Raw genomic sequence first — 72,089 nt, 5'->3', positions numbered from 1 at the left:
ATCAGAAACATCAAAAGGAATTCAAATTTCAGTATAAACGACTCTTTTGACTTTTTAATGTTTAAACTTTGACTTGGAAATTTGAATTCATTAGTTAAAATTGAGACATGAGATTTTGCAGATACTTTAATTGAAGGATTTATAAGAGAACTGCATTAAAGGATTTTCAAAATTCGTTCGATTTCAAGAGTTGAATAAAAAGTACACGAATAGGGGACATCGACCTTTTTAATAGGTTTTTCTGTTTTTGGTTCTCAATTGCAGTAGCGTAGCTATATAATGAGATGTTGAACAATTACCACAGTATTAAGATTCTATTTCAATTGTTTTGTTGCTATGATTTGTCGACACAAAGATATTCCATAAGGTACAGAAAGAAATAAAAAAAATAAAAGTTGAATGGGATTGTTAACAGACTTTGTTTTATAGCAGGTATGATTTCGATATAGATTTAACATGGTATAGATTATGAGCAGAAGAAAGGTAGACAAAGAAATCGAGTAAGAAGAAAAAAATTGGAATCAGATGGGGACGTGAAACAATCTGACTTTTATAGATTTTATATATAATTAATATTTGTAATTAATAAATATATATTAATAATAATAATTCTATTAATAATAATAAATAATAATACCGATAATATTAATTAATAATAATAACATAATAATTTTGTTAAATAATAATAGTATTTTAGAATAAGGATACAAATAATTATAATACAAATAATTTTGTTAGTAGTAACATTAATGATAATTGTTAATGATTATGTAATAATAATGTCTACTAATAATATAATTAATAATTAAGTTATAACAAGTTACATATATCCATTTTTATAAAACAATATTAGTAATAATAATAAAAGTAATGATAATGATATTATAACAATTATATTTTTAAATTATAATTACGTATTATATGATAACATATGTTTGAATATTTAATATTTATATATTTTATATTTATTACTACATAATAATCATTATTAACAGGAATCATATATATATATATATATATATATATATATATATATATATATATATATATATATATATATATATATATATATATATATATACACACATACATATTTACATTTTTTATTTACACACAATTGTTCGTGAATCGTTAGAAATAGTCATAGGTTAACTGAATATGTTAAAACAGTTCCAAAATTTTATAGACTCAACATTACATACTTTGCTTATCGTATCAAAATCATATAAAGATCAAGTTTAAATTTGGTCGGAAATTTCTGGGTCGTCACATCACGCCTTCTATTGCGCTGTCACGCCTCCTATTGCGCTGTCACGCCTCCTATTGTGCCGTCACACCTTCTAATGCGACGTCGCACCTCCTATTGCGCCATCACGCCTACATATTCAACCTTCAAAAAAGTGTTCTTACAAGAATTTCCGCGATTGCAAACCCCTAGAATGTTTAGGAAGTACTGATTCGACGGAAACCCTTAATTGTTTGCGGTAAATTGAGCGCGTATTTGAAGATTTTCAGTGTGAGCCCGAGTTACGAAATACTTATGCCAGTCGGTTGTTGAAGGGTAGGGTAATGGTTTGATGAGATTCCTTGATCTCTAGCATACCGAGGGAATAAGTAAGCTTGATCACGTGGGAACAATTTCATAGCAAAGTGTGTGGACAGTACTGCAACCCATTTGATATGAATCGTATCAAGACTGGTTTATTGAAATGAAGATGACACCTCAAATGACAATTGATGAGGTAGTGGAGAAATAGATGGATAAGCTAAGGTTTGTTAATTATACTCGAGTGCAGAACCTTTGTGAGAATAGCTACATCATTATCTGAGGCTATTGTGATGGCCAAAATGGTGAAGAGTGATGTTCAGGCTGCGAGAAATAGAATGTTTGGTAATGTGATGTACCAAAGTGGACAGGTGTCCAGTCACTCGGGATCTAAGTCCAAGAAGTCTAGTGGGTTTAGATCAAAGGGTAAAAGTGGTCAGATTAGTTCTGGGTATGGATCAGGTCGAGGGAATTGGTGCCACACTTGTAAATCTTCGCATTGTGGTCAATGTACAGAGGCAACAAGATGCTTAAGATGTGGTGTTGTTGGTCACGAGTCTCAAGCGTGTTCATATCCGAGTAGTGTGTGCTAGAGTTTTCATCAACCAGGGCATCGTGCCGCAAGTTGTCCGTCAAAAAGTGGTAGTTCCTGGGAAAGGTGAGGTGCGCCTTCAGCATGAGCCGGAGGGTCGACTGGCTCGAGTGGGCAAAAGAGGAAGAACCCTCCATTAGCAGAGGCCAGGGTTTTTCAGATGTTAATTGAGATGACTACTACAACTGACGACGTGATTACCAGTATGTTCCTAATCAACTCAATACCTGCTAGAGTATTGTTAGATTCTGGTGCGAATAAGACATTTATGTCTTTAGGATTCTGTGCTAAACTTAAGTTACCTGCTACCGTGTTATCTGAGCCTGTATGAGTAGAGGTAGCTGATGGAAAGACGATCTCAGTTAAAACGTATGTTTCTGGGGTTACCATAGAAATTTATGGAAGACCTTTTGTTATGTCCTGCCTAGTGTTGCCTATTATTAGCTTGGATGTAGTAATAGGCATGAACTAACTGAGCCTCCATAGGGCCAACATTAAGTGTGAAAGGAAAATTAATACCTTCCGTGTGACCGATGGAACTCGTTTTGTAGCACGAGGAGAACAAGGTGGGTATGGTTTTCCGTTAATATCAATGATGAAAGCGAAGAAATCGTTAGCTAAGGCTTGAGAATTGTTTATTACATATGTGATTGCAGCCAAGGAAGAAAAGAAAGCGGTCTCCGATATTCTAGTGGTTTCTGAATTGTCAGAGGCGTTTCGAGACGAGTACCAGGTCTGCCTCCAGTAAGGGAAGTGGAATATAAGATTAAGTTAGTGCCAGGAACCACTCCGATTGCGAAAGCTCTGTATCGTTTAGCTCCGTCTGAGATCCGTGAGATGATGTCACAGTGGCGTGCTCCAGGTGTGGGTTTATTCGGCCGAGTTCTTCACCGTGAGATCGGTATCGTGGGTTTATTCGGCCGAGCTCTTCACCGTGGGAGTGCTCCAGTGTTATTTGTTAAAAAGAAATATGGTACAATGCATATGTAACATCCTCAAGTGGGCCTAGATGTAAGATTACTAGTTGCCCTTAAGTATATGTTGCGTTATTATATGCTTTTATTTTAATTTAACATTTATGATTATTTGATGATGTGGTTAGGACCAGTTTGGGACAAGGGTCACAGAACAGGTTTGTTTATTTGATTTGGACTTCGTTTGGGTTGCCAAATGATGTATGAGAGATATCAGATAACTGATAAATACTCGTGTGTTGCACAGTATAGAATTTAATCTCAAATAAAAGACATGTGTCTATCTCTCTCTTGCATTTTCCAGAAACTTACACATACACACCCGTACCTTCATCTTCATCTAATCAAAATCCTAAAATCTAATCTTTGATCTAGAGCTCAAATTATTCACATCTTCTTGTTCTGTGTGATTTTGTGATCATTTTAAGGTAAGCTTCTCTTTGATTCATGTCTTGATTCTTGCTTAAATTGAGTTTTTGTGTTCATATGGTTTTTTGGTGTTTTGATGCTTGATTCCTAATCTTAAGTGTTTGTTGTGCTTAATTAATGTTAGAAATATGTTCTATATAGTTTATATGATGTTTTTGAAGTGGTTTTGGTGTTAGATCTTGCAAAAATCGTTATTTGGAGTAAAAAAATGCGACAACAGCGAGCTGGACTGTTCTAACAAGCTCCCACACTTTTGACAGCTCAACCACGCAGTTGAGCACATGTTTTAGGGCTCAACCACACGGTTGAGGGCTCAACCGTACGTTTGAGGTCTCAAACACGCGGTTGAGCACTGGTCAGCTTTTGGTAAAATTGTTAAGGGCATAACTTTCAAACCGTAACTCCTTTTTCGATGAATAAACTATCGTTGGAATTGTCTTGAAGTCTACTTTCCAATGATAAGGTTTTAAGAATCTAGATCAAAATTTATAGTGGTCAGAAGTAGGGGTTTTATAGTGTATGTCTTGTTTTGTACTCATTGAGTGTCGATATTGATTGAGTTTATGATGTAGGCTTATCATATAGTGAATATATGATGGTATGTGTTAATTTATTGTATGTAATGATGTTTGATGTTGTGCATTTTGAGTTAAAATCGGTATAAACAGCTGCTGCTACTGTTCTTCACCACTCGCACGAGTGAGCCTTCACTCGTACGGTTGGGGTGGTCAACTGTGTTATGAACCGTGCGAGTGAGTGGTTATGGAGAATTATTGTTTTGGGTAAGATGATATGTACAGTTGGGATGTGGCTCGTATGAGTCACTCGTCATTCGTGTGGTGAACCGTACGGATCATTTAATTATTTGATGGGTGTTCAGTCATAGACCAAACGTACGAGTAAGTTGTCAACCGCACGGTTGTGTTCTCAAACGTGCGAGTGAGAGTGTTACTTGTACGGTTGGTAGACCAGTCATTAAGTACTTAAGTGTTGGTATTTGGTGTTATTGTTTTGTTGACAGGTTGTTATTGAGACATTATAACTAAGTTGTGTATATGTCTTTCTCAGGAGAAAAGGAGAAAGAGAAGGTTCAGTGATTAGACAGCTGAACATCTTCTCATTTGCTGGTAATCGGTGAGTGGGACTAACTGGAGTATATAGTATAGAGTAGCATGTTATATTATGATTGCCATGCTTGTTAGATATACTTGCTACTATAGTTAGTTGGTATGTTGTGATGACTGCATGTTAGTTGATGATTGTCTGCTGGAGCCCAGTGCGTCCCTATTGTTTGGTAGCCTCGGTAGGAGAGATCAACCTGCGAGTCGGGTTCCTCATGTGGTAGCCTAGACAATCGTGGTGTATATATATGTGAATGACGCGTCCGTCGCGTGTGGATTATATATATACATACGGTGGTGGAGGAACTTCTGGTAAGCCCCAGTCCGATCAACTGGTGGTTAATAGTTTAGCCGAGCCACCAGAGTCTCTGTAGACGGCACTTGGGTGATGTTTGTGTGTTAGCTTTTGTGACATGATTAGTATGACGGTTCCTGTATACTATTACCTGTAGTTAGTCGTACTCACTTAGCTTCGTGCTAATTCCCCTCCATCTCCTCCCTGCAGGTTGTAGCTTTGTAGATTTTGCTTTTGGGAGAAGACGGGAATGATGTGTTTAACTCTGATGGAGTCTTTTATCATATGAACTGTGTTCTTTTGTAAACCAAATGTAATTACGTCTCTTCTGTTTAAAACATGTATTTTGTTATGTTGTCACGTGACACTGTTAAAGTGTATTTGAAAATTAATAAATAAATGCTTCCGCTGCGTATAAAAAAATAAATTAGCAGTGTCACAGCGTATGTGTATCGATTATCGCAAGTTGAATAAGAGAACAGTGAAGAATAAGTACCCGTTACCTAGAATAGACGATTTATTTGATGGGTGCTTCGTATTTCCCCAAGATAGATTTACATTTAGGGTATCATCAGGTTCGTGTTGCGGAATCAGATATACCTAAGACTGCGTTCAAAACGAGGTATGGTCATTACGAGTTTTTGGTCATGTTGTTCGGGTTAACAAATGCGCCAGCAGTCTTCATGGATCTAATAAACAGAGTGCGTCGTCTGTTTTTAGACAAGTTCGCGATTGTTTTTATAGACGACATACTAGTGTATTCCAAGACTGAGGTCGAGCATGAAGAGCATTTAAAACAAGTTTTGAATTTGTTGAAACGTGAACAGTTGTTTGCTAAGTTTTCAAAATGTGAGTTTTGGTTAAGAGAAGTTCAGTTTATGGGTCATGTGATTTGTGCTGAAGGTATAAAAGTCGATCCGACTAAGATAGAAGCTGTATTGATTTGAAATTCTCTGTGGAGTCCGACAGAGAATAAGAGTTTTCTGGGATTGGCTGGTTATTATCACAGGTTCACAAAAGACTTCTCGAAAATAGCGGGTCGTTGACTAAGTTGACTCGAAAAGATGTAGCCTTTCGATGGAGTGATGAACAAGAAAAGGTGTTTCTGACATTGTAACAGTTATTGTGTCAAGCACCAGTGTTAGCTTTACCAGATGGTTCAGATGACTTTGTGGCTTATTGTGATGCGTCATTAGCCGGTTTGGGTTGTATATTGATGCAGAGAGACAAAGTAATTTCCTACGCCTAATGACAGTTGAAATTCATGAGAAAAATTACCAAGTGCATGATCTTGAAATGGTTGTATTAGTGTTTGCTTTGAAATTTTGGAGACACTATTTGTATGAAACTCATTGTGTTATTTGTACAGATCACAAGAGTTTACAGTATATCTTCTCACAGAAAGAATTGAATATGCGTCATAGACGATGGCAAGAATTGATTAATGACTATGATTGTGAAATTAAATACCATCAGGACAAAGCGAACGTCGTCGCTGATGCGTAGGTCGTAAAAAGTCTGGTGAGAATGTAAAATTTCTTTGTTTAGAGGCTACTTCAGATTTGATTGACCAATTGAGAACTGTTCAAGCCTGTGCTTTAGAGGATGATCATGTTAAATCTGAACTTATGACTAAACGAAAAGTTGACCTAGTTGATGACTCTCGTGCACTAAAGACTTTAAATAACTGTGTTTGGGTGCCTAAGCTTGGAGACTTGAGGGATTTGATCTTGACTAAAACTCGCAAATCCAAAATGACTGTACATCCATGCAGTAATAAAATGTATCATGACTTGGAATCTGTGTATTGGTGGCCGCCTATGAAAACAGACATCGCTCGTTTTGTTGAAAAATGTCATATTTGTGCGCAAGTGAAAGCAGAACATCAGAATCCGTATATTTCGTTAAGCCAGTTATAAATTCCTGAATGGAAGTGGGAACATGTCACAATGGATTTTGTGACTAAGTTACCTAGAACTCAGAAAATACATTATATGATATGGGTGATAGTCGAACGGTTAACCACGAGTGCTCACTTTTTTGCTACCCATGAGATAGCGTCGTTAAGTGAATTGGTCGAGTTATATGTGAAAGAGATTGTTAGTCTACATGGTGTGCTGTTATCGATTGTGTCAGACAGAGATTCTAGATTTTTGTCAAATTTCTGGAACAGTCTACAACAGAATCTGGTACACGTGTGAATTTGAGTATAACTTATCATCCTCAGATAGACGGTCAAACTGAAAGAATCATACAGACCTTAGAGGATATGTTAAGAACTTGTGTGCTAGAATACGATGGGTTGTGGGATTCGCATTTACCATTGATTGAATTTGTGTATAACAACTCATATTACTCGAGTATAGGGATGCTGCATTATGAAATGTTGTACGGTCGTCGTTGCAGAACTCCAACTTGTTGGTTAGAAGCTGGAGAGAAACAGTTTGAAGGTCCCGAATATTTAAAATGACAGCCGAAAAGTTTCTATCGCGCGAGAAAAGTTAAAAGCCGCTAGAGACATGCAGAAAATGTATGTTGATCCGCGTAGACGTCCGGTAACCTTTAGTGTGGGTGATCGTGTGTATCTGAAATTTTTGCCATGGAATGGGGTTATCATATTCGTTAAACGTGGTAAGCTTGCACCGAGGTTTATTGAAACGTTTCCAATCAGTGAGATTTCTAATGATCAGACAGTGCTTGTGGATCTTTTGCCAGAATTAGCCGGTATTCATACTATTTTTAATGTGTGTTATCTACGTAAGTGTAAGGTAGAGGATGAGACGCAACTTTTACTGTTGAAAGATTTAAAGGTTGATTTTAGTAAGAAGTTGGTGGAATAACCGATTCGTATAGTTGATCGTAAAATAACCAAGCTGAGAAAGAAACAAATTCGGATGATGTTTGTAGTGACCCGAACTTTTTCATGTTTATATATATTAATTGAGATTGATATTTACATGATTAAATATTTCCAACATGTTAAGAAATCAAACTTGTTAAGACTTGATTAATTGAAATATGTTTCATATAGACAATTGACCACCCAAGTTGACCGGTGATTCACGAACGTTAAAACTTGTAAAAACTATATGATGACATATATATGGATATATATAGTTAAAATGATACTATGATAAGTAAACATATCATTAAGTATATTAACAATGAACTACATATGTAAAAACAAGACTACTAACTTAATGATTTTTAAACGAGACATATATGTAACGATTATCGTTGTAAAGACATTTAATGTATATATATCATATTAAGATATATTCATACATGATAATATCATGATAATATAATAATTTAAAATCTCATTTGATATTATAAACATTGGGTTAACAACATTTAACAAGATCGTTAACCTAAAGGTTTCAAAACAACACTTACATGTAACGACTAACGATGACTTAACGACTCAGTTAAAATGTATATACATGTAGTGTTTTAATATGTATTTATACACTTTTGAAAGACTTCAATACACTTATCAAAATACTTCTACTTAACAAAAATGCTTACAATTACATCCTCGTTCAGTTTCATCAACAATTCTACTCGTATGCACCAGTATTCGTACTCGTACAATACATAGCTTTTAGATGTATGTACTATTGGTATATACACTCCAATGATCAGCTCTTAGCAGCCCATGTGAGTCACCTAACACATGTGGGAACCATCATTTGGAAACTAGCATGAAATATCTCATAAAATTACAAAAATATGAGTAATCATTCATGACTTATTTACATGAAAACAAAATTACATATCCTTTATATCTAATTCATACACCAACGACCCAAAACACCTACAAACACTTTCATTCTTCAATTTTCTTCATCTAATTGATCTCTCTCAAGTTCTATCTTCAAGTTCTAAGTGTTCTTCATATATTCTACAAGTTCTAGTCACATAAAATCAAGAATACTTTCAAGTTTGCTAGCTCACTTCCAATCTTGTAAGGTGATCATCCAACCTCAAGAAATCTTTGTTTCTTACAGTAGGTTATCATTCTAATACAAGGTAATAATCATATTCAAACTTTGGTTCAAGAACTTCGAGCCATCCAAGGATCCGTTGAAGCTAGATCCATTTTTCTCTTTTCCAGTAGGTTTATCCAAGGAACTTAAGGTAGTAATGATGTTCATAACATCATTCGATTCATACATATAAAGCTATCTTATTCGAAGGTTTAAACTTGTAATCACTAGAACATAGTTTAGTTAATTCTAAACTTGTTCGCAAACAAAAGTTAATCCTTCTAACTTGACTTTTAAAATCAACTAAACACATGTTCTATATCTATATGATATGCTAACTTAATGATTTAAAACCTGGAAACACGAAAAACACCGTAAAACCGGATTTCTGCCGTCGTAGTAACACCGCGGGCTGTTTTGGGTTAGTTAATTAAAAACTATGATAAACTTTGATTTAAAAGTTGTTATTCTGAGAAAATGATTTTTATTATGAACATGAAACTATATCCAAAAATTATGGTTAAACTCAAAGTGGAAGTATGTTTTCTAAAATGGTCATCTAGACGTCGTTCTTTCGACTGAAATGACTACCTTTACAAAAATGACTTGTAACTTATTTTTATGACTATAAACCTATACTTTTTATGTTTAGATTCATAAAATAGAGTTCAATATGAAACCATAGCAATTTGATTCACTCAAAACGGATTTAAAATGAAGAAGTTATGGGTAAAACAAGATTGGATAATTTTTCTCATTTTAGCTACGTGAAAATTGGTAATAAATCTATTCCAACCATAACTTAATCAACTTGTATTGTATATTATGTAATCTTGAGATACCATAGACACGTATACAATGTTTCGACCTATCATGTCGACACATCTATATATATTTCGGAACAACCATAGACACTCTATATGTGAATGTTAGAGTTAGCTATACAGGGTTGAGGTTAATTCCAAAATATATATAGTTTGAGTTGTGATCAATACTGAGATACGTATACACTGGGTCGTGGATTGATTCAAGATAATATTTATCGATTTATTTCTTTACATCTAACTGTGGACAACTAGTTGTAGGTTACTAACGAGGACAGCTGACTTAATAAACTTAAAACATCAAAATATATTAAAAGTGTTCTAAATATATTTTGAACATACTTTGATATATATGTATATATTGTTATAGATTCGTGAATCAACAAGTGACCAAGTCTTACTTCCCGATGAAGTAAAAATCTGTGAAAGTGAGTTATAGTCCCACTTTTAAAATCTAATATTTTTGGGATGAGAATACATGCAGGTTTTATAAATGATTTACAAAATAGACACAAGTACGTGAAACTACATTCTATGTTTGAATTATCGAATTCGAATATGCCCCTTTTTATTAAGTCTGGTAATTTAAGAATTAGGGAACAGACACCCTAATTGATGCGAATCCTAAAGATAGATCTATTGGGCCTAACAAACCCCATCCAAAGTACCGGATGCTTTAGTACTTCGAAATTTATATCATATCCGAAGGGTATCCCGGAATGATGGGGATATTCTTATATATGCATCTTGTTAATGTCGGTTACCAGGTGTTCACCATATGAATGATTTTTATCTCTATGTATGGGATGTGTATTGAAATATGAAATCTTGTGGTCTATTATTATGATTTGATATATATAGGTTAAACCTATAACTCACCAACATTTTTGTTGACGTTTTAAGCATGTTTATTCTCAGGTGATTATTAAGAGCTTCCGCTATCGCATACTTAAATAGGGACGAGATTTGAAGTCCATGCTTGTATGATATTGTGTAAAAACTGCATTCAAGAAACTTATTTTGTTTTAACATATTTGTATTGTAAACCATTATGTAATGGTCGTGTGTAAACAGGATATTTTAGATTATCATTTTTTGATAATCTACGTAAAGCTTTTTAAACCTTTATTGATGAAATAAAGGTTATGGTTTGTTTTAAAATGAATGCATTCTTTGAAAAACGTCTCATATAGAGGTCAAAACCTCGTAACGAAATCAATTAATATGGAACGTTTTTAATCAATAAGAACGGGACATTTCAGTTGGTATCCGAGCGTTGGTCTTAGAGAACCAGAAAATTTGCATTAGTGTGTCTTATCGAGTTTGTTAGGATGCATTAGTGAGTCTGGACTTCGACCGTGTTTTCTTTAAAAATGATTGCTTAACATTTTTGTTGGAAACTATATATTATTAACATGTATATATTATGTGATATATTAATCTCTTAACATGTTTGATATTGTGTGATAAATGTCTACATATAGCACAAATTCTATTGACTCACCTAATAATAACGAAGAGTCGAATATATATTGGACTGATTCACAAGTTCCTGAAGAGGAACCGGAAGAAGAGTCGGAACCGGAAGAAGAATCGGAACCGGAAGAAGAATCGGAACCGGATGAAGAAATAGAACCGGTGGGGGAAATAATAAAACGGTTAAGTACAAGAAAATCCTCAACCAACCGACCAAGGTTAATTATGGTCAATGGTGTTTCCGCCAAGGAATCAAAATATTGGGAGGATTACCAATTCTCCGATGAATCGGATTCCGATGAGAATTCCGATGATGTTATAGAAATTACCCCAACTGAATTTAAAAAGGCAAAAGAAAATAATAAGGGAAAGGACATAAAAATAGAGAAATCTAATTCCAACCCCGATGAACTTTATATGTATCGTCAACCTTCGAAGTCCTTAAGTTGTAACAATGACCCGGGAACCTCTAAACCACCAGGTTTTTCTAAACCAATGTGGAAAACGACGGCTCGTATTAGGGGAACATCATATATCCCTAGAAACTTGGCAAAACGAACCAAAACCGAAGAAGAAAAAACAAGCGAGTCGGAATAAGATAGTTGTATTCGTGTGGTGTAATATATGTAATATAGCGTGCTTATGCTTTATGATATATGTAAAAATTGCTTGTATTAATAAGTATTTTTTTATGAATCTAACTCTTGTCTATTTTACAGTATAAAAACACAAAATGGATAGACAACCCAATATTTTAAGAGACCTACCCGGAGACATGATTGATGAAATCTTGTCTAGAGTCGGTCAGAATTCTTCGGCACAACTATTTAAGGCGAGATCAGTTTGTAAGACATTCGAAGAACGTTCCAAGAATGCCTTGGTTTATAAAAGGCTTTCGTTCGAAAGATGGGGGATATCACATTGGGAAATCCATAAGTTACGATGTGTTTACTTTGACGCATATATTGCGGGGAACCCAAATGCTATTTTACGCAATGGGTTAAGAAATTATTTTGACTCAATATATCCGAATATTGGACTTCGTGATTTAGAAAAAGCGGCTAACATGCAACATAAAGAAGCATGTTATGCTTACGGATTAGTAATGTTCGCTTCTCACCAAAGTGAGAACAAGAACATCGGGCTACAACTATTAAACAAAACGTGACGGAGTCGGTAATTGGGGTAAGAAATGAGGTTTTTAGATTGTTACGGGACTGTTGGACATTACGTAACCCTCGTCCCTTTGACGACGTTACAACACGCTGTCTTATCAACGGCCATAACGGTTATGTTCCACAAGACCAAGGATGGGAAGTAATCCTAGTAAAACCAGAATGCATGACTTGTTTCTGGACGTATGAATTACGTGTCTTTATTGCCTTTGCTGAACGACTTGTGTACTAGCTAGAATTATCTTCACAACCATCTTGTATCAAATTTATTGTGTGCTATATTTCATGCTATATGTAAAATAAGCGGTATTGTAAGTTTGTAAAATATTGTGTAAAAGTTTGAACGCGAAATATTATTATAATCAGTTTTTCATATAGAATTGTAGTAGTTGAATTATATATTAGCTACTAAGTATGAACTTAACGGGTAGGAACTACCCGAATTTAAACTTATAAAACGCTAATATGAAGAAAAAGCTTTTATAAATGAGTTCATATTATGCTACGAAATACTATTAACTACTCTTAATATTATGTATGATTAACTTGTTCCATTTGACTATTTTGAAGGAAATGGCACCGACTACTCGACACACCGTGAATATGAATGAAGAGGAATTCCGTACTTTTCTAGCTTCAAACATAGCCGCAGTACAGGCTGCGCTACATACCAACAATAACCTTGGATCTAGCAGTACAGGAAATCGTGTAGGATGCACCTACAAAGAATTCACTGCCTGTAAACCTTTGGAATTTGATGGAACCGAAGGACCGATCGGATTGAAACGATGGACTGAGAAGGTCGAATCGGTGTTTGCCATAAGTAAGTGTACTGAAGAGGACAAAGTGAAGTACACTACGCATACCTTCACAGGTTCTGCGTTAACATGGTGGAATACCTATCTAGAGCAAGTGGGACAAGACGATGCGTACGCACTACCGTGGTCAGCATTCAAGCACTTGATGAACGAGAAGTACCGTCCCAGAACCGAGGTCAATAAGCTCAAGACAGAACTTAGAGGGTTACGAACCCAAGGATTTGATATTACCACGTACGAAATACGATTCACAGAATTGTGCCTATTGTGTCCGGGAGCATTCGAAAATGAGGAAGAGAAGATCGACGCGTTTGTGAAAGGATTACCGGAAAGAATCCAAGAAGATATAAGTTCACACGAGCCCGCCTCCATACAACAGGCATGTAGAATGGCTCACAAACTAGTGAACCAGATTGAAGAAAGAATTAAAGAACAGACTGCTGAAGAGGCCAATGTGAAGCAAGACAAAAGAAAGTGGGAGGAAAACGGTGATAAGAATCACCAATACAACAACAACAGCAATTACAACAATAATCGCAACAATTATCCCAACAATCGCAACATCAATCGCAACTACAACAAACGGCCCAACAACAACAACAACAACAACAGTAACTACAACAATCATCCCAACAACAATAATAACCGCAACAACAACAACAATCAGAAGCAGCTATGCCAAAGGTGTGAAAAGTATCACTCGGGGTTCTGCACCAAATTTTGCAACAAGTGTAAAAGAAATGGTCATAGCGCGGCGAAGTGTGAGGTCTACGGACCAGGGGTTAATAGAACGAAAGGAACAAATGGTGTCGGAACGAGTAATGGCGGAGCAAGTAGTGTCGGAGCAAGTTATGCCAATGTAGTTTGTTATAAATGTGGAAAACCGGGCCACATTATTAGAAATTGCCCGAACCAGGAGAACACGAATGGACAAGGCCGCGGAAGAGTTTTCAATATTAATGCGGCAGAGGCACAGGAAGACCCGGAGCTTGTTATGGGTACGTTTCTTATTGACAATAAATCTGCTTACGTTTTATTTGATTCGGGTGCGGATAGAAGCTATATGAGTAGAGATTTTTGTGCTAAATTAAGTTGTCCATTGACGCCTTTGGATAGTAAATTTTTACTCGAATTAGCAAATGGTAAATTAATTTTAGCAGATAATATATGTCGGAATCGAGAAATTAAACTGGTTAGCGAAACATTTAAGATTGATTTGATACCAGTAGAGTTAGGGAGTTTTGATGTGATAATCGGTATGGACTGGTTGAAAGAAGTGAAAGCAGAGATCGTTTGTTACAAAAATGCAATTCGCATTATACGAGAAAAAGGAAAACCCTTAATGGTGTACGGAGAAAAGGGCAACACGAACCTACATCTTATTAGTAATTTGAAGGCACAAAAACTAATAAGAAAAGGTTGCTATGCTGTTCTAGCACACGTCGAGAAAGTACAAACTGAAGAAAAGAGCATCAATGATATTCCCATTGCAAAAGAATTTCCCGATGTATTTTCGAAAGAATTACCGGGATTACCCCCACATCGATCCGTTGAATTTCAAATAGATCTTGTACCAGGAGCTGCACCAATAGCTCGTGCTCCTTACAGACTCGCACCCAGCGAGATGAAAGAACTGCAAAGCCAATTACAAGAACTTTTAGAGCGTGGTTTCATTCGACCCAGCACATCACCGTAGGGAGCTCCTGTTTTGTTTGTTAAGAAGAAAGATGGTACATTCAGGTTGTGTATCGACTACCGAGAGTTGAACAAACTTACCATCAAGAACCGCTACCCACTACCGAGAATCGACGACTTATTTGATCAACTACAAGGCTCGTCTGTTTATTCAAAGATTGACTTACGTTCCGGGTATCATCAAATGCGGGTGAAAGAAGATGATATTCCAAAGACTGCTTTCAGAACACGTTACGGTCATTACGAGTTTATGGTCATGCCGTTTGGTTTAACTAATGCACCAGCTGTGTTCATGGACCTTATGAACCGAGTGTGTGGACCATACCTTGACAAGTTTGTCATTGTTTTCATTGATGACATACTTATTTACTCAAAGAATGACCAAGAACACGGTGAACATTTGAGAAAGGTGTTAGAAGTATTGAGGAAGGAAGAATTGTACGCTAAGTTTTCAAAGTGTGCATTTTGGTTGGAAGAAGTTCAATTCCTCAGTCACATAGTGAACAAAGAAGGTATTAAGGTGGATCTGGCAAAGATAGAAACTGTTGAAAAGTGGAAAACCCCGAAAACTCCGAAACACATACGCCAGTTTTTAGGACTAGCTGGTTACTACAGAAGGTTCATCCAAGACTTTTCCAGAATAGCAAAACCCTTGACTGCATTAACGCATAAAGGGAAGAAATTTGAATGGAATGATGAACAAGAGAAACGTTTCAGTTATTGAAGAAAAAGCTAACTACGGCACCTATATTGTCATTGCCTGAAGGGAATGATGATTTTGTGATTTATTGTGACGCATCAAAGCAAGGTCTTGATTGTGTATTAATGCAACGAATGAAGGTGATTGCTTATGCATCTAGACAATTGAAGATTCACGAACAAAATTATACGACGCATGATTTGGAATTAGGCGCGGTTGTTTTTGCATTAAAGACTTGGAGGCACTACTTATATGGGGTCAAAAGTATTATATATACCGACCACAAAAGTCTTCAACGCATATTTAATCAGAAACAACTGAATATGAGGCAGCGTAGGTGGATTGAATTATTGAATGATTACGACTTTGAGATTCGTTACCACCCGGGGAAGGCAAATGTGGTAGCCGATGCCTTGAGCAGGAAGGACAGAGAACCCATTCGAGTAAAATCTATGAATATAATGATTCATAATAACCTTACTACTCAAATAAAGGAGGCGCAACAAGGAGTTTTAAAAGAGGGAAATTTAAAGGATGAAATACCCAAAGGATCGGAGAAGCATCTTAATATTCGGGAAGACGGAACCCGGTATAGGGCTGAAAGGATTTGGGTACCAAAATTTGGAGATATGAGAGAAATGGTACTTAGAGAAGCTCATAAAACCAGATACTTAATACATCCTGGAACGGGGAAGATGTACAAGGATCTCAAGAAACATTTTTGGTGGCCGGGTATGAAAGCCGATGTTTCTAAATACGTAGGAGAATGTTTGACGTGTTGTAAGGTCAAAGCTGAGCATCAGAAACCATCAGGTCTACTTCAACAACCCAAAATCCCGGAATGGAAATGTGAAAACATTACCATGGATTTCATCACTAAATTGCCAAGGACTGCAAGTGGTTTTGATACTATTTGGGTAATAGTTGATCGTCTCACCAAATCAGCACACTTCCTGCCAATAAGAGAAGATGACAAGATGGAGAAGTTAGCACGACTGTATTTGAAGGAAGTCATCTCCAGACATGGAATACTAATCTCTATTATCTCTGATAGGGATGGCAGATTTATTTCAAGATTCTGGCAGACATTACAGCAAGAATTAGGAACTCGTCTAGACATGAGTACTGCCTATCATCCACAAACTGATGGGCAGAGCGAAAGGATGATACAAATGCATGAAGACATGCTACGAGCATGTGTTATTGATTTCAGAAACAGTTGGGATCGACATCTACCGTTAGCAGAATTTTCCTACAACAACAGCTACCATTCAAGCATTGAGATGGCGCCGTTTGAAGCACTTTATGGTAGAAAGTGCAGGTCTCCGATTTGTTGGAGTGAAGTGGGGGATAGACAGATTACGGGTCAGGAGATTATACAAGAAACTACCGAGAAGATCATCCAAATTCAACAACGGTTGAAAACCGCCCAAAGTCGACAAAAGAGCTACGCTGACATTAAAAGAAAAGATATAGAATTTGAAATTGGAGAGATGGTCATGCTTAAAGTTGCACCTTGGAAAGGCGTTGTTCGATTTGGTAAACGAGGGAAATTAAATCCAAGGTATATTGGACCATTCAAGATTATTGATCGTGTCGGACCAGTAGCTTACCGACTTGAGTTACCTCAACAACTCGCGGCTGTACATAACACTTTCCACGTCTCGAATTTGAAGAAATGTTTTGCTAAAGAAGATCTCACTATTCCGTTAGATGAAATCCAAATCAACGAAAAACTTTAATTCATCGAAGAACCCGTCGAAATAATGGATCGTGAGGTTAAAAGAATTAAGCAAAACAAGATACCAATTGTTAAGGTTCAATGGAATGCTCGTAGAGGACCCGAGTTCACATGGGAGCGTGAAGATCAGATGAAGAAGAAATACCCGCATCTATTTCCAGAAGATTCGTCAACACCTTCAACAGCTTAAAATTTCGGGACGAAATTTATTTAACGGGTAGGTATTGTAGTGACCCAAACTTTTCCATGTTTATATATATTAATTGAGATTGATATTTACATGATTAAATATTTCCAACATTTTAAGCAATCAAACTTGTTAAGACTTGATTAATTGAAATATGTTTCATATAGACAATTGACCACCCAAGTTGACCGGTGATTCACGAACGTTAAAACTTGTAAAAACTATATGATGACATATATATGGATATATATATATAGTTAAAATGATACTATGATAAGTAAACTTATCATTAAGTATATTAACAATGAACTACATATGTAAAAACAAGACTACTAACTTAATGATTTTTAAACGAGACATATATGTAACGATTATCGTTGTAAAGACATTTAATGTATATATATCATATTAAGATATATTCATACATGATAATATCATGATAATATAATAATTTAAAATCTCATTTGATATTATAAACATTGGGTTAACAACATTTAACAAGATCGTTAACCTAAAGGTTTCAAAACAACACTTACATGTAACGACTAACGATGACTTAACGACTCAGTTAAAATGTATATACATGTAGTGTTTTAATATGTATTTATACACTTTTGAAAGACTTCAATACACTTATCAAAATACTTCTACTTAACAAAAATGCTTACAATTACATCCTCGTTCAGTTTCATCAACAATTCTACTCGTATGCACCAGTATTCGTACTCGTACAATACATAGCTTTTAGATGTATGTACTATTGGTATATACACTCCAATGATCAGCTCTTAGCAGCCCATGTGAGTCACCTAACACATGTGGGAACCATCATTTGGCAACTAGCATGAAATATCTCATAAAATTACAAAAAATATGAGTAATCATTCATGACTTATTTACATGAAAACAAAATTACATATCCTTTATATCTAATCCATACACCAACGACCAAAAACACCTACAAATACTTTCATTCTTCAATTTTCTTCATCTAATTGATCTCTCTCAAGTTCTATCTTCAAGTTCTAAGTGTTCTTCATATATTCTACAAGTTCTAGTTACATAAAATCAAGAATACTTTCAAGTTTGCTAGCTCACTTCCAATCTAGTAAGGTGATCATCCAACCTCAAGAAATCTTTGTTTCTTACAGTAGGTTATCATTCTAATACAAGGTAATAATCATATTCAAACTTTGGTTCAATTTCTATAACTATAACAATCTTATTTCAAGTGATGATCTTACTTGAACTTGTTTTCGTGTCATGATTCTGCTTCAAGAACTTCGAGCCATCCAGGGATCCGTTGAAGCTAGATCTATTTTTCTCTTTTCCAGTAGGTTTATCCAAGGAACTTAAGGTAGTAATGATGTTCATAACATCATTCGATTCATACATATAAAGCTATCTTATTCGAAGGTTTAAACTTGTAATCACTAGAACATAGTTTAGTTAATTCTAAACTTGTTCGCAAACAAAAGTTAATCCTTCTAACTTGACTTTAAAAATCAACTAAACACATGTTTTATATCTATATGATATGCTAACTTAATGATTTAAAACCTGGAAACACGAAAAACACCGTAAAACCGGATTTACGCCGTCGTAGTAACACCGCGGGCTGTTTTGGGTTAGTTAATTAAAAACTATGATAAACTTTGATTTAAAAGTTGTTATTCTGAGAAAATGATTTTTATTATGAACATGAAACTATATCCAAAAATTATGGTTAAACTCAAAGTGGAAGTATGTTTTCTAAAATGGTCATCTAGACGTCGTTCTTTCGACTGAAATGACTACCTTTACAAAAACGACTTGTAACTTATTTTTTCGACTATAAACCTATACTTTTTATATTTAGATTCATAAAATAGAGTTCAATATGAAACCATAGCAATTTGATTCACTCAAAACGGATTTAAAATGAAGAAGTTATGGGTAAAACAAGATTGGATAATTTTTCTCATTTTAGCTACGTGAAAATTGGTAACAAATCTATTCCAACCATAACTTAATCAACTTGTATTGTATATTATGTAATCTTGAGATACCATAGACACGTATACAATATTTCAACCTATCATGTCGACACATCTATATATATTTCGGAACAACCATAGACACTCTATATGTGAATGTTGGAGTTAGCTATACAGGGTTGAGGTTAATTCCAAAATATATATAGTTTGAGTTGTGATCAATACTGAGATACGTATACACTGGGTCGTGGATTGATTCAAGATAATATTTATCGATTTATTTCTGTACATCTAACTGTGGACAACTAGTTGTAGGTTACTAACGAGGACAGCTGACTTAATAAACTTAAAACATCAAAATATATTAAAAGTGTTGTAAATATATTTTGAACATACTTTGATATATATGTATATATTGTTATAGGTTCGTGAATCAACCAGTGACCAAGTCATACTTCCCGACGAAGTAAAAATCTGTGAAAGTGAGTTATAGTCCCACTTTTAAAATCTAATATTTTTGGGATGAGAATACATGCAGGTTTTATAAATGATTTACAAAATAGACACAAGTACATGAAACTACATTCTATGGTTGAATTATCGAAATCGAATATGCCCCTTTTTATTAAGTCTGGTAATCTAAGAATTAGGGAACAGACACCCTAATTGACGCGAATCCTAAAGATAGATCTATTGGGCCTAACAAACCCCATCCAAAGTACCGGATGCTTTAGTACTTCGAAATTTATATCATATCCGAAGGGTGTCCCGGAATGATGGGGATATTCTTATATATGCATCTTGTTAATGTCGGTTACCAGGTGTTCACCATATGAATGATTTTTATCTCTATGTATGGGATGTGTATTGAAATATGAAATCTTGTGGTCTATTATTATGATTTGATATATATAGGTTAAACCTATAACTAGCCAACATTTTTGTTGACGTTTTAAGCATGTTTATTTTCAGGTGATTATTAAGAGATTCCGCTGTCGCATACTTAAATAAGGACGAGATTTGGAGTCCATGCTTGTATGATATTGTGTAAAAACTGTATTCACGAAACTTATTTTGTTGTAACATATTTGTATTGTAAACCATTATGTAATGATCGTGTGTAAACAGGATATTTTAGATTATCATTATTTGATAATCTACGTAAAGCTTTTTAAACCTTTATTGATGAAATAAAGGTTATGGTTTGTTTTAAAATGAATGCAGTCTTTGAAAAACGTCTCATATAGAGGTCAAAACCTCGCAACGAAATCAATTAATATGGAATGTTTTTAATCAATAAGAACGGGACATTTCAATGTTGATTGAGTGGAGTATAATTTGGGATCAAACATTAGGTGGGAAACTGAAGAGTTGATGAAGACTCATTACCCTCTTTTGTTTGACCTAGACCAGATTCCGAGGATGGAATCTCTTTAAGGGAATGGATTTGTAACAGACAAAAACCTGAGCTAGACGTAAGATGACTATTTTGCCCTTAGGTTTATATTTGATTAATTATATGTCTTTATTTTAGTGAAGTGTTTAGTGTTATCTAGATAGTTTGGTTAAGACTAGTTTGTGACAAGGGCCACAGAACAGATTTGTTTATTTAATTTGGACTTCGTTAGGGCCGTCTAACGATATACAAAAGATATCATATAACTAGTAAATACCCGTATTTTGTCGGTATGTGAATTAAACACTTTTAAGTGCTTGATATATGCTTTTATTTCCTCATTTCCTTTCTTTCTCTAGAATTTTCCCAAACACCCCGTACCTAACTTCTACACCACTTGAAAACCATAATCATCAGATGTTTTCTTTGGAAGCTTGATTGTGTTGGTAATCTGTGTATAGTGATTTCAAGAGTTCAAACAAGGTATAAATCGTTCATTTTCATGTCCAAATCAGTGTCAAATTGGGTGTTTTGGTTAAGTTTTTGTTAAAGGTGATTTTGGGTCAAACGCTTGCAATTAGATGTTGTTTTGATGAAAATCTTGTGGGTTTATGTTCCATAATGTTTTTGTAAACAACATGTGTTCAGTTTTAAGGTCAAACCCGAGGCCAAGATCGAGATTTGGTGATTTGTTGCCCAAAACCCACAACTTTCCTGCTGGTGCAGCTCAAGAACACAGTCGACCGACTGTCTCAGGTCAATTAACCGACTGTCTCGGCCAGTCAACCTTTTATCTACTCAGTCGGCCTTTTGTCTTTTGAAAGACAGTTGGTTGTGTGTCTCTAGTCAGTCGGTCGTTTGTTTAGACAGTCGACCGACTGTCTATGACAGCCTACCGAGATAGGCAGTTTGTCTATCTTGGGAAATTTTTATGAAAATGTCCGTTTTTAGCCGTTATGCTTCCTGCGTATCTAATTTTGATTAGAACACTATACTAATTTGGTTTATATTGTTCTCAGGTGATAAGAACAAGGAAGACGCTCAGAGTTAGATAATTGAACGATAACTGGTAATCGGTTAGTGGTCTATCTCCGGATAGAGTTTAAGTAACATGCCATGCTACTGTGATTAACTCTTTTACCATGCTTTAATTTAGTGATATTGCCATGTTTAGATAATGGTTGCCACGCTAGTTAGATGATGGTATGCTTACTCTAATTGTGTAATATTATGTGCGCACTGTGTTTGACACCAGTCGTTCTTAGGGATGCTGTGGACTTTCAACCGTTCCTAGGGAGGTTGTAGTCCGTATGAGGTCAACCGATACAAGGGAGGCTGGATTCATATCTTGTTGTCTATGTACTGATGTAAAAGGAAGGACTATCGGTAAACTCTAGCCCGATCAGCTAGGGTCGTGTACCCGTACAAGCCGTCGATCCTCGTATTGTCTTTACTTGTATGCTAGTTGGTTGTTAGCATGTTAGTGATAATGATTGCATGTGTGGTGCTTATGCAATATTTGTTAGATAGATCCCATTCACTTAGCGTTATACTAATCCCCCACATCTCCACCCTTGCAGGTTTAGGTCTTGCTAGTTAGGACGGGTGCAGGTGTTGAAGACATGTTTGACATATGAACTATGATATGAACTTTTGTAACCTGTATTTTGTAATAAGTAACGCCGTTTGTAAACGTTAAACGCTATGACGTAGATTAATGTAATAATGTGACTTGTTGTGTTTAATAAATTAATTTCTTCCGTTGTGATTTAAAAAAAAATGTCGGTGTTACATGGAAAGACCTTCTAATGTTAACATTTTTTTTTGTTAATGGTGTTAATGCAGGTAAACTTTCGAAGAAAAAGAAGGCTAAGGAGCAATCTCCTAAGAATGAACTTAAGAAGAAAGTTCCTAAGAATGAGAAAAATGAGGTTCGAGAGTTTAAAGCTACTCAAGTGATGCTGGTAAAGGTTGAACAACCAAGCTTTCCACCCAAATTGGGTGATCCGGGTGAATTTATTGTCCCTTGTTTACTTCCTGATTCTGTCGTGTATAATGGACTTGCCGATTTGGGGGAAAGTTCAAATGTTATGCCCTTTTCTTTATATAAGCAATTGGGTTTGCCTGAATTGTTATCAGGAAGTAAACAAGGGACAATAAATTCACCCGGATCACCCAATTTTGGTGGAAAGCTCGGTTGTTCAAAAGCCAAGTGGTATTTGTTTTGTGGAGAAAATGTTATCATCATTGTGAGTTGTGTTGTGCAAGTACTTGGATCACGAATTTTGGCCTTTTTGTTCTTTTGGGTGTATGTATGTGTGTGTGTGTTAAAGGAAGTAAAGTCATATAGTTGTTCCATTTTAAAACTTAGAAATAAAGCCTTTCAAGTTTCGTTTCACTTGATATAGCATTATTCCAAAACTATATCATTTCATACCAACATCATTTTATGATGTAAAGGTACTATGGGAAGAGAGGGTCTTGAACTCTCAAAACGAATTTGCTTGGTAGGTTAGATCTGGGGGCCGCTGTCCAGTGTATGACTAATTACAGTGTAAATTGGAGCAGGATTTGTACCACACGACAACATGGTCTTCGCAGTTGTCAACCTAGAATTGAAATGTGCAAAATGTCATTCCTGTATCATTCCCATCTTTCTCCTATCCGGGAGAGATTTTGTTAGAGTTTGATACTTGCTCTTTTGTCGCTGATCATTACCAGGTTAGTTGTGGATGACACTCAACTCTCACTATTGACAAGTTCTTTCCCATCGCTTCTCAGACAACAGAGAGGTAGTTTACCGAAAGTTAATATACTGGGTTAGTATGTTGTACGTGTGGTTGTTCGTTACCGAGACAACTTTGAATACACATGCCTAAAGGCGGGGTTAAATTATACACTAGAGCCCTTTTGGGGCTAAAACAATAAACGAGAACTAATTAAGGCTAAGTCCTCAAGTGAAATTTTGGAATTGACGATAACGCCTCTAGCATAACAACTAGGGCATATTTTGTAATTGGTACCATTGCTCTATTGTCATTAATACATTTGTACTTGTTTGATTCGATGACTACAGATGATGTTGAAGGCTTGGACCTTGCTGGATGATTACTTATTATTCAGAGTTGTTTGAGGACACACAAGATTCAAGTGTGGGGGGATTTGATATCGCTCAAATCAGGCATATATATTTTATCACAATATGAAACGATTTTCCCTCGGTTCTGTGTATATTTGAAGACATTATGGAAGGTTAATACCTTTTGTGTCAAGGTGTTACTTGGGGTTTATTTTGGTGATTTATTGTATTTCGGAGCTTAAAAGTCAAATAAATTGGATTCGGTTCGAGTTGGCATCAAAATAAAAGTTAAACTATTTTTCTTATGCCAAAACGAGATTTTTGAGGTTCCATTCGCGAGTTTTTGGTTCCCAATCGCGAGTATCAAGTCGAGATCGAATTCTAGCCGCGAGTACAAGAAAAATCGATCACGAAGACCCAGTTTCCCGAGCCTCGCAATAGCGAAACTTATCAAGTGGACCCACTCGTGATCGCGAGTGGGGTCTGGACGGGAGCAGTTTGGTTTTTAGTCAGTTTTTAGGTCATAAGTTGGGGTATCTTTTGTTGGCCATTTTTGGAGCTTCTGTAGGCGATTTTGGGTAATTTTCGAAGAACTCCATCATCATCCAATCTATTCTATCATAAAGGGATTCAAGGCTCGATCGATACATCATTGAAGATCATTCCCCAATTAGGTTTTATCTTTAGTTCAACACCAATGGTTAATCTTTTTGTTACTTTTATTATGTGTTTGAATATGATTGTTGGCTAAATATTTTATGTTCACCTAGGCTAAATACAATTGTTGGATGTTATTTTGATTGATTGATTCTTATGCTTATGATAATTTATTGTTTGAGCAATCTTTGATTCTTATTGATACTTATGAACAAATTGGTTGATATATATGATTGTCCAATTGAGTGAACACTCTTTGGAGTTTGTTGTGTATGTTTTCAATTGTTTAATCCTTTATTACTTGATTGATTGTGGTTTTCCGATTTATTGATACAATTTGGAGTCTATTATAATTGTTCAGGTGGTTATTTAGGTTGGGTTAATTGAACTTTTTCTGGACCAAGGAGATTGAATCAACTTGTGTACTATTTAAGGTTGGAGATCTCGGATCTCGGGGAGATCTCGTTTGAACATTTTTAGGAAGATCTCAGCATCTCGAAAAATTCTCGGGGAGATCTCGGATGTTGACTTACGTTGACTTTTTAGTTTTTATAGTATAAATATATATTAATAAATAAATTTATGTACATTTATATACATTTTTACGAGATTTTACAAGTAAATCGAAGAAATGAGCGAGAAAATCCGAAAAATTGCGAGATTTTATGAAAAAATTCGAGAAATGGGCGAGAAATTTCGAGAAATCGTGGCTTTGACCAAGTTTGACCCCTTTGACCGAGAAATCTCGGGAGATGGACATCTCGTCTCGGCAGCCTTTCAAAAACGAGATCTCGGGGAAATCTCGGGGAGAAATAAGGAGATTTACAACACGGGTACTAGTTGATATAAGTATTGATTGTGTTCGACGAACGTTGGCACGATTGTTGATTTCAGAGAACTCTGAGTCACAGCTTAAGTCTTTAGATTAGTTCATCTAGCTAGCCACAGTCTAGAGGTCTACAATGACAGTGAACCCCGCACTTATGCAATCTGAATTGTTGTGTCTACTAAAGAGAACTCTTGATGAACCGGTCGATTAAATTGAATTTGCGTGATTATTAATTAGAACATTAACTTAGAACATCCAACATTGTGAAGAGAGCCTAGGTGGACATATTTTCAATATTTGATTATATCTATTTTATTTTCATTTTATCAATATAAAACACCAAAAACATTGTCCTTAAGTTTGAAACTGTCTTTGATTCGGCTAATCGTTAAATAGCCAAAACAAATATCAGTACCTTTCTTTACTTCCATTTACTTTTAGTTAAATTACATTAGTAGTTAATCTTGAATTACGTTAGACTGTCCTTGGATCGACACTTGAATTTTACCATAATCTATACTACTACTTGATCAGGCACACTGCCTGTGAGTATGTTTAAATCAATTAACCGGTATTTTTCACCTATAAATAATATTCGCGATTTTAAACATTAACAACTGGTAAACACTTTTGACTTTTTCAACATATTATACTTATTACAATTGAGCAAAAAATTTTACTGTTCACCAACAGTAAGGACATTTTCGTCCTTTTACATTAAAAGATATTGGTATTTTTGTAATTTGTTACACAGGGTTTTCTTCCCCAATTGTGGCTCGGAGATTGTTCTCGAGGTTTCGGGCAATTCACTCACCTTCTCCAGCTATCACACACAACCAACCCATCTCCAGCTTCGCGTCACCATCACCGGCACATCCACCATCGTCTTCTGCAACCCCCATCGTCCTCGGCCTAAACGCTGTCGTCGTCTCCATCATTCTCACCGACTTGCACTGTCTGCTTACCTCCATCACCGTCTCCGTCTGAACAATCGTTGCTTTGTCCGACTGTAACCCGCTCCATGAGGTAAAAATTAGTTACTTGATTTTTAGGTTTTCACAATTTATGTTGCGATGGCTTTTATGTTGCTGTTGGCACCATCGTTGCAAGCTGTTGCTATATAGCACTAACTTTCAGGTGCTTTATTTATTTATTATTATTATTATTATTATTATTATTATTATTATTATTATTATTATTATTAATTGATGGTAGTAGCGATTTTTTATTGTTCTTCGCATGCTTACATATTTGTTTTTATAATATCTATGTAAAGAATTTGTGTAATCATGTTTTTGTTTGTTTGTTCCTTAGTTGCTCTATGTTTATGTTGTTGTTGGTTTGTTAAGTTGTTGTCGTTGGTGCTATTATTAGATGTTGTTATGTTCTATTTTATTTTTCCCCCGTTATGTGTACCTAAGTGGCGGTTGTTTGTTTTTCGTATTGCAGGTTACCCGAGTAGGACCAACAGTGTAAACTGTACATGGGCGTTATACATGGGCATTTGTTTAGATTGATGTTGAGTATGCTTTTCAATGTTTGTCAAATCTTTAGATTTTCATAGAAGCTAACCGACTTTTATATAGGTTGTTATTTCACTTGCAGATAGAATGGTTAGTTGTTGGGGAGTTTATTTTCTGTTTGTTTCTATCTTTGCTTTCTTTGTGATATTTGGTTATTTAGTTGATAAATATTTTGTAAATTTGTAGTTTAAACTCAAGGTTTTCCTAAAGTATATATGAAATTAGGATATTTTATCGCATGTTGCTGAATTGGATCCTTTGATATACAGGTTTTCTGTTCAGTGTCTTCGATTCTACGCTACATGTCGTTGGTTCACTATATAGAGGTAACAATTCTCTTTTGTTTGTTTTTATGAACTTCTTTTTCTTTGTTGTTTTTTTCACTGATTGTGGTTTGCAAACGTGATTGTTTCTACTAAATGGTTATTTACCTTGCTCTTAGTTTCTTGGGGAAGTTATTTTTTATGTATTGTTTCATATCCATAATTTGTATTAAGATGGCGTCTAGCAAACAGCCAATAAATATTTAAGTGTTTTTTTTTCCTGTCAAGCTATTCTAATTTTATGTTTTTATTTCATTCTTTTGTTTGAAAGCAGATTATATTGTAATATCGTTGAAGGTACTATATTTCATTGGCACCTTTATGAAGGTACTTCATTGCTATTATTGCAGCTCTCGATTAATTTTTTTTTTTCAAATATTATACTACATATCCATTATGAATCCGTGATTGCAGCTCTTGATATATAAAAAGTTTCTTTTAAATATTCTTTTTTTCTTCTTCATAATTTGTTTTTTCCTTTGTTTTTTTTTTTTTTAAAGGTACTATATACAAACACAGATTAAACATATTACTGGTGCTCTCTTTATAAACTTAGGCAATGAAAGGTTAGTGTACTGAACATTCATCACTTCGATTGCTCCATCGATCTATACTCCTTTGGGCTGAGCAACTTGAATCAATGTATTCATATCTTGGCAGTGCAGTCTTCAGATTGCAGCCACGTCGATTCATTTTCGGTTGATTGGTGAAAGCATATGTCTGAGCCAAAAAGAGGACTGCAAAGATTAGCAAATCAGTTTTTGAGTGGTTTTCTTTAGTCACGTGACACATTTGTATTAACGATTGTTCCTGCTAATGCTCACAACTCCGAATAAAAATGTATCGTTTTCCGAAAGAAGGTTATCAAAACAGACTATGATGAATTGTTAGTTGGAGTTGGGTGAAGAAAGAGTTTACATGGTTTTGTACCTTGGCGAAGCAACTTTCAGTTTGCAGCTTTTACGATTCCTACGTTGTTGCTTGATTTTACCCACTTATCTGAGTCTACGTCATTGCGATTACCATCGCTGACCTTCATGTCAGAACGTTAGTAAGATGAAGTTATTATTATCCGAGTCTTCCAGTGACAGCAAATAAGTTGCTTCTTGGCGTGGCAATCATTGAGTTGCAGCTGTGGTCACTTACAACTCCTGAATAAGCATGCATGTGGTTCATGGTAAGAGGGTTAAAAAAGATAGGCTATGATGAGAAAATGTGAGAGTTGGGTCGAGCAATGAGAAAAAAATTGAGTTTGTATCTTGGCAACACAATCTACGGATTGCAGCCATGGTGACTCACATTTTCTTGCTCGATTTATACACAAACCTGAGCCTTAATTCTAATTTTTATTATTTTTTTAACTTTTTTCACATTTACTATAGTTTTTGAATAATATTTTTATTTAACAGAGAAGCCGAAGATATAGAGTTTTAATCGCTAATCTTTTAGTATATAAATTTAATAATTAATCTCTTATGTATACATGCAGATTGTTATCTCCATTGCAATTACGGCAGGTGTTGGTTAGTGTCTTTCTCATGTTTTTTATGTTGCTTTCCTTTGATTATTGTGTTTTAGTAACTTTGTTTAGTTAATTTTGCTTTTCTTTTAACTTTGTTTTTGTTTAGCAACGGCACTTATCGATCAGAAGCTTTGCTTTCCGTAATTGGTCTTTTTTGCTATCCGGTACAATACTTGCTCTTCGTTTACCGCTTTTTAGTCTAAATATTTGTAACTTAAATATTTATTAATGATGTTGTGCGACGTGGTTTTGAATTGTTTTGGCTTTCATCTTTGTTGAGGTTCTTAGTTATAGTTTCCTGTTGCTAATTCTCTTCGTTTCCATGGTTTGTTGTTGTTGTTGTATTAATAATAATACTATGTTTGACGCTGTATATGCGATTTTGAGTTTTGGAATTTCTTGAAGATGACTGCATTGTTTCAAATATACTTGGTACCTCACAATCTGTGAATAATGGAGGTACTCTCTTTATGTTTTCCTTTGCAATTATTCTTTTTTTTACTATACCGTTTGTGAAAGAATTAAAATGTCGGAATTACTATATCATTTATGAAGTGTTGATATTAGCTTGCTGAATATGCCTGTTGCAGTTCCGGGTAAATTGGCCATGCTATGTAAGTGAGGGATTTAGGTAGTAAAGCAATGTATCTCGGAGCCTGTGTAAAAGGTTAAAACTATTGCGATATCACTGATTTCAAATGACGTTTTTTTCAGTTTGAACGCGTTATAGAACATCTTTCTCATAGGTAACATCATTCATTCACCCAACCGGCTCCCAGTTTTGGTCTATTGGCATGTACTTAAAAAATATGTTCAACGGTCAACTCTGATGGACTATTGTTTGTTAGAAATTGTGTAGTTGATATTGATTCATTATGATGCTGATGCTCGGGTGTTCAATTCTTAGTTATCAACAGTTCGCAGCCATTGTTGTAACCATTTTCACATTCGGAATGTACAATAGCTTAGTTTAAACATAAACGTGATCCGCCGCAGCAACGCGCGGCTGGCCAAACCCTTGTTACCATACATATCATTTAGCATTTTACTATTCACTCATAATTTTTTTACACAATTGTTCACTTTGTTTTTTTACTGGCCCAACAAACTGACCCTGCACTCATCCCTAGTTGTTATCATATGCTTAGTATGCGCATAAGAATTTTAAAAGACTGTTTTTTTGGTTATTTTAGTGTCACCTAACAATCATTTTAGGTAATTGAGATTTATTTGAAAAGCAAGAGTTATTTAATCATACTTAACAACGGGTTTGAAGAATTTGTAATGCACACTCGCAAGAGTTGACTAGATATTATTACGAAAATGGCGGGGGTCAAGGGAGTTGCGCCCCCTTGCGAGGTCCAAGGGGCAGCTCTCCTGACGGGTTCCAAGGGTTAGAGTCCCGTAACCTCAACCGAAAAGACACTATACTTTAAATCGAAAGTTGTCTTCTAACAGATTTTTCCGTCAAATGGCATAACTTTTAGTCAACCGATTTTTTCGCGGAAATGAAGGGATAACTATACCCTCATTTTAATATTTATCAGCTATAATTTTTCTAAAGTTCAAAGTTATATTGTCTAATATTTCCTTGTTTGATAATGACCAGATTCGATATTTTATTGTTTGTCTAATTTTGACTTTCGCTTTTAACAGAACAGCTCCTGCCAAGAATTGCTAGCATGAAGACAAGATATTGGTCCTCATCGTAAAGTCAAGATAAATTTAATTATTTAGTTTTCGACATATAGAAAAACTAAATACTAGCAACTGCTTCTGTATGGCAAGTAGATACATAGAAAACAGTCAATTATACCTTTTTTATATACCAGCATCAACTGCACCTTTTCTAGCTTTTATTATTATTTTTTTGAACGGCAGTTTTTGATATCGAATATTCTCATTTGCTACTCTCACACATGTTAGGAGGAAACTTCTCGCACACCTTCGAGTGGCTTCGCCATACACCTCAACTCTACGAATCCAGTGTGCTTTGGATGAAACCTAATGGTTGATTGTAATGGCTTCGGCATACACCTCAATTTCATACAGGATCCTGGAGAAAACCTTTCTCAAGGATTCAAACCTGCACCACTTCAAAGAGAGATGAGTACGGGCCCACATCACATGGAGCTAGTACCACTCAGCCAAAGGCTCGGTGGTCTTCTCTAGTTTATAAATAACTAGATTGTACATTATTTTTCATTAAGTACTTTTTTGGTTCATTAGATACTTATAAGTTCGTCTATGCACCACATCATACCTCTCGAATGAAACTTGGAGTATCATGGGGAGAGGATCTATTTAGGGGTAATCAGGGTCAGCCGTCCTCGACGACCAAATTTTTTTTAGTGTATTTATGTGTTAAAATTCGACGTTTGGTGTATTTTTTATGTTAAATTTCGACATCCGTCCTTTTGTTTTCTATAAAAAAAATTTAAACGCTTTGCACCCATAAAAAATTTATGGATCCGCCACTAGTGTATATTAATGAGGTAACAACAAAACCATGAAGGCGGAGGTGGAGTTGTAAGAGTCTCCACTTTCAAAGTGGAGGTCGTTAGTTTATATCCATAAAGCTGGAAATTAATCCCTTTGTGACTACAGAGGTTTGCTCACATGACTCTGGACTAACCGCAAAGCTCGCGGTCTCTTGAGATTAGTCGACTCGCATAATGAGTCGAAAACTCATGTATTGGTACTATATGGTATGGGTACGGAAAACTAGAACCAATACCGACTTGGTACTGATAGTGTTAATTTAGTACGATATTCAAAAAGAGGTTGTCTTTTTTCAAATCGGTACTATACGGTCTAGTATTAGTTCGGTATAGTATTAGTAAAGACATCATTATTATAGAGGATTATTGAAAAATGAGAAGTTATACATTAGGTACAGTTTTTTTTTTTTTTTTTTTTTTTTTTTTTTTTGTGAATAATATTTTTTTATATAAAAGCAGACATTTTATATACGAAAGTTTTATAAATATAATAATACTTGTAATAAGTTAAATAATACTAAAAAACGTTATAATTATTAGCATAAATAAAAATAACACTTGTAGAAAACGTACAAATCAAATGAACATTAGGCTCTTTTGAATATTGGGCTCTGTTTTATAAGTATATCGTTTCACGTACATAAATTTATAACGCATCCGCCATAACGTTGCTTCAATTTTGAGCGGTGCCATTTTCATCGATGATATTTTTTTAATTTTTATAGCTCAGTTGGTTGCACTCCAGTTTTGACTAAAATGATAATCTGGATTGGTGTACGATCCCATTATGTGTATTGTTTATCTAATATTTAAGTCATTTAATTATTTAAAATTATCACATCACATCACATCTTTTATACACTTGTGAAGGAAAAAAAATCATAATATTGATTACATATAACTAATTAAACATTAACAACAAATTTTGAATTAATAAGTTTCATAACTCTATTTGCAAATTATTACTCCCTACGTGTCAAAAAAAAAAAAAAATTCACACTATTTTTTTTAAAAGGCAACGAAATTTCATTAAAAAACAAAACAATATATTCGTTTAACATTATCATTTTCTATCAATGCCATTTTGCTTTAAATATTTATACGTTATTAATATTCGAAAACGTTAATGTAAATAAACTTAACGAATCGATGTACTGTTTTTATGATCTTTGAAATTTTTATATGTTAACTCGCTCACAACAATACATGGTTTTTCCGGTACCAGGTAAATAAACTAACGAATCGAGTGTGACTAGAGGGTGCGCATAATGCGCAGTTCACCCGGTACCAGGTCTCGCGTTCGGCGGCTTGATTACCCGAGATTTTACCTTCTATGTGGGAACAAATGCGATCGTTTATATAATGGTTTCTATAAAAAAAACATAAAAAAAGGACCACTACAATGATATGATATGATATTAGATATGCACTTATAATTAAGCATACATGCCTTCGGGTTTACTCTAGTTTTTCGTTCTCCATTATCTAGTTGTTTAACATATGGATCCTATGGGACAGTTTAGGTTGCTTCTTCGGTTCTTCCCACTTTATTGTGTTACATTTTCACAAAATAAGTGATATATCCATGAATTTAGGTGATACAGCCAACGAATTGAGGTGAATACAAATGAGAAAAATGGCTAATGAGACAATTATACATTGATGAACCAAATTTTAAACTATGTTAAATTTGGTAAATACGAATGAAAACGGTTTGATTAGCCAATCATAACCAGATACTCTCTCCTTCTCATATTAATAGTTTATAGACAAAAAAACACAGTTTAAGGCAATATCATAAAAGTAATCTACTTTCTATTTACTTTCCAGTTTTACATTTAACTTTTCTTTCTCTTTTAATCATATCTACATACATTAAGGACATAATAGAATTTAAGTTTTTTATACTTTTTTATTTAAGGAAGTGGATAATTAATTTTGAACATTTCAAAATGAAAGACTGAATAGTAAATTAGAGACGGGGGAGTACTCCATAATAATCAAATCACATGGAAAAGAGATTCTGCGCGAAGATATGGTGGTCATACTTGCGTATGCCTTTCTTTCGTGAGCTCAATTATGGACAGCGCAACGAGAGCTGAGAAGGAAAAATGAGAAAACGTTAAGAACAATAAAGAAAAAAGATATATTTAAACCTTTTAACTTTCTTGTCCTACGGATGGCGCCATTTGATCAAGCATAAAATGGTCCAAGGGGTTCGGTTCATGCTAGATCAACTATAAAGGGGGATTTAAGGGTTTCTTGAGTTTAACACTCCGGTCCGGAGTACCGTGAATAACCCTTATACGAGATGATGATCTCAGAAAGGGTGGTTAAACGTAACCCACCATCATTCGGGTTAACCGGAGACGATAGCTCGTTGGACGGTGTAGGACTTTAGTGTTCAAGGAACGTTACCTGAGAACCGTTTTTATAATTGCGCAGATAGAGTGATGTGGAATATGAGTCTTTTTTCTCTATCTAAAATGTGTGGAATGTAGAGTTGGATGTGAGTATTTATAAGCAAGAGTGGCTGTCATTTTTCTGCCACGTAGGCGACAAGAAAAGAGGGAGGGGACAGAATAGTACAGAGTAGTACTATTCTGTAGCATGGATCATGCACTCACGTGGTCCCCTCCATATCGTGCTATTTTTCCACGTCCTGCAATTCGTACGACCACTGAGATTCCGTCCTTAGTACCTTGTACTGTCTTTTGTCTTATTCAATCCCCGCCATCATACCACGCATTCTCCCGATATCGTGATGCTCTACGCGCGTTGCTATATAGCTGAATTGCGCCAAATATTGTGCGCCGCTGGCCTTTGAAGATGATCGAGTGAGGCTCTGCGGTCATAAGCTTGCACGATATGTTAGCGTATTTTATGAGCGTCATTATTAACCTTTATAATTAAACCGGGAACAGAAAGTGAAAGAAATTGATGGTTCCGAACTACAAATGTGAAAAAGGTTGCAAAATTCGCTATCTGAAGATTAATCGATTGAGACTTTGGAAGAAAATCGGCAATTCGAGAATTAATCAGATTATATTCAGTACATTTAAATATTAAACTTCAGAAAGTTTTTTTTTTTTTTTTGGTAAGCGAGAAAACCCTCCTATGAACGAGCACATTGGCTCCCTCATAGAAGGTAAAACCTCGGGTAATCAATCCCCCCGAACGCGAGACCTGGTACCAGGTGAATTGCGCATTATGCGCACCTTCTAGTCACACTCCCTTTTAGAACAATTTGTCATAGACAGAAATTGAACCCGGGGTGATGTGCTTCATTGGGCAACTCGGTGGCCACTCAGACAAGCATGCGTGGTTAAATTTCAAAATTTTTATGTGTAAATATAAAACAAAAACAAAAATGTAAACAAAAAAACTTTAAAATAATTGTCTAAAATTGTCCTTTATGTTCAGATACTCTAAAGTTGTAGTTTAAATTCATGTTAAAATGTTTACAAATTTAAACTTTACCGACTTTGATTATCAAATTTGATTTTGAGCCATGAATCGATGTTAACCGATTAATTAAATGGATTGTAGAAATTCAAAACGGATTACTCTCAAAAATAAAATAAGTAATCGGGAAGTAATTCGAATTTTTTAAAGCAGAGAATGTTAATACGATATTTTTCAAGTTCATTAGTTACTGCCAGAAAAGTATTCAACTTTATCAAGCCTGTACATAATTGACTATATTGTGATTGAGAGCCAAAAAATTTGGACTACCGTTCAATAGGATTTATAGCCACAAAATTGACTAAAGACGTGGTTATGAGTTATAAATTGTTTATTTATTACCTTTATTTGCTTTAAAACTGAACATAGAAAGCAATTATTAATATAATGTTGTTTATTAAAATGTATTTCATTGGCTTTGAAACTAACATACTTTATTGGAACGAATTTTAATTCAATTATAATTTATAATTCTTTCAACAAAGATAGGCTTAGTATCACTTTCTTCATGTACTCTAATAAATACGAGTAATATAATTATAATTATAATTTTAGTTAACAATAAATCAATAAATTGAGTCTAAATTTAAAACATGTTTGGCTATGTTATGCTCGGCACGAAGAAATAAGAACAATTAAATGTAGTCAGGAATTCTATTTATAGCTTTAAACTAATTAACTAATTCATTTATTTTCAGACAAAATTGCTGAAATGGTCCATGTGGTTTGTACCAAAAAGCTGGTTTCGTCCCTAGGCTTTTTTTTTGATGGATTTCGTCCCCGACTTATGTTCCTTCTGCTGGTTTGGTCCTTATTTCTGACGGTCGTCTGTTTTAGACGTTAAATGGAAGCACGTGCCAAAAACGTGATGGGTAATTTCGGAATTACATTTTAAGGGACCGTTTGAGCAGTTTTTAAACTTAAATGATATTAATAGCTTCACCTAACTCAATCGTTGTCTCTTTAAATTCAGGTGCAAAATCCATCTTCTACCTCTCGCCATCTGAAAAAATCAACACAAATTCGTTCAATTTAGGGCTTCATTACTCACGTGTCTTCAAGATGGTTAATTGTTATTGTGGTTTGATAGCTGTACGCAAATGTTCCTGGACCGACAGCAACCCAGGTCGACATTTTTATTGTTGCCCAAATCAGGTAATTGATGAACTGAATAACGAATTGGATTTTGATTCTATGTTTTGTAGGTATTATTAATCGTTACATTTAATCAATTTTGGTCCTTTTGCTTCAGTCTTCAGATTGCCATTTTTTCTTGTGGTTTGACCCACCAATGGGTGCACGTGCTGTTGCAATCATTCCAGGATTATTGAACAGGATAAACAGGCTGGAGAAGATAGTTAAAACGTTGAAGATGATGTTGATGCTTAGTTGGTTTTTCTTTGTTGTTTATGTTGTGCTAAACTAGTAGGTTGTTGTTAGTCATCGTCTTGTAGTTTGGTTAGTAAGTTTGTGGTAATTTATTGGTTAGGTTCAATGAAATGGTCATTGTATTTAGTTTTGGTTGTGTAACTCATTCTACTGTCTTTTGGTTCAATGTAATGTGTAATGAAATGGTCAAAAAAAGAGTGTTTTGGTATTATGTAATGAAATGGTTCGATGTAATGTTCAAAGAAATGGTATCATAACAACTACTTTAACAAACCATCATCTAACATAAAACTACCATTACAATAAACCTGGAATAATTGGCAACATCAAACAACATGTCCAAAATACATGATCAGTACACTGATAATCAAACAAGTTCACAAGACATTAATCAAACAAGTTCAAAAGACATAAACCACTACAAGTTCAAAGGACATAAACCATTACAAGTTCAAAAGACAATAAAAAACAAGACATCACCAACTACACAACATGCCCTTTCCCTTTCTTCTTGCTAGCAGCTTCACTTGACATCTTCCTTTTCTTCCCATCATTGCCATCATCTCCACAACCCCTAGAGTTATGCCCATACAATTTACACTTACCACATTGCACAGTCTTCCCCTTTCTTGTCAATTTCCCCCTGTTATTAGCATCTTCCTTCTCATCCATCGATTTACTCCTTGATTTCTTAGGCCTGCCTGCAGTCTTGATCTTTTTTGGTGGTAACAGTTTTACACGTACAGAAGACTTCACCCACAACTCTCTCCTATTAACAGGTTGAATGCTAAAAGCATAGGCTTGTTTTCAAGTTTCTAGTCTATAAACACGATGAACCCAGTCTTCAACATGCCCTACTTCCATTGAATTCTCAGTCATGTTATATAAACATGCAACAACATGCTTGCATGGCATGCCTGTTATCTCCCATTTTCTACAAGCACATGACCTATTCTGCATATCCACCACAACTTGGTCACCATGAGGACCATTCACCTGATATTGCCCAGTACCATTCCACAATACACCACAACTGTTAGCTTCTCTCTTCACCACATCAAATAACTTAGTAGCAGTAGGAGTTAGAGGTCCATCACTTTTGGCAGCCACATTCAACACATTAGCAATCCTTTTCATCAAATACTCTCTTATATACTCCAATGCAGTCACTATTGGCTTGTCCCTAGCATCACACAACCACCTATTCAAAACCTCACACATGTTGTTTAGCAAAACATCAGACACTGTCCTATGTGAGAAATGGCTTCTAGCCCAATGTTTTGGTGGAATGTCAGCTAGATATTTGAGACATCTTGCATCCAATTTTTTCATCTCCAACATAGCCCTTTCAAACTGTGGTACAGTTGTTGCCCTAGCACAGTTCCACAAGTAATTTTTAAAAGCATGTCCTCTCCACCCTTTTGTCTTCATATTCTCATGAATATGTCTTAGACAAAATCGATGCTCATCACAAGGAAATTGCTGTTGAATAGCAGGAAGGAGACCCTGTACATTCAAAAGCATATTGCACAATGTAATAATAGTACATCATATTAACATAAAAATTATTAACCAAATAAATCATACCTTTTGCCTGTCACTTATGAAAGTGAAGTTTGACATAGGTGTAATCTCCAAATCTTCAGCTAATAATTTCAAAAACCATTCCCATGATGAAAAACACTCCTGCTCAACTATAGCATATGCTACTGGGTAAATACCATTGTTGCAATCTATACCAACAGCAGTCAACATGTGTCCAGTTGCAGGCTCCTTCATAAAAGCACCATCAACACCAAGCAAGTCTCTTCCAGTTGTTTTAAAACCTTGTTTCAACACTCCTAAACAGATGTACACCCTTTTAAACACATGTGTTTTAGCTTTTGGATTATTATTCTCAGTTTGAACCCTCACAGATGTTCCTGGGTTACACCTAACTAACTCTTCAAGGTAATCCCTCATATCTGCATACTGATCAATGTAATCACCTTTCAAAATTTGTTTTGCCTTACTCAGTGCCCTATAAGCCTTGAATTTAGAAACTTGTAACTCATGCTTTGCTTCCATTTGAGCCTTAACAGCTTTTGTTAGAAGGTTAGGGTTAGATGCTAATTGGTCAACCAATTATTTAAAAAGGAAAGTATAGGTACAGTGCTTGTTAACCCTTGAATGCAAACATGTATGATGAGGTTTGTAGGTTTTTACTTGCCAAGTTTCTAGATTTGGGAGTTTAGATGTTTGAAGAGCCCACTCACACTTTTTAGGTTTCCCCTCTTTATTGTCTGGTAGCTCACATGACTTTAAAGCATCTTTATTTTTTTTGTTTTATTCGCCACCCCACATGAGGTACTCTCTTCTGGATCACTTTTCAAACATTGACTAGTCTTATCCACTACTCCCAAACATATTGCTCTAACCCTTAATTTGTCATTCTTTTTAATAAACAAGTGCCTTCTACTTTCTACTGCATGTACCCTGATTGCCTTTTTTACCTCTGCTGCACTTGAAAACTTTTGGCCCAACTGAAAATGAGTCTTTGTTAAATCTGTATTTTCTCTTTGTTGCTTTTTCAACTCCTTTATCTTCTTCCTCCTTACTGGATCCTCCCCAAGATCAGCATCATCACCACTAGAAAACTCATCAAAGTCCATTATTTCTAAATCATCCCCCATTCCATCAGTGTTTTCAGTGACATCAGTGTTGATGGGCACCTTTGAAAACTTACACATGAACTCTTTCATATCAACATGCACATCAACTACTTTGTGTGCTTCATCTTCCACCAAGTCATCCTCATTTTCCACCATCACATCCCCAGTCTCATCTTCCACCAAGTCATCCTCATCTTCCACCATCACATCCTCAGTTTCAGCTACTTTTTGTGCTTCATCTTCCACCAACACATCATCATTTTCATCTAAATTACCCCCAATTCCCTCATTATCTACTTGAACATCATCACACATATGGTGCAATACATCTTTAGTTTCCTTATCATTCAATACTTCACTTTGTTGGGTGTTAACAAAATCATCTACTTGCTTCTGAGAACATTCACCATATTCTAATGCAAGATTCCTACATAAACTACCATTTTTTACATTGTGTTTTTTACTTGCACTTGGTTTTGGGACAACTGGAACATCTTCTTCAAGGTCTTCTATGATAATTTTTGGTCTACCTAATGGACTCAGTTGTGCATATACATTACTGAAATCATGTTCACTATACATCCATATTTCTTTATGATCAGTCACATACGACATCAAGTTCAAAACATCCTGGTCACTACCAAAATCTTGTAATCCATAATCCAAATGAGTATTAGGTTTCAAAAAGTGGAAGAAAATCAAACTTCTACCATCGTACCCAAGTGACTCAATAATATCATTCATCATAATTACAGACCATGTATCAATGTCAATAAGATCAATATAAGTGACCCTACCATTGACGTATTCTCTTCCAGGCTTGTCTGTAAAATGACCCCCATGATGAAGCTTTATTGAGAAATAGTTCGGATACAAACCTGAAAGAGCAACAAAAAAAAAATCCATTAATTTCATTTTTTTTGAAAAAAATGCTACTTTTACAGTAAATTAGGGCTAACAATGTAGACTAGATACATACTGTATACGTCAACAAGATCGTAATCTTCTCCTTCTTCTCTTATCCTGTAATAATCGTCAGACATTGTTGTTCGAATTAGGTTTTGAACCGATTTCACTGTAGGGTTTTTTGTGTTCTAGGGTTTGTGAGTGTCGATTGTTTGGTAGGAGTGTATAAAAGGTCCTTGAGGTTTGTTGTTACTCATTTAAGTTTAAAAACTGCTCAAACGGTCCCTTAAAATGTAATTCGGAAATTACCCATCACGTTTTTGGCACGTGCTTCCATTTAACGTCTAAAACAGACGACCGTCAGAAATAAGGACCAAACCAGCAGAAGGGACATAAGTCGGGGACGAAATCCATCAAAAAAAAGCCTAGGGACGAAACCAGCTTTTTGGTACAAACCACAGGGACCATTTCAGCAATTTTGTCTTTATTTTCATATATACTTTGATATTTTTTTTTTTGACAGCGAATGGGATCACCCGAGGGGACTAAACCACCCGTTGCGACCATCTCCCGTTTCGACTATGCCGATGCAGCGATAATAACCTCGCTCTCATCGATGCCCCGGAGGAAACCTTGAAACCGATCCAAGGGCACGGCCAAGTAAAACCCCCTCCCCTTTACCTCCCCAAACGATATGAGAAATGTGTCATGGGTGGATACTTCATGTCAGATATGAAATTGTGTTTTTAAGTATGTAGCCAACGGAGGTCGAACTCCTGACCTCCCCTAAAGGAGGCGGACCACCAACTTTTATACTTTGATATTAATTACTGTATGATTTTAATTATTTATTGGAAATTATTGTTCATTGAATGTGTAGGACATAAGTTAGAAAATTCTAAATATTAAAATAGCGACAAATTAGAGAGTAGAATGACTCGGAGTAAATTTATGTAAGTGAAGATTTTCTTTGAAATAGACAAGAATAGTACGGATTAAAATAATACAACTTCCGTCCAAAATGGGAAAGAGAAGTGTAGCTTATATATACATATTATTATGCTCTAGCCTTTGTATAATTCGTACTCAACTTAGCACTACACACAAATATGTTGACTATGTTTTCTGATTTCTTCTCTTCTTCCTTTCTTCTACCTTCAACATTCATTTTGGTAATCTTCATTATTTCTGTATGGTTTTTATCTCCAACAACTAAAATCCAAAAAAACCCACTACCATCACCTTCAAGACTTCCTATAATTGGAAACCTTCACCAACTTGGTGCAAACCCTCATCGTTCTCTCCAAGCTTTATCCAACAAACATGGCCCTTTAATGCTTCTTCATTTCGGTCGTGTCCCTGTTCTTATAGTGTCTTCTGCCGATGCGTCTCGTGAAATCATGAAAACTCATGACGCTATCTTTTCAAATCGGCCCACATCAAGTGTTCGAAACAAACTTATTTATAACGCTGTGGACATCGCATTTGCAAACTATGGAAAACAGTGGAGACAGAATAAAAGCACTGTCGTTACCAAACTTGTAAGTCCAAAAAAAGTCGAATCGTTTCGTCAAATGAGAGAAGAAGAAACAGATTTACTAGTTGAAAAAATCAAAGAGATGAGTTGTTCTTCTTCACCGGTTATCAATATGAACTCATTGGTGCTTTCAATTATAAATGGTATAATTTGTAGAACGTCGTTAGGTAAAAAATATGAAGGTGCGAGTTCTAAAGAATTATTTGCAAATTTTATTGAATTGATGGGCGTTTTTAGTATTGGGGATTATATTCCATGGTTGTCGTTCGTGGATTGGTTGCATGGATATGAAGCTAGAGCAGTAAAAATTTCAAAGCAACTTGATAAGTTTCTTGAAAACGTGATCGAGGAGCACCTTGCTCAGAAAACAGAAAAATCTGAAGAAGATAAAGATTATGTGGACCTTCTTCTACAAATCCAGAACGATGGGGATGACAAATTTACTCTGAGTAGGGATGCTATCAAAGCTATTATATTGGTAATTAAACTTCATTTAATTTCTAGCTTGTTTGTTTTTCACACCGTTTACTATTATTCCCTCGTCTCAATTCTATCATCCCAATAAAAATACACTGACTTTCACATATACTAAGCTTTTTTATTAAGTTTTCATTATTACCCCTTTTTTTACCTATTTTTTTTTTTTTTATCTTAGATATTAAAAAGAGAGGCATAAACGAATTTTATTACATTATTTATTTTTTTTCATTTTTGAAAGAGGATAATTAATGTGAAATATCACAAACAAAATAAAATAATAAATCCATTAATATGGAACGGATGGAGTAGTAATTAATTCGTAGTATTACTAATTAATAAATGATTTATTATATGAATTTTGTTGAAATATGCTCCATAACACGTGATAGGAAGTTTTTAATGAAGACAAAATTATCTTAAGTACCATCTTATACAGTTAATAGAGACTAATAATTATTAACTTTACACGTTCATTATACATATATACAATTGAGCAAATTTGGGTTACTATTGCTAAATAGTAACCCACTTCCATGCTTAGAGGAGTTGTACGTTCTGCTTAAATCGTTGTACCCACTAGCACCCTTTACTATCAAATGTCAAACAACCCAAATTTCAAGGGCTAAAGTGAAACTTACATATTTCTAAATAAGGAAAAAAAAAAACTTAAAAGAAACCACCCAAATCTTCAACGGACAACATCTTCTCGCTTGCCACGCGTTATATTTTTCCAAAACCACGGTTTAACTCGAAATAATTTTACGAACACAACGCACCTACCTTTACACAAAATGGACGCTTTTCAAAAAACGTTAAATATCTCGGGCTATTATGTTTTATGGTGCCTTATTAAATTGTGTTAATATATTCCGCATATTACAGTCATGTTGGACAACTTTCGCTAACTACAAGTGAAGGAAAGACATTCCAAGATCAAAAAGAGCATGTGATTATGCAATGTATGCAAAGTCATGTAATAACCTTTTGTATGTAACTCCCAGCAACTTTTTGCGATAACCTGTGACTTTTTTAAATTCTTAAGTTTACCGCAGCATCGCGCGGTGGACCAATTGCTTGTTAATAACAAATTTCAATATTCACACAAAGTATCACTTTAATAAATACTATAATAAATACTAAGTATGGGGCATACGTAAGTAAAACTCCTTTTTCAAAAAAAAAAAAAAATAATAAAATAAAAAAAATACACTAGAGTTAAATATGAGAATTTTATTTTCTAATTTCAACCCTTTTTATCGAAAAGAAAAAGCAAAGATACTTTGGTGTATATTTTACTCGAAAAAATATATGTTCCTAGAATTTTTAGATTTGTTTATTTATTGAATTTACTAACAAAACCATTTAAAACTACCGTTAACGTGCATAAATGCATTGTGCATTTGCATAACCGCATCAAAAAGTCAATCTCAACTGTTATGTACAATATAATTATGTACTTTAACAACAACAATAAGAGTTATTGTTAACAATATCTTTATTTATATTACTCCCTCCTCAAATCTACTGTTCTCGGATAAAAAATACACAGTGTAAGAAAAAGTGATTGTTACATGTACATTTTGTTTATTTTTCTGTTTTACCGCTTACTTTTTATTTATATATTTATCTTAAATGTATAAAGTATGATCATAAAAAAACTTTATTATATTATTTTTTAATTTATAAAAATGGACAATCAATATGAATATTGAAAAAAATAACAGCGAACAATAGAATTAAAAGAGGTTGTACTATTTTTTCGGAAAAAAAAAAAGTTTTGCTCCATCCAAAATATCAATAAAAAATGTTTTCTTATCATCAAGACCTTACAAACTCACGTGTTTGACTTAATATCGAGAACATTGAATATTGACTCAACATTGGCGGCCGCATCCAAACCAAATATCTATAAATAAATATTCTATATCTATCCGTATCGATGGATATCTATATGTTTTTTTAAAAAAAAAAAAAAAAAAAAAAAAAAAAAAAAAAAAAAAAAAAAACCTTCTATCACTTAATCAAAGCTTAATATAAAAATTGTAACATATTCCTAATGAATAAAGAGTAACGTATCTTCTTTCAATTTAAGTATATAAGTAAAAAGTATTCTGACCATAAAAAAATTGTTGTAATGGATTGAAACTCGTGCATTTGCAGGATGTGTTCGTTGGTGGAACGGATACAACTTACGCAACAATGGTGTGGGAATTCACTGAATTATTAAAAAATCCTCGTGTAATGAAAAAATTACAAGAAGAGGTAAGACAAGTTGCAAAAGGCAAGACCAAGATCACTGAAGACGACCTAGATAAAATGATCTATTTAAAGGCCGTTGTAAAAGAAACTATTCGAATGCATCCATCTGCACCACTACTTGCTCCTCGTGTATGTACCCAAGATGTTAAAGTAATGGGCTATGATATTGAAGTAGGAACACAAGTATTTATTAATCAATGGGCCATTAGTCGAGACCCGAGTATTTTTGACAACCCTGATGAATTTCGGCCCGAGAGGTTCTTGGATAGTCCGATTGATTACAAAGGTCATCATTTTGAGTTGGCGGCGTTTGGTTCAGGTAGAAGGATGTGTCCCGGAATCCAGTTTGCAATGATACTAAATGATCTCGTGTTAGCTAATTTGGTGCATCAGTTTGATTTTGTGTTACCTGATGGGCAAAAGGGGGAGGATATGGACATTAGTGAGACTGTTGGGCTAGCTGTCCATAGGAGAGTACCTCTAGATGTGCTTGCAATTTCAAAAGTTTGAGAAGATATATATAAAACTTTGGCCTACTGTGCGTGTGTTATTTTGTATGTCATAAACTCACAATGTGGTGTTGTAACACATTAAATTGTGATTGAATGAATGAATAGCTTTCTGCTTTATCGAATATCTATAACTTATATTATTAAACTCTAGTTCATTCAGCGTTTACACATTTGAGGCTTCTTTAAGAATCAATTTCGAATCTACATCTATATTCTACAATTATAATATATAATATTATATAAGAAAACCTCGAATTATCATATTGTTACACGGTTTTCCTTGCATTAACTCCCGTTAGTTTCATCTCGTTAAATCTGGACACGTGACTTGCACGTTAGGGCATGTTTGTCCATTCACTTTTATCCCTACATCTCCTTCATTCACATTTTTATTAAAAATCACAAAACCCTAATGTCTCTACCTTCGTATTTGTCAAATCTCAATTCAAACCTTGACATTAATCTAAACCTAACAAAGTTTATACAGAGCAATTAGAAACACAACCGATAAACAAAATAAATTATACATTGCTTATGAAATTATTACTCTCAAATCAACTGGATAATATCATAATGGGGAGAGAGAGAGTGGAGAGAGAAAATAGAGAGAGTGAATTCGGTGAGGGCGGGTACGGCTAGAGATAGAGGGCAATACGGCGGCGACTACAGGCAGCATCACAAGCATTCAGGTGGAAATCATCTAACCTCGTACATGTTCTTTAACTTTCCGGAATCGTGGGGTGTACTCGATTTTTGGAAGCTCTTCAAACCTTTTGGTGCAGTCAGGGATGTCTATGTTGCTGCAAAAAGACTTCTTAATGGCCAAAGGTTTGCGTTCGTTAGATTCGGTGACGTAAAGGATGAGAACAATCTGCTACTTTCACTTGAATCTGTTAAGATTATGGGGGAACAGATCAAGATTTTCAAAGCTACGGTGAGGGGTCCAAAACAAACTACAAGCTTCCATAACCCTAGGTATGAGAAAACGCAGCAATAGTATGCAAAACCCTTTGAGAATAGATTTCATGATTGGAGACGTTTTATTGAGGTATTAAATGATAAGGGAGATTTAAGAACTAGACTAAATAGGAATAGAATGGAAGGTGTTGGATGATGTGACAAAGAAGATCTAAGGTCACTGTTAAATGGTAAGAAAAAAGTTTCACCTGAAGAAGAAGGCAAGCAAGAGAAACATGAGAAACTGGTGGTGATAGAAGATTGTAACAACAACAATGAAGTTTTAGATTGTGCGGTCATGTGCGAAGCAAAAAAGCTTCGATATCTTAAAACATACGCAACATATCTGTGTGGAAGAAGGCTTCAGTGACATCCAAATCAAACAACTTGTGGTCTAAGTCTGTTATTAGTTTTCAACACAAGCGAGTTAGCTTCCTCGATGGTTAATCAACAAAACCACCCTTTGAAGAGATGGGTCCATAAGGTACAACGTTGAGATGATGATTCTTGGTCTGAAGGGCGTACGGTATGGCTAAAAATTACAGGAGTTCTGATACATTGCTGGACAAAAACCACCTTCTGTTCAATTGCAGAGTGGTGGGGGGTAGTGTATGACACGGTTAACTGCTCCATTCAAGGTCATCAAAGGCTTACGTATGGAAAGGTGTTTGTTAAGCTAAACAGTCCAGAGGTGGTTAACGAGTCCCTCAAACTTAAACACAAATCAAAGGTGTTCTTTATCAATGTTAAAGAGGAGAGGCAAGTATGTCCAGAGATGAATAAGTATGCATTTAGTGATGGAAGTCAGTCAGAGGATAAATCTGAATATAGTTCAGATTTTGTGGAATCAGATGAATTTGCGAGCACTTATGATCCATTATTTCCCTCAAAAGACGATGGTTTTGGCCTCTCTGATGGTAACATGGATTCGGAGGATGAAATCAAATCGGAGGAGGAAGTTAATGTTGTCGGAGAAAAAGACGGTGGTCCGGCAGCAAACAAAAGTCTGGTGGAAGATCTTGAGTCAGGCTGCCTTGGGATTAATGAGCTTTTTGAAGAACTCGAGGAGTGTGTGGCTGAAACTATGAGTAATAATATCCCTAAACCTAATTCCAAGAAAGATTGTTCGTGTTCCCCAAAAATTAATTCGGCTGGAAATAAATATGCGTGTGGGCCCACAGGTGAAAACAATCAATATGACATTGGGCTAAATAATATGGTAGCCCATTTAAAGGGGTAATTGGGTGGTATCAGTGGGGTAAAACAACTCTATGCATTTGTCACAAGACTTGGAGAATGATTCTATTAATAATCAATTGATACTTAACCAGGATAGGCCTCCTAGATCGAAGATTGGGCAAAGCAGTTCAGTAAAGGGATCTAAGTCACGAAGGGGTTCAGAATCAATGGAGGTAACATTCTGCAACAACTTCTACTTGAAATCTATTGGTAATTGTAGAGCATCCTCGAGAATCATGAGAATGAAAAACATGTCCAAAAAGGGTATTATGTAGACGATTTTGGTAAGTGCAAAACGTGCGGTACTAAACCTAGAGCCAAGAATCAATCGTCGAAATCAAAGGTGTCAAGTGGAAGAGACAAATCGCAGCAACATTCGATCAATAGTGAAGAGATTAATGATTTTGGCAAACAAATCGGGTTGAGATGGATGAACCTCAACCCCCAGTAGGCTATTGTTTCACTCCATCGTTTATTTTTGTTTCTTTATGAAGATTTTCACCTTGAATGTTCGAGGGTTCGGGATACAAGGGAAATTCGGGTGGTTAAAAATATGTGTTTTAATGAGAAACCGGATGTAATTGCTTTGTAAGAAACGCGATGTAAACAACTTTCTGACCGTTGGTTTTTTTCTTTTTAGGGTAATAATGATGTTGGTTATGTACAAAAAGATGTTGTTGGGAAATCGGGGGGGGGGGGGGGGGGGGGGGGGTTATGCTATTGGTTTGGAACACTAAAAGCTTTTTGGCAACGGGTACTCTATGTTGTGATTGTATTTTGGTTATTCGGGGTAAATGGATTGGTTGGGGCAAGATTCGATTATTGTTAATGTATATGGTCATCACAATGATACGAAAAATAAAATTATGTGGAGTTCTTTAGATAAAATCATGGAGGGTGTTGAAACGGCATGGGTGCTTTGTGGGGACTTCAACGCAGTGAGAGATAGCTCAGATAGGTTGAATTGTGTTTTTCATAAAAGAAGGGCAACCCGGATCAATGAATTCATCGCTTGGAACAACTTGATAGAAATTCCAATCAATGGTAGGAAATTTACGCGAATAAGTGATGATGGTTGTAAGTTTAGTAAACTCGATAGATTTCTTGTCTCCGATAAATTTATTAATCTTTGGAAAGATCTTTCGGTGGTTCCATTAGACAGAAACGAGTCGGATCATTGTCCTCTTATCTTAAGGGATAAAATCATTGACTTCGGTCCGAAACCTTTCATGGTATTTAATGAGTTGTTCAATAAAGATGGGGTGGAGGTAATTATTCAAGATTCATGGAATAAACCCGTTACTAGTACAAGGAAAGATTGTAAGTTTAGAGACCAGTTGAAAAATGTGAAATATGCACTTAGGGATTGGAGTGCTAATACTTTTGGTAATCTAGATAGTGAAATTAATAACCTCAAAGAAAAAGTGGATGATTGGGAAAAGCGTGCGGAATTGGAGCCTCTAAAAGATGTTGAAAGAAAGGAATGGATGGAAAGTAGGAAAAGTTGGTTGGAAAAAGGAAAAATAAAATGCAATATGCTGAAGCAAAAAGCTAAGAATCGTTGGATATTAGAAGGGGACGAGAACTCAAAATTTTTCCATGAGTCTATTAAAAGGAGGTATAACAAATGTAACATTCATGGTCTCAACATTAATGGTGCGTGGAATGAAAATTCGACTGAGGTAAAAGAAGCGACCCGTAAGCATTTTATGCAGATTTTGGTGGAAAAAAAAAACGTCAACATGCCTCAAATGGTGGATTGGATCGGGTCTGCTGGGCCTGAACAGGCTGTTGGGCCTGCACAATCTGATGGGCCTGCACAGTCAGTTGGGCCTGCACAGTCGGCTGGGCCTGCACAGTCTGCTGGGCCTGACCTGGGCAACACACATCAGTCCAGTTCTGCAGCTTCTGATGCTTCGAAACTTACTGAGTTTGAAGCTAAAAATTATGACGACCCGGAAATTTTCGAACAAATTTAAACCTTATCTTATTATGATTTCGACACGATAAGCAAAGTCTGTAATGTTGAGTCTCAAAAATTTTGAACTGTTTCATATATTTAATTGACCTTCGGCTGTTCTCGACGATTCACGAATAACTATTTGTAAATAGATATGTGTATGTATATATAAATAATAATTCGAAATATAATTTGAAGTATTATATGTTGTTGTTATTAAAAATTAATAAAATAAAAATAGGATATTATGATAATTATTATTTAAAATATATCTCTATATATAAATAAAGTATATTAAAAATAAATATTAAATGATTTTAATATTCGTTTGATGTTTCGATTGATATTAAGCAAGTTAAAATCAAACTTATATGATTTTAAAATAAACGGTGATTCGAAAATGAATTCTATAAATTTTAGGCTTACTAAAAATGTATTTAGAACCTAGTTATTAAAACACTTTTTATATTTTACCCATAAATGATAGGGACAGCTGATGTAATTTTTATTTAATAAATTAAGGATCGAATTTTATACCATAATGACCAAAATAAATAAATATAGTTAATCTAAAAATTTGGGATTTTTAGGAGCACTTTTATACGTTAACTGTTTAGCAATGGACACGATATAGCCATCCGGGACAAACTGTCAGTATAACACTCCAAGTTCAAGGCTGCTACACTATTCAGAATAGTAACTTTGTTGGTACTTTGCACGTTCAAATAATTGATATATAATTTATTATTAAAGTTAAATTATATTATATATATTTTAATCCTAAAATCTACGGTATATATAACTAACATATATGTTTGATAAGAATAAGAACATAACACCACTTCCTGCACATTGCTTTTACCGCCACCATGCACTACCTCCGGCACTCATCACCAACCACCGCCACCTCCGGTCATCTCCTCCATCAACCACGACAACAACTACCATTCGAACCACCACATGTGGCAGTCCCAAGGCTGCTTAAACCGTTGCCTTTTTTCTGTTTCTGTTCACTGTTCATGAACCCCAAACCCCAACGAATTTGTTGCTGCTTCGTTTTTCTGTTTCTGTTCCGGGTAAAACAACAAAAATGGCGATGAATAGTGAAGTGAAGGTGATGATGAACAATGGAAATGATAATGACGATGCAGTGATGTTAGGATGATGATGGTCACGATGATTATAATTATGATGGGATTCATGATGATGATAAAGAAAAGATTTATGATTATGATCGAAAAGATGAAGATGATTATGAACGAAGAGGATGATGAATAGTGATGATGGTAACACGATATTGATGATGATTTAACGATGATGATAAAACAGAAGATGATGATCATCGAAGATGATGATCGAGATAATGATGGTGATTTCTTGTTGATTATGATTGAACAGTTTCATAAATAATAAATAGTTAATTAAGCAAGTTAATACAAGAATAATGTAACCGTTTAGTGGTTGGGAGGGTGTTTATTGATCGAGAGGTCACAGGATCGAAACCAGGCCACATCAAAGTTTTTTATTTATTTAACAACAGATCTGTTTGGGCCGAGATATAACTAGTTATAGTTGGGCTTGTAGATCTATTAAGCATGATACTAATTGGTCGGGCCGAGATTAAATTACTGGGTGGGCTGAAGAAAATTGGGCCGAGAAGTATGATGGAATGATACATGATAAGATGATGAATTTAGGATATAGAAAATGAAACAATTTTCTTTACGGGTTAATTAACTAAGCGTGTTAAATATTACAAGAAAGTGACTAGTGGAACAATGGTTTGGTAGCATGATCGTTTAGCGAGAGGTCTCGGGTTCGAGCTTGGGCATAAGCATTTATTTTTGGGACTTTTTCTTGAGAGGTAGCTATTATTATTATTACTCCTATTATTATTATTATTATTATTATTATTATTATTATTATTATTATAATAATAATATTATTATTATTATTATTATTATTATTATTATTATTATTATTATTATTATTATTATTATTATTATTATTATTATGAACTTGATATAAAATATAAAGTTAATATGCTATGCTTATAAAATAAAAGATAGTTAAAAACTTATTAACAATTTTAAGCATGGATATAGTGACCTATATGAATTCGATATGATAAAGGTATGAAAGATGATTAAGATTAGGAATAAAATGAAAGTTTTATACAAATAATATAACTATGAAGGTATTATTATTATTATCAATAAGTATCATGGTGATTAAAATAATTATTACTATTAAAACTATTAAAATTATCATTTTTATTATTATTATTTTCATTAGTACTAACATGATTATTATTATTATTAACATTAGTATTAGTAATATCAATAAGAACATTATTAGTATCACTATTATTAAAATTATCATTATTAGTATTATTAGAATTATCATGATTTTTAGTATAACTAGTAATATTTTATCATCATTATTATTAGTATTATTAAAACATCAAATAAATATTCTCTATATAAGAATATATTTATGACATAAAACATAACTATATTAATATTTTTTTTTGTAATAAATATTAATTATCTATTTAAAGTATATAAAAATAAATATATCTAATTAAGTTATTAAAATATAAATTAATAAAATAACAATTAATATATATATATATATATATATATATATATATATATATATATATATATATATATATATATAAATTTGTGCGATTACAAATATATGTTTTAATACATATATGAATGATATAGGTTCGTGAATCCGAGGCCAACCCTGCATTGTTCAGTTCAGTCGTATGAATATTTTTACTACAAAATACATTATGGTGAGTTTCATTTGCTCCCTTTTTAAATGCTTTTGCAATATATATATTTTTGGGACTGAGAATACATGCGCTGTTTTTATAAATGCTTTACGAAATAGACACAAGTAATCGAAACTACATTATATGGTTGAATGGATCGATGCCGAATATGCCTCTTTTAGCCTGGTAATCTAAGAATTAGGGAACATCACTAATTTTGAGAATTAGTGCACCCCTAATTGACGCGAATCCTAAAGATAGATCTATCGGGCCCAACAAGCCCCATTCTGGAATTTGGAATGCTTTAGTACTTCGAAATTATCATGTCCGATGGGTGTCCTGGAATGATGGGGATATTCTATATGCATCTTGTTAATGTCGGTTACCAGGTGTTCAATCCATATGAATGATTTTTATGCATGATGTTTATGAGAAATGGAAATATGAAATCTTGTGGTCTATTAAAATTATGAAATGATTATTTATGATAAACTAATGAACTCACCAACCTTTTGGTTGACACTTTAAAGCATATTTATTCTCAAGTATGAAAGAAATCTTTCGCTGTGCATTTGCTCATTTTAGAGATATTACTTGGAGTCATTCATGACATATTTCAAAAAGACGTTGCATTCGAGTCATTGAGTTCATTAAGATTATTATTAAGTCAATTATAGTTGGATATATTATGAAATGGTATGCATGCCGTTAACTTTCGATGAAATGAAAGTTTATCTTTTAAAAACGAATGCAATGTTTGTAAAATGTATCATATAGAGGTCAAGTACCTCGCGATGTAATCATATGTTATTGTATTCGTCCTTATGGATTAGGACGGGTCGCTTCATGTGGTATTAGAGTGGTGGTCTTAGCAAACCAGGTCTGCATTAGTGTGTCTAACTGATAGTCGTTAGGATGCATTAGTGAGTCTGGACTTCGACCGAGTCTGCATGTCAAAAGTTTTGCTTATCATTTCTAGTCGAAAATCATTTGCTTATCATCCTTAGGAAATTACATACTTATCATTCTTAGTCTAGACACATCTTACTGCATTGATTGCATGAATAGTGTATAGACAAATTCATATCTTAACGTATCTGCTAATCCATATCTTAGCGAATTTGTTACTGTAGACTTTATCTGACACGTTTCCATAATTCCCTCTGTAACCTACGGGATCTTTTGTACTCTGTATAGGTATTCTATGTAATTAGAATATCATCTGATATCCGAAAATCATTTCATATTGAAAAACCCTTTATCTAATCGTATGAAATGGAACTCGTCACTAGTTCAAGTTCTTTGGAACCCGACAGCTATTCCGACATGGATGTTCATATAAGCTCCGGAAGCAGCGTCACCAGAATGAATCAACCAATCAGCCATCCCCAATTCATCTAATGAGTTCGTAGTCGACTTAATCAATGGAAACGAGAAGAAGGCAATTCCTTTCCACCAATCAAATTTCTCTCTTGGCGATGAACCTGAAACACTTACCGGCTAATCAGTCCGAAACACCATTTTCACCCTCAATTCCAGAGTAGCTCAACACGATTATATTCTATCTAAAATTCTAAACCTTATTCATCCGCTTGTTCCGACCGACAATCATCCCGGAATAATAGAAGAAGTCAACAAACTTCGCGCTAGAGTAATTAATTTGGAGAATATGGTGCAAAATTTACCAGATTCAGCAACATCACCGGCATCAACAGTACCATCAGTAACAGTACCAGTACCATCAACAATCCATGCCTCAACATCTCATTCTGTACCTCGATTATAATCATCGTGCTACGTATCGTTCTACATCATTTATCTTCGTTCTACATGGCGATTATGTAATCTCTAATGTTTTAGAGATTATGTATTCTAGTTCTAACGGTAAATCAAATAAGATTAATATCACATTAATTCATTAAATTCATGATTTCATCTGAAGAAAATATATATATATATGTATATATGTTTTCATTAAGATCGTAATTAAAAATTCTTTTGTACAAACTGTTAATGGTAAAAATATTTTAACGGGTAGGTAATACCCGAGGAATATTTAGATTTCGCATTAATAAGTACACTGTACATTCTTCGAATCTGATTCAACAGTCATTCACTATCCTACTTACATCCACAGATATACGTATCCGTTCACCGCAGAATAACTATTCTCATTCAATTTCATATTTGGATTTTGACCTATCAGAATCCAACAAGTGGCATAATGAAGAAAATATTGGACAAAAATAAAATTTGTTAGAAACAAACAAATTAACTATGAGAAATTCTGTTAAGAATCCACGCTAACAATTCCTAGCTAACTGTTCCTAGCTAACTGATTACATTTTTATTTATCACAATTTTATTTATCGTCATTTAAATTCTGTTATTTATTTTACGCACTTTAAATATCGGGACACGTATACAAGGTTTTAACATATCATATCGACGCATCTATATATATTATTTGGAATAACCATAGACACTCTATATGTTGTAATACTCGAGTTCGCTATACAGGGTTGAGGTTGATTCTACAATAATATATATACTTTGAGTTGTGATCGAGTCTGAGACATGTACACGGGTCACGATACGTATTAATTAATTCGAATATTATATATTAAACTATATATGAATTATTGAATTGCTAACTGTGGACTATCAACTGAGGACTACCAACATTGGACAATTAAAATAAATTAAAATATTGATTATAACATATGAAACTAAACAATTCTTCAAGTTTGCCACTTGATTTCATCTTAAACCTCATTTGTATTTTGACGATTACAATTTGTGTTCAAATCTTTCATGATTCTTGAAAACACCTCAATCGAGAGGATAAACCAACCGCACTTCATCTACGGAAGGAAAGATTTATGCATATAGTTATGCACCTGAAAAACACTCGGAACCTGAGTAAACGTTTAACACGTATCTGTGCTAGCTCCTTTGGCGTTGTTATTACCGAAAATAACTTTACAATCTCTCTCCAAATTAGCCAATTTTGTCACAGCTCCAGCAAGTCAACTTCGACTTTTCATTCGGATTAACCTTATTATAACCTTGATATATAAGTTTGCCTTTTATCATCGTTACCGGGAAACCGTTTATATTCCACCATATTAGCAGTAAACTTATCAGCAACTTCATTGATCTCTGACTTTCCGAAGAATCATTATATTCATTGAAACCTATTCATATACTCATCCACATCTTATAACGAGAATTACCACATCAATTACCGGGAATTAGCAATCAGTATTTCGAACCTCGCAGCATGTCTACATTAACAGTTATATGTATACATATAACATTTATCTCTTAGAATTATGATCTTCCATTCTGAAATTCTGAAAAGCACCTAGTCTACGAAATAATACACTGAATGTTGAAAAAGCTGAATGAAGCAACAGAAACTGTAGACAACCGTAAATGACCTTCACAGTAAAAAATTTGGTGATAAGGAATAGTGTATTGGCAAGGCTCAGAAAAAGATAAGTTTGAGAACTGGAAAACGGATTGAGCAAAGTATGAAGGAGGCTGTGGACAAATCACAAAGACTGAACCTACCTTCAAAGAATCCAAATGATTCAGTATCTGCTGAAGTCATTAACGAATACCTTGCTTCTAACTCTAAACCTTTACGAACAAATCTTCTCCATCATCCATCGATATTAGAAATTCTAAGATATCATCGTATCTTTTATTATAAATATCCTCGATATTTCTGAAGATATTTTCAAAACTATTCTTATCTGAAATCATTTATTTCTTCGCAATATCAGTGTTACATCAGAAAGGAAACTATTTCAGTTTCTAAATTCTGAAAAATTCGAACTTAAAATATGAATGTTATTGAAGTAGTGTTGGGAACTGAAGCATGAGTTAGTATAATATAATGACACTTGCTCAACGTGATTATATTACAGTAAATCATGCCGAGTTTCTAATGAGAGATGATGATTCACAGACCATAACGTCATCATGTTCCATGTTACACGTCTTTTACATTCTATCTAATCTCTAAACATATCAAGAACATAATTTCTTGATAGTTCTATCTTATCTCTTGAATTCTGGTAACTTAACCCATCAAGATCGTGCTATTACAATCTCTCTCTTATAACGTTAGTCATGTTCATTCGAAACATGATACCTACAACTTCTGGACCATTATTCGCTTGACTTAAAGTCGGGAAAAGAAAACAAAAGGAAGGAACTTCAAAATATAAAGGAAACGAAGGAGGTGGATTTATAGTATCAGACAAAGCAATCGAGACAGATCATCGCATTTAACCAAAGAGGATTCTAATTTCCTTAATTACCGAAGAATCAAATATTATTACTAATATTTTCTCTAAATTCCTTGATTTCCGGAAATCAACCGTGACTATGTCACCGGTTAAGTCGAACCTTCATTTACTCATTTCACTCTTTTGTGATAGCTTCACGTATACTCTTCGCGTAATCGAATTGTTATATCCGTATTACTCACTGATGATAAAAACTCTAATTTCTAGCACGTATGCGTCATGAAAACATATTTATTGTCAGCCATGACCATCCCAATCAAATTTCGGACAAAATTTCTTTAACGGGTAGGTACTGTGACGACCCGAAAATTTTTGAACAAATTTAAACCTTATCTTATTATGATTTCGACACGATAAGCAGAGTCTGTAATGTTGAGTCTCAAAAATTTTGAACTGTTTCATATATTCAATTGACCTTCGGCTGTTCTCGACGATTCACGAACAACTATTTGTAAATAGATATGTGTATGTATATATATAAATAATAATTCGAAATATAATTTGAAGTATTATATGTTGTTATTATTAAAAATTAATAAAATAAAAATAGGATATTATAATAATTATTATTTAAAATATATCTCTATATATAAATAAAGTATATTAAAAATAAATATTAAATGATTTTAATATTTGTTTGATGTTTCGATTGATATTAAGCAAGTTAAAATCAAACTTATATGATTTTAAAATAAACGGTGATTCGAAAATGAGTTCTATAAATTTTAGGCTTACTAAAAATGTATTTAGAACCTAGTTATTAAATTTTAACACTTTTTATATTTTACCCATAAATGAGAGGGACAGCTGATATAATTTTTATTTAACAAATTAAGGATCGAATTTTATACCATAATGACCAAAATAAATAAATATAGTTAATCTAAAAATTTGGGATTTTTATGAACACTTTTATACGTTAACTGTTTAGCAATGGACACGATATAGCCATCCGGGACAAACTGTCAGTATAACACTCCAAGTTCAAGGCTGCTACACTATTCAAAATATTAACTTTGTTGGTACTTTGAACGTTCAAATAATTGATATATAATTTATTATTAAAGTTAAATTATATTATATATATTTTAATCCTAAAATCTACGGTATATATAACTAACATATATGTTTGATAAGAATAAGAACATAACACCACTTCCTGCACATTGCTTTTACCGCCACCATGCACCACCTCCGGCACTCATCACCAACCACCGCCACCTCCGGTCATCTCCTCCATCAACCACGACAACAACTACCATTCGAACCACCACATGTGGCAGTCCCAAGGCTGCTTAAACAGTTGCCTTTTTCTGTTTCTGTTCACTGTTCATGAACCCCAAACCCCAACGAATTTGCTGCTGCTTCGTTTTTCTGTTTCTGTTCCGGGTAAAACAACAAAGATGGTGATGAATAGTGAAGTGAAGGTGATGATGAACAATGGAAATGATAATGACGATGCAGTGATGTTAGGATGATGATGATAAAGAAAAGATTTATGATTATGATCGAAAAGATGAAGATGATTATGAACGAAGAGGATGATGAATAGTGATGATGGTAAAACGATATTGATGATGATTTAACGATGATGATAAAACAGAAGATGATGATCATCGAAGATGATGATCATTGAAGATGATGATCGAGATAATGATGGTGATTACTTGTTGATGATGATTGAACAGTTTCATAAATAATAAATAGTTAATTAAGCAAGTTAATACAAGAATAATGTAACAGTTTAGTGGTTGGGAGGGTGTTTATTGATCGAGAGGTCACATGATCGAAACCAGGCCACAACAAAGTTTTTTTTTTATTTAACAACAGATCTGTTTGGGCCGAGATATAACTAGTTATAGTTGGGCTTGTAGATCCATTAAGCATGATATTGATTAATCGGGCCGAGATTAAATTACTGGGTAGGCTGAAGAAAATTGGGCCGAGAAGTATGATGGAATGATACATGATAAGATGATGAATTTAGTATATAGAAAATGAAACGATTTTCTTTACGGGTTAATTAACTAAGCGTGTTAAATAATACAAGAAAGTGACTAGTGGAATAATGGTTTGGTAGCATGATCGTTTAGCGAGAGGTCTCGGGTTCGAGCTTGGGCATAAGCATTTATTTTTGGGACTTTTTCTTGAGAGGTAGCTATTATTATTATTACTCCTATTATTGCTATTATTATTATTATTATTATTATTATTATTATTATTATTATTATTATTATTATTATTATTATTATTATTATTATTATTATTATTATTATTATTATTCTGAACTTGATATAAAATATAAAGTTAATATGCTATGCTTATAAAATAAAAGATAGTTAAAAACTTATTAACAATTTTAAGCATGGATATAGTGACCTATATGAATTCAATATGATAAAGGTATGAAAGATGATTAAGATTAGGAATAAATTGAAAGTTTTATACAAATAATATAACTATGAAGGTATTATTATTATTATCAATAAGTATCATGGTGATTAAAATAATTATTACTATTAAAACGATTAAAATTATCATTTTTATTATTATTAGTATTATTAGAATTATCATGATTTTTAGTATAACTAGTATTATTTTATCATCATTATTATTAGTATTATTAAAACATCAAATAAATATTCTCTATATAAGAATATATTTATGACATAAAACATAACTATATTAATATTTTTTTGTAATAAATATTAATTATCTATTTAAAGTATATAAAAATAAATATATCTAATTAAGTTATTAAAATATAAATTAATAAAATAACAATTAATAATAATATATATATAAATTTGTGCGATTACAAATATATGTTTTAATACATATATGAATGATAAAGGTTCGCGAATCTGAGGCCAACCCTGCATTGTTCAGTTCAGTCGTATGAATATTTTTACTACAAAATACATTTTGGTGAGTTTCATTTGCTCTCTTTTTAAATGCTTTTGCAATATATATTTTTGAGACTGAGAATACGTGCGCTGTTTTTATAAATGCTTTATAATAGACACAAGTAATCGAAACTACATTATATGGTTGAATGGATCGAAGCCGAATATGCCCCTTTTAGCCTGGTAATCTAAGAATTAGGGAACATCACTAATTTTGAGAATTAGTGCACCCCTAATTGACGTTAATCCTAAAGATAGATCTATCGGGCCCAACAAGCCCCATTCTGGAATTTGGAATGCTTTAGTACTTCGAAATTATCATGTCCGATGGGTGTCCCGGAATGATGGGGATATTCTATATGTATCTTGTTAATGTCGGTTAACAGGTGTTCAATCCATATGAATGATTTTTATGCATGATGTTTTTGAGAAATAGAAATATGAAATCTTGTGGTCTATTAAAATTATGAAATGATTATTTATGATAAACTAATGAACTCACCAACCTTTTGGTTGACACTTTAAAGCATGTTTATTCTCAGGTATGAAAGAAATCTTTCGCTGTGCATTTGCTTATTTTAGAGATATTACTTGGAGTTATTCATGACATATTTCAAAAAGACGTTGCATTCGAGTCGTTGAGTTCATCAAGATTATTATTAAGTCAATTATAGTTGGATATATTATGAAATGGTATGCATGCCATTAACTTTCGATGAAATGAAAGTTTGTCTTTTAAAAACGAATGCAATGTTTGTAAAATGTATCATATAGAGGTCAAGTACCTCGCGATGTAATCATATGTTATTGTATTCGTCCTTATGGATTAGGACAGGTCGCTTCAAAAATCTAGAACTCCCTTTTGATGAAGCTGAAATATGGGAAGCTATCAAAGATTGTGCGGGCACGAAAGCTCCGTGTCCCGATGGATTCAATTTAAGTTTCTACAAAAAATTCTGGAATATAATTAAAAAAGATCTTACGAAAGGAATTCAATCTTTTTGGGAGAAGGGTGAAATCTCCAAGGGTTGCAATGCATCATATATCACCCTTGTCCAAAAACTCCGGATCCAATGTCCTTAAATGAATATCGACCGATTAGTTTAATTGGGAGCTATTACAAAATTGTGGCCAAATTGTTAGCAAATAGACTAAAGAAAGTGGTTCCGAAGCTTGTTGATTTTGACAAAGTGCGTATTTAAAAGAAAGAAATATTCTTGATGGTGCGTTAATTGCAAACGAAACTCTTGACTACTAGAAACAAAAACATAAAAAAGTCTCATTTTTAAGGTTGACTTCGAGAAGGCGTTTGATTATTTAAGTTGGGAATTCTTAATGGAGGCCATGGAATTTATGGGATTCGGGTTGAAATGGAGAAAATGGATTCTATCGTACCTCAAATCAGCCTCTTTCTCCGTTCTTGTAAACGATTCACCTACGAATGAGTTTAAGTTGCAAAGAGATGTTCGACAAGGAGATCCCCTCTCCCCTTTTCTTTTTATCATTGCGGCAGAAGGTCTAAATGCGTTAGCAAAGGCCGCGGTGAAATACAACATGTTTTTGGGGGATGATACGATCTTTTCTGGGAATTGGAGTAAGGAAAATATCTGCAACCTTATGAAACTTCTCAAATGTTTTGAGTTAACTTCGGGTCTTAAAGTGAACTACCAAAAGAGTAATTTATTTTGGATAGGTGTGGAAAAAAATGAAGTCGAGATGATGGCCAACTCATATGGTTGAAAGGTGGGATCATTTCCATTTATTTATATTGGTCTTCCAATTGGGGCTAAGTTAAATAAATTTGAAAGTTGGAAACCAGTTATAGATAAATTCGAGAAACGACTTTCAGATTTGTGACGACCCAGAAATTTTCGACCAAATTTAAACTTGATCTTTATATGATTTTGATACGATAAGCAAAGACTGTAATGTTGAGTCTCAAAAATTTTGAACTGTTTCATATATGCAATTACCCTTCAACTATCTCTGACGATCACGAACCATTAATTGTAAATAAATGTGTATACATATAAATAAAAATATAAATATATGTATATATATATATACACACATATATATATATATATATAATAACTAAAAAATAATATACGATTTAATCGTTAGAACTGAAAATATAAATAATATACGATATAATTAAATTGCTATTAAAATAAATCTATATATATATATATATATATATATATATATATATATATATATATATATATATATATATATATATATATATATATATATATTATATATATATATATAGAGAGAGTATATCAAATATAATTATTTAATAATTGTAATACTCGTTGGACATTTTGATTAGTATTTAGAGAAGTTTAATTTGAACTTATATGATTTTAAAATAAACGGTGATCCGAAAATGAGTTCTTTAAACTTTAGACTTACTAAAAATATATTTAGGATCTAGTTATTAAACTTTAGCACTTTTTATATTTTACCCAAAATCGAGAGGGACAGTTGATGTAATTTTTATTTATTAAATTAATGACCAATTTTATACCATAATAACTAAAATAAATAAAAATATTTAATTTTGGAATTTTTATGTGTACTTTTATCCTTGATCAACGGAACACGAATTTCAGTCCGTGAATGAAATAGTAGATGACGGCTAACTTAATCACACGTTTTATATTTAAATATTATTATAATTATTATTATATTATATATATCAATCAACTATCCGTGAATGCGTACCAAAAATTTAGATTCCTACTTTACTTTCTGTTAGATTTCAAATCACTCTATCATTCATATTTATTATTAATATTTACTGTTTTTGTTTGAATATTAGTATAATATTTCCTTTATGTATCCTTTCTGTTTTGAGTCCCCATCATCTCCAAAAGCATTGTCTATCTATTCGTGCACATTCTTGTAATCCATCCTATTATTTTATTTCATGATGTATTATATATATGGTATAAATTAGCCACTATCTCTAACTCATCTTTATTTATATATATGACATAGATATTTATATACACATTGCATGAGATTTGATCAACCATTACCACTACTCCCTGCCACTTGCATTATTGTTCTACTTTAAACATTTATCAACCCAAAACACCTCTTTAATTTAATCCATGTTTGTTACCTATTGCACGATACTACTTGAATTGTTTCAATTTTGATCATTAACTCTAAAACACATCTATAATCTTCGTATCTCTGCCATACTCAATCCCTGGTTGTTTACTTTTAACCAATATCATTATTTAGTGATCACAATCAACCACCAAACTATTGCTTCTCTTTAACATACTACTTGTTGTCGTCAAACCACAATAAAACCACCAAGAACTCACATGCACAATTGTTGTTCCCTGTTCGATGCACAAACCCATCACCCTTCGATCACCACCCAAGAACACCCTCACCGTCGAGCCACCTTCGAACACCACTCTCAAACCGCCACTATATCACCACCTTCTAACCCATTTAGTTTTATGGTTAGGGCCGGGAACAAACAACCCAACACCACCACCACCACTTACGTTTTTCGTTTCATATTTCTTTCTATCGAAGCTCAATTACTCATCACCTTCAATCAAAACCCACTTAATTTCGTGCAATCTATGTTGCCATTATACTCCCGAACATGAAAACTCATCACTATCATATAATTTTTTTTTTGATTTTCCTTTCGTGAACTTATATACACATAAAAACTTGCTACTATCCTTGGACTATTTCTGTTTTGGTCAGACCCAAACCCCATCAAAACCTGTTTTCGAACCAGATCACAAAAACCCGCTACAAGATTTCTATTTTGTTTATGTTTTATGATCGATAGCCAAGAACCTCCACCACTGAAAAGGCTGCCGTTTTCCACCACCTTTATACCTTGAAACCCACGATTAAATTACACCATCACCATTAATGTGCTTTACAACTACTGCTAGCCGCTAATTATTGTTTCTACTTACTTATATTCGTTTGACACAAACACAGCCACGCAGGAAGCTGCTACTGCAGCTATATATATTTTTTTTATCAAAGCTACAGCTACTATTACTATTAGTTAACTAGGGCTGCGGCAGTTGTCGTTGTGAATCCTCGACCGAAACCCACTTAAAAAAAACTATAACAGTATAGTGGAGAGTAATGATAACGGGATATTAATTAGGTTATGAGGAAACATTTGAAGATAATGATGATCTTACGATGATCATAACGATGATGAAGAAAACGATATAATGATATCGAATGAGATGAATGATGATGATGGGTCTGGGGCAATGGGACGATGTGATATATGATGATGATTATGTAATCAGACATAACCGTAATTAGTGGAATTAGATTGATGGTTTAATTTTTGGGACTGCCATTGATAGTGCTTCAAATGAACATATATTTAGGCGTAATATCCTTCCAATATGTAAAGCTTTTAGTTGCAATTGTTCTATTTTTATGTAATATTCGTTTAAATAAATAAATGCGAAGACAAAACACAAAAACGACGATTTGAAGACGCAAATGACCAAAAAGCTCAAATGTACAAGTTACAATCCAAGTGGTTCAATTTATTGATGCGAAACGTCTAAAAATGACAAGAGTACAAGCCGCAAAATGCAAAGTACAAGATATCTAAGCGTACGAAAGGACGTTCGAGAATCCGGAACAGAGACATGAACAGAGCATCAACGTACGAGTCGACGGACCTAAAATTACAAGTCAACTATGCACAAGAATATAATATAATATATATATAATTACATAAATTATATATATATAAATATATAAATATTATGTCGACAAAGCTAGTGGCCAAAAGTAAATGAGCTGGAATCCAAAGCTCCGCACTCGCGGAGCTGTAAGGCACAAAAGTACCGCACTCGCGGAGCAGCCAAAGTCAGAAATCTCCTATAAAAGGCACGAGCTTCTGCCGAATCCAACACCCTTTTTCTTTTCTTTTCTCAGTTTATATTTATATTTATAATTATAATTATAATTTTAATTTAAGATTAATAATAAATTATGGTTTAGTTGGGTTATTGTAAGAAATATTTTACTGGTTATTATTCAGAACTCTGTCCGTGTAATGCTACGCGATTAATCACCACTGTAAGCTATGTTCTTCCTTTTTAAATTAATGTCTCGTAACTAAGTTATTATTATGCTTATTTGAGCCGAAGTAATCATGATGTTGGACTAAATATTTAAGACGGGTTTATTGGATTTTGTACCATAATTAAGGTTTGGACAAAAGACCGACACTTGTGGACATTGGACTATGAACTCTTAATAGATGGGGGTATTGTCTAATCAAATGACAACTCATTGGAATCTGTCGAACCTATCTTCAAATTAGTTAATCTAATAATTATTAAATGATTATGCATGTCCTATTTAGTGATGTTTATATGACATCTTTTACGATCATTTAATTAATTATTCGGGTTGGGTAATTGATTATTCAAACTGATCAAGTGGGTAAATTAATGTTCATATCTTATTAAAATAGGGCTGGATTACATACAAGGGTAATTGGTGAAATTGTTAACAAAGTATTAAAACCTTAGATTATACGAAGTCGATAACCTGGTGTAATCATTAAACAAAGTATTAAAACCTTGTTACAGTTCGAATCCCTAATTAGTTGGAATATTTGACTTTAGAAATAAGGTTAATTTGACGAGCATTTTATAATTATGACCGATGGACTATTATGGACAAAAACCAGATAGGTATCAAATAAACCAGGACAAAGGACAATTAACCCGGGTAACAATTAATTAAAATCAAAACGTCAAACATCATGATTACGGAAGTTTAAATAAGCATAATACTTTTATTTCATATTTCATCATACCTTTATTTACTGTCATTTTAATTACTGTAATTTACTTTATCGCAATTTAAATTCTGTCATTTATATTATCGTCATTTATCTTTACGCTTTATTTAAAATCGACAAACCGGTCATTAAACGGTAAAACCCCCTTTTATATATTATTATTACTATATATAATTATATATATTTTATATAAATATAGTTGTTAAAAATATAGCGTTAAACTTAGCTTGCTCCCTGTGGAACGAACTGGACTTACTAAAAACTACACTACTCTACGATTAGGTACACTGCCTATAGTGTTGTAGCAAGGTTTAGGTATATCCCATAAATAAATAAATAAAACTTGTGTAATTTCGTCGTATTTCGTAATAAACAATAATAATATTTCGTATACACCGCTGCACACATCAGCCGTTCTATTTTTTTATTCTGGCTGAATTGTTAGATGATATGGTGGACCATGTACCATGTTTGTTATTGGGCCATATACTTCTGGGGTCATTGGACTGAGATCCAATTTATATTGGACCAAATGATGATGAGAAAAACGGGATAATATAATTATTTTGGGTATTGAATCAAGAAAAGCATACTAGATCAGCTGGTTGGGGTTATGTTGGGTTAGTGAGAGGTCTTGGGTTCGAGCCCGTGCTATGGCATTTATTTTTAGGCTTGTTTTGAAGGTAGTCTCTTTTTATAATATTTATTATTATTATTATTATTATATTATTATTATTATTATTATTAATATTATTATTACTACAAATAAATGATTAGTATAATTGTCAAAATTAATTATTATTATTAAATCTAATTATTATTATTATTATTATTAACACTATTTTAGTATTATTAAAATCATTATTTTAACAAACCAAAAGTTATTTATATAAAAATATATATAATACATATATAGTAACTATATATAAATATTACATACTATTTTGTTTTTAAAATAAAATGTTATTATTTATTATTATATAATATTATTATTATATAATATTAATTAAGTTACATATAAGAAATAAATATATTTTAATCAGATATTATAAATATTATTATTAACATCATATAAAAATAAATACGTATATTTATAATATTAATGTAACATATATATATATATATATATATATATATATATATATATATATATATATATATATATATATATATACAATATTTGAAATGACAAATACATTACTATAAGTAATATGATATATAATTAATATAGAAAATAGTTTGATTACTATTACATGCTCATTATATGTCTTAACATATATAATCAATATAGGTTCGTGAATCCGAGGCCAACTCTGCATTGTTCAGTTCCATCGTATGCATATTTTTACTACAAAATATCGTATCGTGAGTTCATTTGCTCCTTTTTACTCTTTACATTTTTGGGACTGAGAATACATGCGCTGTTTTTACAACTGCTTTATTAAATGCCTTTGAAATCTATATTTTTGGACTGAGATGATTTTATAAATGTTTGACGAGATAGACACAAGCAAAACATTCCTCAAATGAATTATTATGCAGACAGAAGTTCTGTGAATTATTATTGAATTAGTTGGACGTGATAATTGCTACTAATTGTTGTGAATATTTTTTTCCTGATTATTATTGCTTGGTAACCTAAGAATTTGAAACGGGTATGGCCCTAATTCACGCGAATCCTAAAGGTAGCTACCGGGTTTAACACCCCCAGCCAGAATGTTCACTAGACGGAAGAGCTAGTGAGCGTGGTGTTTAATACTTCGAAGATTATATATTATACAGACGAGATGTTCTGTTTTGGGGATATTATTGATGCGCATTATATGTTAAGGTCGGTTACCATGTTGAGCAATGAAATCAAATTGAATGTTATAGTATCGAGAGAATGATTTTTATACACAGATTATGTGTATTATTTTTTTGCACGAGATATGTGTACGGTTATTTGAAAATCGCGAGGCAACCTACGGGGGAGAAAAGGATACGAACCTACTCTGCTAAGCATTATGAAAAATAATTTCGTACACGAGATAGGTGTACTGTATTTGAATCTTGTGGTCTATCAAATTGATAAATTTTATTGTTTATGATAAACCTATGAACTCACCAACCTTTTGATTGACACTTTAAAGAATGTTTATTCTCAGGTATGAAAGAAATCTTCCGCTGTGCATTTGCTCATTTTTAGAGATACTACTTGGAGTCATTCATGGTATAATTCAAAAGACGTTGCATTCAAGTCGTTGAGTTCATCAAGATTATTATTACGTCAATTATAGTTGGATGTATTATGAAATGGTATGCATGTCGTCAACTTTCGATGTAAAGAAAGTTTGTCTTTTAAAAACGAATGCAATGTTTATAAAATGTAACATTTAGAGGTCAAATACCTCGCAATGAAATCAACTATTGTGAATCGTTTATAATGTATATGAACGGGTCCTTTCAAGATTGGAAGGCACGTTCGGTGTCATTTGGTGGACACTTGACTCTTGTTAGATCGGTGCTTAATAGTCTTCTGTTGTATTACTTTTCGCTCTTCCGTGCCCCGCCATGTGTGTTAAACAAACTTGAGAGTGTGAGACGTGTAGGTAAATATGTATACGAAACTAAAATAATTAACCATGTTATCACAAACGTAACAATCAGATTGCTAATAAATAATCAAAATAAGATAAAGTTGAAACGATCTAACCGATATTAGGTTGAACCGGGCTTGTGTTTGACACAATTCCCTTAAACATATTCTTCGTCTGTTCCCAGGGTACACCGGTCCGAAGAAGCGTACTGTCGGACTTAAACATTTGCCTAAAAGATAACTGAATGGGGAGACCTTTGTTGCGTTTGAGAGAATGAAACTACAATGTGTGTATAGTTAGTTATGTGCAAGTGTTTGTTGTTTTTCTACTTCTTTTGCAAGAACTTAAGGCTCCCTTTTATAGCACACAATTTAACCTCAATCATGAAATCAATATTTAATTCACTTGTAATAGTCATAATTAAATCGATAGTTGAAGTCATATTAACAACGAAACCGTTATGAATTCAAAAAGAATTCATAACCAAAAACCATTATGACTGAATTTACTACAAGTTTTTAATTTCAAGATCAAACAACTAACTAACCAACTTTGAGATTCGATATCTCATTCACATATTTTTTTAACTAATTTTCCAACAATCCCCCACATGAATGGAGATTGATCTCAGAAACAACAAAATTCCAATTAAATTTTAGCAGTTGAATCTTGCATACGATAGGTAGGTGTTACCCTTTGAACCTTCGCTTATGAAATGCACTTAGTCTACTGGCTCTGAGTAGACGGCGATGTCTTTGAACTCGTCTGCCGTGCCATTTGTGTAGGCAACAATACGCTTCACACAAGACTCTCCCTGACAATGTCAAGTCCTCATAGTTATGTTCGTTATGGTCATGAACATTTGCCTGGTTCTGCGAGAGCTTATCAAGTATTGTGGACTAACAATACCCTTCGAAGCGACCCCACTTCTCTCTCACATAGGTAATTCACCACCGAATGGCTACTGATTAATCACGCATGGTTATTTCAGTTGAATCATTAAAAGCCATAGGCTTATCCTCTTACTTGTCACTTTTTAGGAATGGACTAGGAAGTCTACTCTTAATTAGTAAACTCCCTTTAAAAGGTGTAGGGGTTGCTAGTTTAGTAATTAACTCCCCCACAGTGACTTCGCCAGTTCATACAAGTAGGTTGTCCTATTGAACTCAGATCTTGGGATCTCCAGTCAACCGAGTTAGGTTTTCCTTCATATAAACTTAGCCTTTCAAGGGGTTCAATCCCATTCCCACGTACGACTTATACACTAACTCTCTGCTTAAGCCTTTTGTCAGCGGATCCGCAATATTATCCTTTGACTTCACATAGTCAAAAATGATAATTTATGTAGAGATTAGTTGTCGTACCTTATTATGTCTACGTCTCATATGTTTATTCTTACCATTATATATTGTAATATGAGCTCTACCAATCACCGATTGGCTATTACAATGTATACATATGGCCGACACTGGCTTATGCCATCTTGGTATATCCTCAACGAATTGACATAGTCATTCTGCCTCTTCACCAGCTTTATCTAAAGCGATGAATTCTGATTCCATCGTGGATCTAGCAAAACTCGTTTGTTTAGACAATTTCTACGATATAACAGCATCTCCAAGTGTGAATACATACCCACTTGTCGCTCTGGAATCATTTGTATCAGATATCCAGTTCGCACCAAAGTGATCATTGATCACTGCAGGATATCTGTTATAATGCTACCCGTAATCCCGAGTACCGAAGTAACCTAATCATACAAATCTATGAGATGTACTTTAAATATTCGTGTATCTACTTAGCGTGCTTACAACATATGCTAAGTCGGATCGAGTACATTAAAACATGTAATCATGAATCATGTTCTTGATATCAAAATATAAGACAACCCCACATTTTTAAGCTATTGTGTTCATTTTACACAACTAACTAGGGTTATTGCTTATCGTTTCAAAGCTTCCCCCACATGTCTTGCAACTTGATATCATAATCATATATATCTAATATGATTCTAATCAATTAGGCGTTCATATGCCCACACATAAGATTTGCACTCAAATTATATTTGCATTTGAATACTGATTAGGTGATTCAAAGTCTCAAGATAATAAAATAGTAAAGAATGACATCTTTATATTTATAATTATCTTCAATATCATTATTCACATAACATGTGAATAATTCACATCATCAATGATGTGCACAATATACCAAATCCTTCTATTAGTGAATGACAGTGATTTTGTCTTTAAATAAATTCAACACAATAAAATATTAGTTGTTAATTGATCTCTGTATATGATCATTATTAACAAGTCTAAGTATAGTATTTTATAGACTTCAAGTCTAAAACATGAGAATAGAAGACACATCATTCATATTCTCCATAGCTTTTCTCACAAGGAATGTCATAGCATATCTCTTGTATCATGACAAAATCGACTTCACATACATAAACACCGTCTTAAATATACAATTTAAAAGGGCCTCAAATATCATGTATATCTTTTATACATTTAGTAGTAGTCCCTCTATAAGCATAATATGTATGACATTTATCGAGGAAGTTCCTTTAATTATACTAGTTCCTATTGAACTAGCTCATTAGGTGTCTCATCTTGAACACCTTCTCGTCTATCCTAGACGAACGTTCACGTTCATTTGTAATGTATGAAAATACATTTTCAAAGAATGAAACGTTTTTCGTTTCTATTATCGAACCTTTGTGTATATCCGAAATCTTGGATTCATACACAAGGAAGTGATAAGCACTACTGTGTTTAGCACATCCGATAAATATGCAGTCAACAGTCTTTGATCCTATCTTTTGTGCCTTAGGTAAGGAACAACTACCTTTGCTAGGCACCTCCACAATTTGAGGTACTCATAGGACGGTTTTCTTTTCCACCATAACTCGTATGTGGTTTCATCCCTTTTCTTTTGGGTTATCTTATTTAAAAGATAGTTTGCCGATAGGATGTCATCCCCCTACATTGACTGGCTTACACCAGAACTCACCAACATGGCATTCACCATTTCTTTCAAGGTTCTATTCTTTCGTTTAATAGTTTCATTCGATTGAGGTAAGTAAGGTGGAGTGAATTCATATATAATGCCAGTTTGTGAACAAAATTCAGCAAAGGGAGAGACATATTCACCACCTTTATCACTACGAACAACCTTGATTTTTCGTTCAATTTGATTCTCAACTTCGTTTTTATAAGCACTAAAACTTCTCAATTTCTTCATCTTTACTTTGCAACAAGTAAACATAACAATACTTCATGCTATCATCGATAAACTTAATGAAGTAATTGCTACCATTCCTCGTTGGAATGGATATCAAATCACACTTATCGGTGTGGACCATATCAATGAGTTCGGTTATTCGTTCAACCGAAGATGGTCTCATTAATTTGGCTTCAACACAAGTTTCACATTTATAGGGCACAACCCTTTTAAATATACATTCACTTTGGTCAACATGACCTTTTGAACATACTTTCCATTTTTATTTTTATCTTTAAATGCCAAACTTGTTCAACAAACATCCGGACACCAGATTCCTTACAAATCCCAGGAACATACAACGCATTATTCAATGTGAGTTCCTATCCAGAAGTCAATTTTTCCAGGATCATCACTCTGGAATATAAACTAAAATAAACTATTTTAGCAAAACATAATATTTCAGTCAGCAAATACCACGTGAACTAAATTAATTTGGGTTTTCAACCCAAATAAAAGTTTCATTTTACTATGAACAAGCTAAGTTAAACCAAACATGTTTCAACTCAACTAGGTTAAACCAATCAGGTTTCAACCAAATAGGTAAACCGAGCAGGTTCAACCTAAACAAGTAAACCAAATAAGTTTAAACCCAACCGGGTAAAACAAATAGGTTTCGACCAAAACAAGTAAACCAAACAAACTTAAACGGGTAACCAAACATGTAGAGACCCGTCCTAATCCATTCGGACGAAGTCCATATCGATTATAAATGATTCACAACAGTTGATTACATCGCAAGGTATTTGACCTCTATATGATACATTTTACAAACATTGCATTCGTTTTTGAAAAGACAATCTTTCGTTACATCGAAAGTTGATGACATGCATACCATTTTATAATATATCTAACTATAATTGACTTAATAATAATCTTGATGAACTCAACGACTCTAATGCAACGTCTTTTGAAATATGTCATGGATGACTCCAAGTAATATATTTAAAATGAGCAATTGCACAGCGGAAGACTTCTTTCGTACCTGAGAATAACATGCTTTCTAGTGTCAACCAAAAGGTTGGTGAGTTCATTAGTTTAACATAAATAATCATTTCCATCATTTTAATTGACCACAAGATTTTCATATTTCAATACACATCCCATACATAGAGATAAAAATCATTCATATGGTGAACACCTGGTAACCGACATTAACAAGATGCATATATAAGAATATCCCCATCATTCCGGGACACCCTTCGGATATGATATAAATTTTGAAGTACTAAAGCATCCGGTACTTTGGATGGGGTTTGTTAGACCCAATAGATCTATCTTTAGGATTCGCGTCAATTAGGGTGTCTGTTCCCTAATTCTTAGATAACCAGACTTAATAAAAATGGGCATATTTGATTTCGATCATTCACCCATAGAATGTAGTTTCAATTACTTGTGTCTATTTCGTAAAACAGTTATAAAAGTTGCGCATGTATTCTCAGCCCAAAAATATAAAGGGTAAAAAGGCAAATGAAACTCACCTTATGTATTTTGTAGTAAAAATACATATGACGATTTTGAAGAATGCAGGGTTGACCTTGGATTCACGAACCTAAATCATTTGTATATATATATTAAAATGTATAATTGTTTTTAAATAAGTTTATATATTATAACTTAAATTATATGTTCTACTTATTTAGTTTGTGT

The 72,089-nt window shown here is 33.8% G+C and overlaps 4 protein-coding genes across 4 annotated transcripts; 3 read left to right on the top strand and 1 right to left on the bottom strand.

The window, feature by feature from the left end:
• Positions 1–36,705: 36,705 nt before the first annotated feature.
• Positions 36,706–38,289, bottom strand: LOC139890357 (uncharacterized). Its single transcript, XM_071873246.1, has 3 exons — positions 37,810–38,289; positions 37,076–37,728; positions 36,706–36,991 (listed from the first exon to the last, which is right to left on the bottom strand). Exons 1-3 carry the CDS (start codon positions 38,287–38,289, stop codon positions 36,706–36,708), a joined length of 1,419 nt encoding a protein of 472 aa, XP_071729347.1.
• A 2,562-nt stretch (positions 38,290–40,851) lies between these two features.
• On the top strand, positions 40,852–44,684 carry LOC139894059 (cytochrome P450 736A117-like). Its single transcript, XM_071877254.1, has 2 exons — positions 40,852–41,794; positions 43,957–44,684. Exons 1-2 carry the CDS (start codon positions 40,889–40,891, stop codon positions 44,563–44,565), a joined length of 1,515 nt encoding a protein of 504 aa, XP_071733355.1. The 5' UTR covers positions 40,852–40,888; the 3' UTR covers positions 44,566–44,684.
• Positions 44,685–47,653: 2,969 nt separating this feature from the next.
• On the top strand, positions 47,654–59,816 carry LOC139890356 (uncharacterized). The gene is made up of 2 exons (XM_071873245.1): positions 47,654–48,693; positions 59,564–59,816. The coding sequence occupies exons 1-2, from the start codon at positions 47,654–47,656 to the stop codon at positions 59,814–59,816; spliced, it is 1,293 nt and encodes a 430-aa protein (XP_071729346.1).
• Positions 59,817–60,068: 252 nt separating this feature from the next.
• Positions 60,069–60,473, top strand: LOC139890355 (uncharacterized mitochondrial protein AtMg01250-like). Its single transcript, XM_071873244.1, has one exon. The coding sequence runs from the start codon at positions 60,069–60,071 to the stop codon at positions 60,471–60,473; it is 405 nt and encodes a 134-aa protein (XP_071729345.1).
• The last annotated feature ends 11,616 nt before the right edge of the window (positions 60,474–72,089 follow it).

The sequence above is a fragment of the Rutidosis leptorrhynchoides genome, chromosome 2 (assembly GCF_046630445.1).
Source record: "Rutidosis leptorrhynchoides isolate AG116_Rl617_1_P2 chromosome 2, CSIRO_AGI_Rlap_v1, whole genome shotgun sequence".
Classification (NCBI taxonomy): Eukaryota; Viridiplantae; Streptophyta; class Magnoliopsida; order Asterales; family Asteraceae; genus Rutidosis; species Rutidosis leptorrhynchoides.
This window is presented reverse-complemented; position numbering and strand designations above follow the sequence as displayed.

Excerpts from the sequence above, each read along its gene's own strand:
- LOC139894059 (XM_071877254.1), top strand. The coding sequence starts at position 40,889 with ATGTTGACTATGTTTTCTGATTTCTTCTCTTCTTCCTTTCTTCTACCT. Across the intron at positions 41,795-43,956 it reads CTATCAAAGCTATTATATTG|GATGTGTTCGTTGGTGGAAC; the intron begins GTAATTAAACTT and ends GTGCATTTGCAG.
- LOC139890356 (XM_071873245.1), top strand. The coding sequence starts at position 47,654 with ATGGAGGGTGTTGAAACGGCATGGGTGCTTTGTGGGGACTTCAACGCA. Across the intron at positions 48,694-59,563 it reads GATGCTTCGAAACTTACTGA|GACAGGTCGCTTCAAAAATC; the intron begins GTTTGAAGCTAA and ends CTTATGGATTAG.
- LOC139890357 (XM_071873246.1), bottom strand. The coding sequence starts at position 38,289 with ATGGAAGCAAAGCATGAGTTACAAGTTTCTAAATTCAAGGCTTATAGG. Across the intron at positions 37,729-37,809 it reads TCATAAGTGACAGGCAAAAG|GGTCTCCTTCCTGCTATTCA; the intron begins GTATGATTTATT and ends TTGAATGTACAG. Across the intron at positions 36,992-37,075 it reads GAGAATTCAATGGAAGTAGG|GAGAGAGTTGTGGGTGAAGT; the intron begins GCATGTTGAAGA and ends ACCTGTTAATAG.
- LOC139890355 (XM_071873244.1), top strand. The coding sequence starts at position 60,069 with ATGGAGGCCATGGAATTTATGGGATTCGGGTTGAAATGGAGAAAATGG.